At 46.8% G+C, this 72,089-nt stretch overlaps 1 pseudogene; it reads right to left on the bottom strand.

The window, feature by feature from the left end:
- Window positions 1-33,629: 33,629 nt before the first annotated feature.
- LOC148137387 (cyclic AMP-responsive element-binding protein 1 pseudogene) lies at window positions 33,630-56,533 on the bottom strand (annotated as a pseudogene).
- Window positions 56,534-72,089: the final 15,556 nt, after the last annotated feature.

Genomic DNA, 72,089 nt, shown 5'->3' with positions numbered 1-72,089 from the left:
GCATGGGAAATCATATCTCATGAATTTGACTCCGTTTTTTTGAAGAAGTAACAAAAAGGATTGCTGAGATCAGAGCATGGACATGATCTACATGGATTCAGTAACGTGTTTGACAAGGTTCCTCATGGGAGACTGGTCAGCAAGTTTAGATCGCATGGAGTACAGAACTGGCCCGAAAGTAAAAGGCAGAGGGTGCTTTTCAGGCTGAAGGCCTGTGACCAGTGGAGTGTCACAAGGATCGGAGCTGGATCCACTACTTTTCGCCATTTATATCCATGATTTGGATGTGAACATAAGAGGTATTGTTAGTAAGTTTGCAGATGACACCAAAATGGGAGGTGTAGCAGACAGTGAAAAAGATTACCTCAAAGTACAAGGGGATCTGGATCAGAAGGGTGAATGGGCTGAGGAATTCAGTTCAGAAAAAATGCAAGCTGCTGCATTTTGGAAAAGCAAACTTTAGCAGGACTTATACAGTTTATAGTAAGTTCCAGGGGATGCTGCTAAACAAAGAGTCCTTGGAGTGCAGGTTCATAGTTCCTTGACAGTAGAGTAGCAAGTAGATAGGATAGTGAAGGCAGCAGTTGGTCTGCTTGCCTTTATTGGTCAGAGCATTGAGTGTAGCGGTTGGGAGGTCATATTGTGGCTGTACAGGACATTGATTCGGCAACTTTTGTAATATTCCATGCAATTCTGGTCTCCTTCCTATCAGATGGATGTTCTCAAACTTGAAAGGGGTCAGAAAAGAATTACAAGGATGTTGCCAGGGTTGGATAGGCTGTTTTCACTGGAGCGTCAGAGGCTGAACGATGACCTGAAAGAGATTTTTAAAATCAGGCCGGGCATGGATAGAGTAAATAGACAAGATATTTTCCCTGCGGAGGGGGGAGTACAGAACTAGGGGGCTGAAAGGGGAGGGTAGGCAGAGAGAGGGGTGGATGGATCGAGAGGGTTGGGACAGAAATGGGTGGGGACAGAGAGGGGGGATAGAGAGGGGAGGCACAGAAATGGATGGGGACAGAAAGCGGGATTAGAGTGGAGGGGAACAGACAGGGGGATCAGAGGGGGCGACCGACCGACGGTGGGGGTGGGGGGTGCGACCGACAAAGAGGGGGAACAGACTGAGGGGGGGCAACCGATGGAGGGGGTAAAGAGACGGGTGTGCGACCGACCGGAGGGCGACTGACAGAGGGGGGACAGACCGAGGGGGCAAAAGATGGGGGGACAGACCGACAGATTGTGGGACAGACCAATGGGGGAGGGACGACCGGCGAGGTGGGGGAGCCGACAAAGGACTGACCGACAGGAGGGGTGGAACTAGACAGAGTGGGGGGAGATGGAGAGTTATTTTATAGATCTACAACTCAACCCTGTTCGTGTTTTCTCCTCCTCACCTTAATTTCCTCTGAAGGGCTCAGAACAACTGCATAGTTCCTGGAAAGTGGAGTTTCAGGGAGATCAGGTGCTGAATGTGGCATTTGGGACACTGACCTTTAATGGAATGTGCTGGTCAATAAATGGACTCTGGTTTGATTCCACTGTCTGTGTGGTATTTGCACATTCACCCCGTGTGTCTGTGTGGGCTTCCTCTGGGTGCTCTTAATTTTCTCCCACAATTCCAAAGACATGCAGTTTAGATGGATTAGCTTTAGGTAATGGTAGGTTACAGAGTTAGGGTGGAATACTGTTCCGATGGTTGGTATGGTCTCATGGGCCGAAAGGCCTGCTTCCACACTGTGGGGATTCTGTCACTGAGTATAGGGATTAGGAGATCATGTTGTGGCTGAGTAGGGCATTGGTGAGGCCAGGTTTAGAATACTGCATTCAATTGTGGTCTCCCTGATTTCAGAAAGATGTTATCAGAATATGATGCAACCTCTTAATGGCAAGTTCCTGGGAATTATTGACAAACAAACAGACCATGCAGTGTAGGTTGATTGTTCCTTGAAAGTGTGGTTGAAGGTAGACAGGTCAGTGAAGGTGGTGTGCTGTATGCTAGCTGTTATTGGGCAGTGCATTGAGGATAGGAATTGGGAGATCATGTTCCGGTTGTACAGTTTATTGGCTCGGCCACTTTTGGAATCCCCAGACTGCTTTCAATTCCAGTCTCCCTGTTACAGGAAAGATGTTGGGAAACTTGCAAGAGTTCAGAAAAGTTTTACCTTGTGGTGCCAGTATTGGAACATTTGAACCATAGGAAGAGGCTGAATAGGCTAAGGCTATTTCCCTGCAGCACTGGACATTTTAGGTGGCTTTATCGAACTTTATAAAATTATGAGGAGCAATGATAGGGTGACTAGTCATGGTTTCTTTTTTTTCCCAGGGTAGGGGAGACCAAACAAATGTGAATCTTTTTTCCAATGTGGAAATGACAAATTCTAGAGGAGAGATGGCAATTTTAAAGGATGTGAAAACCGAAACAACTGAAGATGCTGGACACCAGGAAGAGAAACAGAAGTTACTGGAAAAGCTTAGCAGGTCTAGCAGCATCTGTGAAAATAAATTAGAGTTAACGTATCTGAGGAAGGGTGACCAGACCAGAAACTTTAACTGATTTTCCTTCACAGATGCTGCATGACCTGCTGAGCATTTCCAACAACATCTGTGCAAGTTTAAAGGAAGTTGTTTGGAGTATATACCTGAGAGTAACTTTATAAAGTGCGAGTCAGACCACATCTGGAGTAATGACAGAAGTTTTGGTCCCTTTATTTAAGGAAATACGTCATTTCATCAGAGGCATTTCACAGAAAATTGACTGGGATGATCCCTGGTTTGCAGGGATTATTTTTTAAGAAAAGACTGAAGAAGGTGGGACTCTACTCATTGGATTTGGGAAGAATGAGGGGGGATCTCATTGTGACATGCAGGATAATTAAGGGGTTTGACAGGGTAAATACTGAGTGGATTAGATTAGATTACTTACAGTGTGGAAACAGGCCCTTCGGCCCAACAAGTCCACACTGCCCCGCCGAAGCGCAACCCACCCATACTCCTACATTTACCCCTTACCTAACACTACGGGCAATTTAGCATGGCCAATTCACCTGACCTGCACATCTTTGTGACTGTGGGAGGAAACCGGAGCACCCGGAGGAAACCCACGCAGACACGGGGAGAACGTGCCTGAGGCGGGAATTGAACCCGGGTCTCTGGCGCTGTAAGGCAGCAGTGCTAACCACTGTGCCACCGTGTGATGGTTCCCATCATGAGGGAGTCTGGAACCAGATTCTGAGTCAGTCACGGAATCATGGGTTCTGTTTTGGATTCGTAAAGTTTAAGGCAACACCGACACGAATCAGGGGTTTCATTAGCAGTGGAGCTGGAATGAGGTGGAGATCAGCAACATTTTAAGAGATTGGAATTCCTGGTGTTTGTAATTGTGTAGATGTCTGATCAGAAGGTCACCTTGGGGTTAGATATGACAGCAACATTGTGAAGAGTGCGGTTCTGCCTCAGACAGTTCCCAGGGAGAGGGAGGGGCTCAGCAGTAAGGGAAAGTAATTTGTAATAGCAACTGAAGGCAATGGGTTTAATCATTGCAACGGTCCGTTGTAGGAAATTGCAGCCAATCGCGTAGTGGGAGTGTGATGAGCAGTTTGATAACTGAGTAATGGAGAGGGATGATGGGGAGGGAGAGCTGGGCATTGTGAGTGTACATGTGAAACCTAACACGGTGCTTTTGGACGATGTCACCTCCTGGCAGTGTGTAGGTGAGAAACAGGACGGACTAAGGCGAGATCCTTGAGGGACACCAAATATAAGGAATTCAGAAAGGAAAGGGAGAGTCGGGATGGAGCAGGTTTTCCAACAACAGTGGGGTCAAATATTAGTTTGTAGCAGAATGGGAGAGAAGGACATAACCAGAAAAGACAGACAGGTACAACAAGGAACAATATGTGATTTGGTGAGGGGGAGTGATGAGGAGGAGGAGCAGCCCAACTCCAAAAGCACTATTCCTACATTAGTGACATCACCCAACCCCACCCTAGTCTCAGCTCATTGACCGAAATACTCGTCCAACCCTGTGTTATCTCCAGACTTCATTATCCAAACACTCCTGGCCAGCCTCCCATATTCAACTTACATGTAATCTCAAGAGTATCTAAAACCCTCCTGCCCAAGTGCTCACTTGTACCAAAACTTGTTGATCCATCAAAAGGCTCCTATTAACAAGCAACAATTTAAAATTCTCACCCTTGATGTAATTCCTGGCTGTGAACATCCCTGTCTCCCTGCACCACACAACCTGTGAGACCCCGACAACTCATTTTCTTTCAGACTCCCAACGATGAGTTTATTTATTGCTTCAATTGTCTGGCTGTTTCTACCGTTGCCAAGGCAACACGGTCTGGAATTCCCACCCTAACCCCCTCAGACCTGCTTTCCTCCTTTAAGGTATTCCTCAAAACCTGCTTATTTGGCAATCCTTTTGATCACCTGACCTAATATCCCCATCTGTGGCCTTACGTCAGAAGTTCTCAATAGTATTTCTGTGGATTTATAAACATGATAAAAAAACAAACTGTTGTTGATTTGCACATACATTGTCAACTCTTCAATGTTGCTGAGTGAATAATCTATAACAGCTCTTACCCAACCACATTGAGGGAGTACCTTCACCACACAAATTGCAGCTGTACAACGAAGTCAAACATCACCTTCTCCACAGGCAATGGGGCTTTGGCACTGATCAATGGTCTCTGTGGAGGGAGAAACACACAGTTGATATTTCAGGGAGTGCAAAATGCATTATAGGGAGGGAAAATGGTGCAGAATTTGGATTTTGAAATTTGTGTTTTACAATGTGCACTAAGTTCTATAAAACCTCTCATCCCATACCATGAAAATTTCCTCCTCTTCCTGGTCAATATGTCTTTCCTTTCCCCTGCCCTTCACCTTCACACATTTCCAATGCCTTGGTCACAACAACAGTGTGCTGTCAGTGAAGTTTATCATGTGGTTCAGTATTGTCCCGCCCCTCATTCACTCCGATTGGTTGAAGGACCAACTAGCACCTCTAGCCCCCGTTCCCCCACTCTTATTGGTCCTGCGCTGACATCAATAATCCGAGGCCCATTGTGTGCTGGAGCATGCTCATTACTTCCTGCTTTTGCTGCTGTTCATTAGGTATGAGAGAGAGAGGGCTCATCCCTGTTTCTCCTGATGTCAGACAATAACAACAACTACCTGCATTGTATGGAGCCTTTCACATTGACAAATCTCCTAAAATGCTTCATGAATGATGGAAACGTTGATTAAAGAGAACGATTTTTAGATACATCTTTAAGGTGGACAGACGGGGTTCGGGAGGATATTCCAAAGGTTTGTGTCCTCGGCAGCTCCAATCGTGGCGTGATATAGGTGGGCAACAGCTTACAATGGAAACGGTTAGTGGCTAACCATAGGTTAACAACCTCATGTCGTAGCCCCCTACCCCACACATCAGTTCTTGTTCTCACAGCCTGCCATTACACACTACCTATGGTTAGTCACTAACAGTCTCCATTAACAACTAGTCACCCTCCCCCAGCCAGATCGTTATTCTTTATCCGACTGTTCCTCTCACTCTATCCCCACCTATCCTCTACTCCTTTTATCCTTCCCCCACACTATCTTCTGCACATAAACTGACTTTTTTTTCTGAGTAACATCTGTTCTGTGGAAGGGACACCGGATCTTAAACTTTAACTCTGATTGCTCCTCACAGATACTGCCAGACCTGCTGAGCTTTTCCAGAACCTCCTGGTTGTTGTTTCTGATTTACAGCATCTGCAGTTCTTTTGGCTTTAATTTACCGGGAGTTTGTAATTCAAGTCCAACAGCCTCTGTCCCAGTCTCTGCTGTCTCTCCCAACCCCAAACAGTGACACTGCACCTGCACAGCTCATGTTGTCTTGCTGGCCACACACCTCATTCAATCCCATTGGCTGCAGGACCACACAGACTCTCCTCCCATCGATCTGGAGCTGCCGTCAATCAGCCGGGCCCCATTGTGATGAGAGTGGAGGGCTAATCCCTCTCTCTGCCCTAGGATGAGCTTCATCATTCACAGTGAATGGGGCAGTATCACAGAGCACAGGGGCTGGGGGCTATTCAGCCCATTGGGGCTGTACTCTCTCCCACTGGAGATGCTGCAAATATGTCCCAGGTCCCTCCCATGTGCCCACAGACCCCCAAATCTTTCCTTAAAAAGTAAAATTCCAAGTCTGTTTCAGAATACCTGCTGAATCTTTGTCGTTCAGACTGTTCCAGATGCTCAGAACTTTCTGAGTAAAATAGTGTACACATTTTCACCTTGTATTATTTGCCTATTACTTGAAAGTAGTTACTAAAGATTGTGAAAGTGTTAACAATTCCTCTCTCTCTCTCTCTGCAAATTCAAGACCTTGGAACCAAATCTGCACCAGATCGAAATCACTGCTTCACCTTCTCAGCTCCCAGGATAATTATCTGTGCTACAGCTAGCTCTCCACAAAAGAGAGGAATGCATCTTAATTTATTAAGATCAAAGAAACAGACCTTCGGTCCAATTCGTCCGTGCCAACGAGGAATCCTAAACTAATGGATTCCCATTTACCAGCTATTGGCCTGCATCCATCAAAACCCTTCCCTTTCATGTACCCAATTGGAAGCCTTTTAAATGTTGTGATTTTATCAGCCTCCACTACTTCATCTGGTAGCCCCTCCCATACACACACCACACTCAGCTTGAAAACGTTGCCATTTAGATCCCTTTTAAATATTTGCCCTCTCAACTTAAACCCGGGTGCTCTAGTTTTGGACCCACCTAACCTGAGGAAATAGGACTCCGGCTGCTCACCTTATTCACACCCCTTGGGATTTTATAAATCTCCATGAAGTCACCTCTCAGTCTTTGACTCAACAGAGAAAATAGCCCCAGCCTATTCAGCCTCTCCCTGTAGCCCAAATCCTCCAATCCTGGCAACGTTTTTGTAAATCTTGTCCAAATCTTTTCAAGTTTCACAACATTCTTCCCAGAACAGAGTAATTCAAACTGAAAACAGAATTCCAGAAGTGGCTTAATCAATGTCCTGTCCAGCCACAGTATGACGTCCCAGCTTCTGTAATCAATGCATTGACCAATAACGGAGAGCATTAATGGAGTCCCATTTGCCAGCGGTTCACCCTTATCCCTCTAAATCCTTCCACTTCATGTACCCAATCAGATGCCTTTTAAATGCTGCAATTGTACTAGCCTCCACCCCTTCCTCTGAGAGTACATTCAATACATGCAATGCCCTCAACATGAACAAGATGCCCCTTAGATCCCTTTTAAATCTTTTCCCTCTCACCTTAAGCCTGTACCCTTTAGTTCTGGACCCACCGAACTTGGGAAAAAGTCCCTGACTGCTCACCTTATCCATGCCCTTCATGATTTTATAAGATCACCGCTAAGCCTCCAACCCTCCAGGGAAAATACTCCCAGCCTATTCAGACTTTCCCAATAGCTCAAACCGTCCAATCCTGGCAAAGTCCTTGTAAATATTTTCTGAACCCTTTCAAGTTTCTCAACATTATTCCAAGAACAGGGAGATTGGAACTGAAAACAGAATTCCAGAAGAGCAGTAATCAGTGCCCTGTACATCCACAATATGACGTTACAACAGCTGCATTCAATGCATTGACCAATAACAGGGTGCGTACCAAATACTGCATTCACTACCCCTGCCTACCTGTGACTCTACTTTCAAGGAAATATGAACTTGCACTCCAAGGTGTCTTTGTTCAGCAACGTTCCCCAGGACTTTACCATTAAATGTATAAGTCCTGCCCTGATTTGCCTCTCCAAAATACAACAGCTCACATTTATCTAAATTGAACTCCATCTGCCATTCCTTGCTCTAATGGCCCCCTGCAAACTCATTTACAATACCAAATCATTAAAATGAATGACGAAACAAATCCAGAAATAAACATCCATTTCTCTGAGTTTCAATGTGCTCTGTGTAAATCTTTCCCAATGACTCTGTACAAGAGAAAGGCTGTACATGCGACTGGCTGCACCTAGCACCCTCCAAAGCTGGTGGCTCCACACGTGTCCAGTGAATTTTTGCCCCAAATAAAGATTTAGATTTAGATTAGATTTAGATTAGATTACAGTGTGGAAACAGGCCCTTCGGCCCAACAAGTCCACACCGACCCGCCGAAGCGAAACCACCCATACCCCTACATTTACCCCTTACCTAACACTACAGGCAATTTAGTATGGCCAATTCACCTGACCCTGCACATCTTTGGATAGTGGGAGGAAACCGGAGCACCCGGAGGAAACCCACGCAGACACGGGGAGAACGTGCAAACTCCACACAGTCAGTCGCCTGAGGCGGGAATTGAACCCGGGTCTCTGACGCTGTGAGGCAGCAGTGCTAACCACTGTGCCACCGTGCCGCTCACTAATGGCGGCGCGCACCCATGCCTGCAGCCACACTGAGGCAATTCCCCATTTACTGAAAACACGAGACTGGGACGTTCAAATTTGTCTTTTCCGATGTGCACATTTTGTTTGTAAAACCTCTACGCTCATACAGAATCTCTCTCACCTCCTGCGGTTCCACACAGACCTGGTGATTTTTGCGGGTACCTATTCTCTGCCTGGTTACTCGTTTGTCCTTAGTGTATTTGTACAATCACTTTTGATTCTCCTTAAACCTATTTCCTAAAGCTATCTCATGTCCCCTTTTTGCCCTCCTGGTTTACCTCGAGTGTACTCCTACTGCCCCTATATTCCTCTAGGGATTCACACTAAAACAGCTCTCTGTACGTGCCATATGCCTCCTTCATTTTCTTGACCAGGCCCTCAATTTCTTTCGATAGGCAGCATTCTATAGACCGAGCAGCCTTGGCCTTAATAGGAACATATTGTCTGTGTACTCTTGTTGTCGCAGGCCTATGGAAGCAATGGCAGATGAGGACAGAGAAGCAATCATTCTCAGTAAAGAGGTAATGTTGGGAAAGATAACAGCCGAAAGGTAGATGGGTCTCCTGGCTCTGATGGAATGCATCCCAGGGACTAAAGGAGATGGCGGGGGTGGTGGTTTGAGGGAGGGGTGTGGTGAATAACAAATAGACTCGTGATAATTCACTACAATTTGTTGGATTCTGGGATGGTTTTGACAAACTGCAAGCTGGAAATGCAGTGCCACTATTTTTCAAAAAGGACTCATTAGCTTAACTTCTGTAGTGGAGAAAATGCTTGAATCTCTCAAGGAAGTAGTGGTGAGATATCTGGGTAGAAAATGTCTCATTGAGCAAACACAGCATGGATTCATTAAAGGCAGTCAAGTTTAAGTATTTACTGGAATTATTTGAGGATACAACGAGTCCGTTGAACAAGGGGGACTCGGTGGATGTGGTGTATCTGGATTTCCAGAAGGTATTCGATAAGTTGCCACACAAAAGGCTGCTGTATAAGGTAAAGATGCACAGCATTATGGGTAATGTATTATCATTGATACAGGATCGGTTAACCAACAAAAAGTAAAGAATGGGGATAAACGGGTGTTTGGATTAGTGTTGGCACGACAACTGTTTGCAATTTACACAAATGTTTTGGTGTTGAGGACCAAGTGTACGGTGTCAGAGTTCACATTTGATACAAAGATGAGGTAGAGCAATGTGTGCAGAGGCCACTGTCAGTCTGCACAGGGATACAGATCAGTTATGTGGGTGGGTAAGGATCTGGCAGATGGAGTTCAATGTTGGGATATGTGAGGTCATCCATTTTGGTCGGACTAACAGCAAACTGGATGATGAAATGGTGAAAACATGCAGCAGGCTGCTGTACAGAGGGAGCTGGGTGTCCTTGTGCATGAATCTCAGGAAGTTGGTTTGCAGGTGCAGCAGGTAAATAAGGCAGTGAAGGGAATATTGTCCTTCATTGCTAGAGGGATGGTTATGCTGCAGCTGTACAGGGTGCTGGGAAGGCCACACCTGGAGTACTGTGTACAGGTTTGATCTCCTTACTTCAGCAAAGATGTACTGGCACTGGAGGGGGTGCAGAGGAGGGTCACTAGTTTGGGCCTGGAGTTGAGAGGGTTGGTGTATGTGAAGAGATTGAGAAAACTGGTTCTCTTGTCATTGTAATTTAGAAGAATGGGAGTTTGGATAGGAAACAATAAAATTATGAAGGGAGTAGATAAGATAGAAGTAGGGAGCCTATTTCCACTGGGGGCAGGTCAAACAACAGAGCATTACCTCAAAATAAGGGGGAGCAGATTTAGGACTGAGCTCAGGAGGAGCTTCTTCAGCTAAAGGTTTGTGAATCTGTGGAATTCCCTGCTGAGTGCAGCATTTGACGTTATCAACTTGCATGCCTTTAAGGCAAAATGTAGATTTGTGAACAGGAAAAGAATTAATGGTTATGGTGAGAGAGCAGGAATGTGGAGCTGAGGCCATGAGAAGATCAGCCCTGATCTTGTTGAATGGCAGAGTAGGCTTGAGGGGGCAGGTGAAAGTTCTTGCCTTGTGCCATCAAAATTGGCTTTTGTCCAATTCAGATCCTTAACGTTTAGATCTGATATATTATTTTCTGTAACTATTTTGAAAATAGTAGAATTATCAGGGAATCACAACAGTGTGGAAACAGGTCATTCAGCCTATCACATTGATACTGACCCTGAGAGCCACTTAACCTCCCGCTGTAACATTGCATTTCCCAGGGCTACCCAACGAACACATCCCTGAACACTGTGGGCAATTCAGCCAGGACAATCCACCCAACCTGCACATCTTTGGACTGTGGGAGGAAACCAGCGGAACCAGACGAAATCCATGCAGAAACCCCTAATAAGATGATCATCCCTTTCTTATTTCCGAGTTCCACCTAAATAACTTCACTGGCGTACTCCCAGGAAGATCTTCCCTAAGAAAAAGCATAATGCTATCTCGAATCAAAAATGCCACTCCGCCTCCGTCTTGTCCCCCTTTCCAGCCTTGCTACAGCATCTGTACCCTGGAACATTAAGCTGCCAGTCCTATATATCCCTGAGTGATGCCTCTGTGATTGCTATAACATCCCAGTGCCATGTTCAAAACCATACCCTGAGCTCATCTGCCTTCCCTGTCAGGTCTCTTGCATTGAAGTAAATGCAGTGCAACTGCTCAGTCCGACCTCATTCTGTGCCTTGCCCTTGCCTGCCTTGACTATTTGACTTCCGAACTGTACCAGCCTCAGACATATCTCTTTCCTCACTATCTTCTTGGGTTGACATCCACTCCCTCACTGGTTGAATGCCTCCCGAGTATCACCCGCAAGTCTCCCTGCCTAGATATTAGACACCTTCCAATTCAGGTACAATCCATCCTTCTTATGCAGGTCAACTCTACTCCAGAGGAGATCACAATGATCCAAAAAACGTGAATCCTTTTCCCCTGCACCAGCTCCTTAGCCACTCATCCAGCACTTCCTCCTCCTCTGTAATATGGACATTTTTAAAGATGTCACCATTTATTTCCCCACATTCTATATCTCCCATGTACTTCTTCACAGTAAACACTGATGCAAAATACTTGTTTCCGAACTCGCCCATCGCCTGCAGCTCCACACAATGGCTGCCTTGCTGATCTTTGAGGGTCTCTATTTTCTTCCGAGTTAGCCTTTTGTTCCTCATGAATTTACAAAAGCCCTTTGGATTATCCTTAACCCTATTCGCCAAAGCTATCTCACGTCCCTTTTTTGTCTCCTGATTTCCCTCTTAATTATACTCCTACTGCCTTTATACTCAAAATTTTTTTGGATTGGAATAAATACAAAATATAACATCCTGACAAAACAAACGAGGGTAGGACTTACACTCAATAAAAGTACGGCCTTGAGTAGTGACATGGGAACAAAGAGACCGAGCGGTTCACATCTTTGAAGTCTGTGTTACATGTAGACAGGGTGGTTAAGGTGCTTAGCACACTTACCTTCATTGTTCTGACCTTTGAGTACAGGAGTTGGGACGTTATGTTGAGGATGTACAGAACGTTGGGGAGGCCTCTTCTGGAATACTCTGTCCAGTTCTGGTTTCGCTGTTATCGGAAGGATATTACTAAATTGGAGCAGGTTCAGAAGAGATTTACCTGCATGTTGCCATGAATGGAGGGATTGTGTTCTAAGGAGAGGCTGGATAGTCTGGGAATGTTTTCACTGGCGCGCACGAGGTTGAGGGGTGACCTTATTAGAGGTTTATAAAATCAGAAAGAGTGTAGATAAGGTGAATAGCCGGGCGAGAGAGGGATTCAAATCTCTGGGTGCATTCATTTTGAGAGGAAATGAGAAAGGTTTGAGAAAAGACATTAGGATTTTAAAAAGAAAATTATACGTGTGAAATGAACTTCCAGAGGAAGTGGTAGCTGTGAATACAATTACAATATTTAAAAGATATTCAAATAAGTACATAAATAGGAAATATTTGGATGGATGTGGACTAAGCGGAAGCAGGTACAATTCGTTCAGTTTGGAATTATGGTTGGCATGGACGGGTTGGACCACAGGGCCTGTTTCCTTGCTGTATAACATTATGACTCTAATCCTCACTAACTCTAAATTCCTCCATTCTCAACTCTCCCGATCACTGTCACTTCATCCAGCCTCACAACTCTTCCTTATTTATATAATTCCTCACCAGCCACAGAACACTCCCTATCTCATGTCCTCCAGTTTCTCAAATCTTTGCGATATGTGCCTTTCTTTAGTTCCAGCCTTGAGGATGCCCTCATTCACTCATACTGGTTGGAGGACAAACTGGTACGGCCTGGTCCTCCAGTACTGCCCTCTGCCCCCTATTGGCCTGCACTGACATCAATCATTGGGCCCATTGTGAGGTGAGTGGTGGGATCCTCCCTCTCTCTGCTCTGGGATAAGCTTCAACATTCACACTCAATGCGGCAGTATCACGGAGCACAGGGGCTGGGGCTATTCAGCCCATTTGGGCTGAACCCTCTCCCTCTGGAGATGCTGCAAATCTGTCCCAATTCCCTTCCCATTTGCCAATGCCCCCCAAATCTTCCCTTAAAAAGTAAAATTCCAAATCTGTTTATGAATAACTGCTGAGTCTGTCCAGCTGCCATTCAGACGGTTCCAGATGCTTGGAACTTACCGAATAAAATAATGTTCACATATTCACATATTATTTGCCAATTACCTGAAAATAGTTACTAAAATTGTGACATTGTTAACGTTTCCACTCTCTCTGCAGATTAGATATCCTAGAAACAAATTTGCATCTGGTCAAAATCACTGCTTAACCTTCTTATCTCCAAGGACAATTATCTGTGCTTCTGCTCGCTCTCCACAAAAGAGGAACACATCTTATTTTCATTTATTAGTGTCATAGAGATGTACAGCACATAAACAGACCTTTGGTCTAATTTGTCCATGCCAACTAGGAATCCTCAACAAATGGAGCCCCATTTGCCAGCTATAGGTCCATACCATTCGAAACTCTTTCTATTCATGTACCCAATCGGATGCCTTTCAAATGTTGTAACTGTATCAGCCTCCACTACTTCATCTGGCAGCTCATTCCACACATACACCACATACATAGCTTGAAAACTTTGCCCCTTAGATCCGTTTTTAATCTTTGCCCTCTCAACTTAAGCCCATGTGATCTTATTTTGAACCCACCTACCTGGGGGGAAAAGACCCTGGCTGTTCACCTTATCCACGATTTTATAAATCTCCTTGAAGTCACCTCTCAGTCTTTGACTCTTCAGGGTATTTCACCCCAGCCTATTCAGCCTCTCCCTGTAGCCCAAATCCTCCAACTCTCGCAAAGTCTTTGTTAATCTTGTCTGAACTCTTTCAAGATTCACAACATCCTTTCCAGAACAGGGAATTTCGAACTTAAAACAGAATTCCTGAATGGCTTAATCAATGTCCTGTCCAACCACAATTTGACGTCCCAGCTTCTGTACTCGATGCACTGACCAATAAATATAAGCATACCAAACCCCACCTTCACTAGTCTGCCTACCTGCGACTCTACTTTCAAGGAACAATAAACCTGCACTCCATGGTGTCTCTGTTCAGCAACATTCCCATGGTGTCTCTGTTCAGCAACATTTCCCATTACGTGTGCAAGTCCTGCTCTGAGATGCCTTTCCAAAATCCAACAGCTTACATTTGTCTAAATTGAACCCAGTCTGCCATTCCTCGCCCCAATGGCCCATCTGGTCAAGATACTGTTGCATTCTGAACTAATCTTCTTCATTGTCCACTACACCTCCAATTTTGGTGTCTTCTGTAAACCTTCTGACCATACCTCATAGATTCACATCCAAGTCATTTACTTAAGGACCCAATATCCATTCCTGCAGGATAATGCTGCTCACAGGCCTCCAGTCCGCAAAGCAACCCTCCATTACCACCCTCTGCCTCCTACCTTCAAGCCAGTTTTGTATCCAAATGGCGAGTTCTCCCAAAATTTCATGTTATCTAACCTTACTAACCAGTCTGCTTTGTGGAAAATCGTTCAGTGTCCATATAGACAACGTCCATAGTCTGCCTTCATCAATCAGCTTTGTCACATCTTCAAAAAACTCAATCAAGTTAGAGAGAGAGAATTTCCCACACATAAAGCCATGTTAGCTATCCCTAATCAATCCTCGTCTTTCCAAATACATGTAAATCCTATCCCTCAGAATCCCTTCCAACAACTTACCTACCACTGACGTTAGGTTGACTGTTCTCTTGTTCCCTGGCCTTTTCTTACCACCTTTTTTAAATAATGGCACCCATCTTCCAGCATCTTACCTGTCACAAACAATGATATAAATACCTCAGGGAGGGGCACTGCCATCATCTTCCTAGCTTTCCACAAATTTCTGGGATACACCTGATCAGGTCCCAGGGATTTATCCACCTTGCTACTGTTTAAGACATCCAGTACTTCCTCCTCTGTAATGTAGACACTTTTCAAGTTATCACTATTCATTTCTCCAAACTCTCTAGAATAGAATAGCATAGTATTTCTCCCACCTCCTGTTGTTCCATAGATGGATTTGTTGATCTTTAAGGGATCCTATTCTCTGTCCGGTTATTATTTTATCCTTAATGTATTTGTAGAATCTCTTTGGATTCTCCTTTCACTACTTCCTATAGATATTTCAAGTCCCCTTTTTGCTCTCCTGATTACCCTCGAGTCTACTCCTGTAAAAACGTGATTCTGTACTCCCAATTTCTCCGACTCTGCCATATCTGCTCCCAGGAGAAGCAATTCCACTTCAGGACATCCCAGAAAGGTTTCCACGTTCAAGGACTGCATTTCCCTCCCACTTGATCAACAATGCAGTCCAACACATATCCTCCACTTCCTGTACCTCCGCCTTCCGCCCACCCCTCCAACCACAATAAGAATATAATCTCCCGGTTCTCATTGCCACCCACTAATCGCCGTTAACCTCTGCTATGTCCGCTACCTACAGTCAGACCCCACCACCAGGGATATATCTCTCTCCCCAGCCCTTTCTATCTTCCGCAGAGACCATGGGATCTTTGTGCTGATGTGCTGCCCCAAAAATACCTCAGTCACTCACCCTGCCAAATGGCCTAGTGAGATTATCACTAGATGGATAATCCAGACACCCAGAAAACGTTCTGGGGCCCAGGGTTTGGATCCCGTCACGGCAGAGAGTGGAATGTGAATTCAATAAAAATTTTGAATTAAGAATCTATTAAAGACCATGAATCCATTGTTGATTCCTGCGAAAAAAAAAACCCATCAGATTAGCTAATATCCTTCAGGGAAGGAATCTGCCATCCTTACCTGGTTTGGCCTACATATGACTCCAGACCCACAGCAATGTGACCCTTTACTGCCCTTTGGGCCCAGCCAGTGACACCCTCATCCTGTGAATGAATAACAAAGAAGGTCAAGTCTTGTACACAACCATACTATTCTTACAGAGAAGTGATCTCTTAGTAAATTTGCTTCTCAACTCCCTGCTGACTATTGGGGAAGGGGGGGGGGGGGATGGGGGGGGTGAATAGTACCATCCCAATAAGGAGATCATTCCTTATTTCTCATTACCACCTGTATAATCTGCCTGGATGTACTCACAGGAATACCCTCTTGAAGCCCAGCTGTAATGTTATCCCTAATCAAAATTACCTCTCCCCCTGCTCTGTTACCCCCTTTCTATCTTTGTTATAGCATCTATACACTGGAACATTAAGCTGCTGGTCCTATCCATCATTAAGTCATGCCTCTGTAATTGCTATAATATCCCAGTGCGATATTCAAAACCATACCCTGAGCTCCTCTACCCGACCTATCGGGCCTCCTGCATTGAAATAAATGCAGTGTAACTGCTCATTCTGTGCCTTGCCCTTGTCTGCCTTGACTGTTTGACATCTGAACTGTACCAGCGTCAGACTTAGCTCTTCCCTCACTCTCTCTCTCTGGGTTTACCCACATTCCTTCACTGGTTTAATGCGTCCTGAATAGCACTAGCAACTCTTCCTTTCCAGTGCAGGTACAATCCATCCTTCTGTTGGAGGTCAATTCTACCCCACAAGAGATTCCAATGATCCAACAATATGAACTCTTCTCTTCCGATATCATTAATACCAATAAACAACAGCCTCCCCTCAAAATGGTTATTCTCCCCTTTAAGAATATTCTGCTCCCTCTCTGAGACATCCTTATACAAAAATTACACATTCGAATAATAAACCTTACACTCATCAGGTCATCATAAAAGGATTACATTTCACATTGAAGGTTTGGGGAGACCTTTTGCGAGAATGTGATGATTCAAAGGAGAATTTTTAAGCAGCAAATGGGACTGATCTGGAACACAACGCTCACTCACACGCAATGCGAATATCCAGGTCCTGATATATACTGAGTAATTCAATCAGAGTTTAGCAGAACATTTACTGAGATTACCATCTGAATGTCCACCTGTAATATCCTGTAATACAAGTTTATAAAATCTGTCACTATCAGTTCAAGTTAGAAACTCACACCATCCCCTCCTCGTGGCCCAGGATTACTGTACATATTACCCTTGAGGGCAACAGCAGTCAACTCAGGGGGAAATCTGTGGGTTTCTGGGAGATTCCAACTTGAGATCTCATGTGACTGAACACAGCAGTTCTTTGACACATTGGAGAAAATGATCCAAGCGTCAGTGAGATATGGGGAACAAGAATTACTTTCTTTTCTTTCATTCCGTGCTGCCGCTCTGCCTCATCAATAAGACTTGGGTGTGAAAGGCTAATGCCTAACGATGGGCAAGTTGTCTCCATCCTGACCAATGTGTAGGAAGATCCTCCCAATCACTCCAAAGCGTATCCCAAAAAAGATAGCAACTCTGTCTGCTTCCCATTGCCCAGGGCTCACAGTAAATGTTTGGAAGAATGGGAAGAGGGGATATCTCCTAGAAAAGGCATAACTGTAAAGGTCTAAGAGGATTATGAAGACAGAGAGATGTACAGGAGAAGGGGGCAACAAGTTGCCAGATGGTGTGTAACTTGGGAAAATGGGAAGTTGCTCATTTTGGAGGAGATAATAAAAGAACAAAGTACTATTTAAATGGTGGAAACCATAGAAAGCTGCACCACAAAGGGACCGGGGTAATTGTTCAGAAAACACAGAAAGCTACCACACAGTTACAACAGGGAACCAGGAAGGGGAATGGAATATTTTGTTTCAAAGGTGTTCAGTTTTAGAGCTTAGAGTATATACCTGAGAGTAACGTGTGGAAGTGCTGGTGAGACGCCCATATCTGCAGTAATGAGAGCAGTTTTGGTCCCTTTAGATCAGGAAATGTGTCACTTTTTTTGGAGGCATTTCAGGGAAGATTCAATGAGATGATCCCTGGTTTGGAGGGATAATCATTTAAATAAAGGCTGAAAAGGTTGGGACTCTACTCACTGGATTGTGGAGAGAGAGTTGATCTCATTGAAACAGATGGAATTCTTAAGGGGTTTGACAGGATAAATACTGAGAGGATGTGCCTGAGGGTAAATATTGAGAGGGGAGTCTGAAACCAGATTCTGAGTCACGGAATCAAGGGTTCTGTTTTGGATTCATCAAGATATTGCGACACCGACATGGGTAAGGGGTTTCAGTAACAATGGAGCTGGGGTGAGGTGGAGAAAAGCAAGTTTTAAGAGATTGGGATTGTGTGGATGTCTGATCAGAAGGTCACCTTGGGGTCAGATGTAACAGCAATATTGTGAAGAGGGTCATTCTGCCTCAGAGAGTTCCCAGTGGGAGGGAGGGGCTCAGTAGAAAGGTAAAGGTAAGGCAATGGGTTTAACCGTGACAATGTTTCATTGGAGGAAATTGCAGCTAATCGAGTAGTGGGCATGTGATAAACAGTTTGGTAACTGAGTAACAGTGGAGTAATGGAGAGGGATGATGGGGAGGGAGAGCTGGGCATCGTCAGTGTACATGTGAAACCTAACAGTGTTTTTGGATGATATCACCTCCTGGCACTATGTACGTGAGATAGAGGAGAGACCAAGGATAGATCGTTGAGGGACACCAAATGCAAGTAATACAGAAAGGAAAGGGAGAGGGGAGATGGAACAGGATTTTCCAACAACGGTGAAGTCAAATATTAGTTTTTCACAGAATGGGAGAGAAGGACATAACCAAAAAAAGACCAACAGACAGAACAAGGAACAATATCTATGAATTGGCGAAGGGGAGTAATGAGGCGGCAGTGGAGGAAAGAGAGTTGGAAAGTGAGTTTAGCGAGGTTTGGGTAAAGGGTCAAGGTGAGCTCTGATAAGGGTTGACAAGAGACTGGAGAAAGATGTCGGTTTAGGACAAAAACCAGGAACACCACGTGAGGCAGTTTGGCTCAGTGGGCTTGCGGGAGGGAGAGAAGCAGCAGATCGGATTATCTCAGCCTTAGTGTCAGAGAAATTCCATGTGCTCCTCACTCGGTGTTGGAGGGGAGGATGGAGGAGACAGGATGATGAACAGTGTTTTACAAAGTAACAAAACCAGGGTTAGTGATATTCAAAACGAGTGAACAAACCTGATGTATTTAGCTTTCATCCAGAATATTAAAACAAACTACTGAAGTCCTGGTTCGAATCCCGTCTTGGCAGATGGTGGAAACTGAATTCAAGAAAACAAAAGCTGGATGGACCAGTTGGCAACTAACAAGGCACCAGAAATTACAACCACAGAATCAGCCCTCTCGATGGTGCAACGTCCTCCTCACTAACATATGGTTTTTGGTGCCAAAATGTGGAGAGCTGTCTCACAGACTAGTCAAGGAACAGCCTGACATACTCATACTCATGGAATCATCCCTTACAAACAATGACCAGACACCACCATCACCATCCCTAGATATCGAGAGTGTGGTGCTGGAAAAGCACAACAGGTCAGGCAGCATCCGAGGAGAAGGATAATTGACGTTTCGAGACTCAGCCCTTCATAACCCTGACCTGCTGGGCTTTTCCAGCACCAGACTCTTGACTCTGATCTCCAGCACCTGCAGTCTTCACTTCCTCCTGAAATCTCTGAATATGTCCTGCCCCACCGGCAGGACAGACCAGGCAGAGGTGGTGGCACAGTGGTGTACAGGAAGGGAGGATTTGCCCTAGGAGTACTCAGCATTGGCTCCGGAGACCAGGAAGTCTCATGGCTCCTGCTGATTACCACATCCCGTCCTCCCTTGGCTGATGGATCAGTTCTCCTTCATGTTGAACATTTGGAGGAAGCACTGAGGAAGTAAAATGGTGTCAAACGTACTCCGTGTACAGGATTTCAATGTCCACAATCGAGACTAGCTCTGCAACAGAATTACTGACTGAGCTGGTCAGGTCCTAAAGGATATAGCTGCTCAACTGAGTTTGCAGCGGGTGGTGAGGGAACCAACAAGAGTGTAAAACATACTTGATCTCATTGATATGAATTGACCAGCTGCAGTTACATCTGGCCATGACAGTATCAGGAAGAGCGACCATCACACATTCCTTTTGGAGACAAAGTCTTGCCTTAAAGTTGAGAAAAACCTCCATTGTGTTGAGTGGCACTATCACCGTTCTAATTGGGACAGACTTTGAAGAGATGTAGGATCTCAAACTGGGTATCTCTGAGGCACTGTGGGACATCAACAGCAGCAGAACTGTACTCCAGCACAATCTGAAATCTCATGGGTTTGTAAATCCCGCTCTCACCCATCACAATGGACAGTAAAGGAGGGCATGCCATGAACAGCACCAGGCAGATCTAAAAATGAAGTGCCAACCTGGTGAAGGTATCAAACAGAACTACTTGCATATCAAACAGCATCAGCAGCAAGCAACAGAGCTAAGTGATCCAACATCCAATGGAACAGATCGGAGCTCTGCAGTTCTGCCACGTCCAGTTGTGAACGGTGATGGACAATTAAACAACTCACTGGAGGAAGCATCACAGAAATCCCCACCCTTACTGATGGAGAGGCCTCACACATCCATGCACCAGACAAGATGACAGCATTTGCAGCAATCTGCAGCCAGAAGTGTAAAGTGGGATGATCCATCTTAGCCTTCTCCAGTGGTTTCTAACATCACAGATGGGTTTTAAGCCAGTTCGATTAAGTTTGAATAACATCAAGAAATTGTTAAGTAGTGCAAAGTCTACGGGCCCTGCCAATATTCTGGCAATAAAACTGATGGCTTGTGCTCCAGAACTTGCCACCCACCAAGCCAAGTACCGCTCCAGCACTGGCATCTACCGACAATGTGGAACATTGCCCAGGGATGTTCAACACAAAAGCACAGGGCAATCCAACCCAGGAAATTTCCCTCCATCAGTCCACACTCGATCAGCAGTAAAGTGATGGAAGATGTCATTAACAGGGCGACCAAGCAGCAACTGCTCAGCAACAGCCAGCTGAGCGACACTTATTTCAGGTTCCACCAGGGCCACTCAGCTCCCGATTGTGTTATGGCCCTGATTCACAACCTGACAACCAGCTGAATCCCAGAGGTGAGGTGAGTGTGATAACTCAGTCCCACTCCAACACCACTATTTCTAGCTGATTCCACCCTTGCCTCAGCTCATATACTTTCATCAACCTGGTGTTATCTCCAGACTTCATTTTCCAAACACACTCAGGGCCAGCTTCCCACATTCAACCTCCCTGTAATCTCAAGAAAGTCTAAATCTCTGCTTGTTGATTCATCAAAAGGCTCCTAATTATAATCAACAGCATATAGCCATAGGGATGTACAGCAAGGAAACAGGGCCTTCGGTCCAACCCGTCCATATTGACCAGATACCCCAACACAATCTAGTCTCCTGCCAGCACCTAGCCAATATCCCTCAATTTAAAATTCTCACACTCGATTTAATTCCTGGCTGTGATAATCCCTAGCTCCCTGCACCACACACACTTTGAGACCTCGACAACCCATTTTCTTCGAGACTCCCAAATAATTGTGAATTCATTACTTCACCTGTGTGGCTGTTTCTACAGTTGCTGAAGCAGCATGGTCTGAAATTCGCATCCAAAACCTCACAGGTCTGCTTTCCAACTTTAAGACATCCCTAAAAACCTGCTTTTGGCAATTTGGTCATCTGACCTAATATCTCCATTTCTGGCCTTATGTCTAAAGTTCTCAATAGTATTTTTGTGAAATTATAAGCATGATAATAAAAATACAAACTATTGTTGATTTGGACATTATTTTCAAACCATCACTGTGGCTGAATGAATAATCTCAATGCCACTTACCCAACCACATTGTCGGAGCACCTTCACCACTCAAACTGCAGCTGTACAAGAAAGTCAAATATCATCCTCTCCACAAGCAACAGGGCTTTGGCATTAATCACTGGTATCTGTGGAAGGAGAAACACAGTTGATGTTTCAGGGAGTGCAAAATGGATTACAGGGAATGAAAATAGTGCAGCATTTGATAGTCAGAAATGGAAGGAAAATACACTTGCTTGTTGGAAAAAAAGAATTCTTGACTGTCAAAAATATTCAAGAAAAAAGTAATCTGAAAATAGAGCAGCACATGGTCAGGGGCTGGGCCACAGTGAAAAACTAATTTACAAAGGGTCTATAAACGGAATAATACAGGACTAAACAGACCAAAAATACACCCATGGTTCGAGACTGAGAAAGCTCGATATTGACAAAGTGTTTATGAGGGAGCCCAGAGGTGAATCAGAGCAGTATTAGCTGCTATGATCCCAATGACTCTTGACTGGAAAAAGACTGCACATGCGCCTGGCTGCACCTTGCCCCCTACAAAGATGGCGGCCGCGCACGTGTCCCGAATAAAGATGGCGGCGCTCACTCAGGCCTGCAGCCGCGCTGAGGCAATTCCCCGTTTACTGCAAACACGGGACTGCGACGTTCAAATTTGTGTTTTCCGACGGGCACAATTTGTTTGTAAAACCTCTCCGCTCATAGTAACAAAGTTTTCTCCCGTTTCCCTGTTTATTTCTTACCGTATCCTTTCTCTCCATAACTTGCCGAACATTCATGACAGCTGCTCTGCACCGTGCGCGAGTGATCACATGGTTTGGTTTAGCTCCGCCTTTCATTCACTTTGATTGGTTGGAGGACCAACCCCCCGCTAGGTCATCCAGCTCCGCCCACCGTCCTTTCATTGGTCCGGTGCTGACATCAATCACCCGGAGTCCCTTTGGTGGCTCGAGCATGCGCAGTGTGTCATCCTTCAGCTGATATGTTGGGTAATGTGATGGGAAAGTTTACTGAGGTTAAGAATTTCCTTTGTGTGAGCTCTGCAGTAGATTTCCTTTATTCATGGAGGGAATTGCCTTCCTATTCATGACTGTATAGCTGTGATTGATGAATCAATGCCACCTGAATCAGTACATAACCACCCCATTTTCATTCCTTTTCACAACATCTGAGATCTTTAGCACATTGTATCACGCTCTTCTTTGGAAACAAAAAAAAACAGGAATCGGAGCAGGAGTAGGGCATTCATTCCCTTCAGCTTGTTCCCCCATTCTATCAGATCATGGCTGGGCCAACCCTCTTTTATGCTTGATCCGCATTGCCATCAACTGCTCAATATTTCAAAAATCTATCTGTCCTCTTTTAAAATAATTTGAGATAGAATCATAGATTCCCTACTGTGTAGAAACAGACCCTTCAGCCCAACAAGCCAGAACAACCTCCGAAGAGTAACCCAACCATTCCCCTCCCACACAAATTTCACAATTGTTTGGGTGCGGAAAGTCTAGCCATTCACTCAGAGAAAAAGTTCTTTACTTTTTCTAAAATGAATGTTCCCTTATGTAATGTCCCCTGTTTGAGACTTCACTCGTGCTAGAAGATCTAGTCAACATCTACTCTGTCCAGCTCCTCAGAATCTTGTTTCCATAAGATCACCCCTGCTTATCTATTCTTGATAGGTCAACACTTTCGTCCTCGAAGCACCTAATTGAATCTTTTTTGAATGGTCTCCAATGTTGGTTTATCCTTTATTAAATATGGGAGCTAACATTGTATACAGCACTGCAAGTGAGCACTCAGCAACAGCCAGTGTGGTAAACCAATCCTCAATCCATGCTAATACGCCGATACCAGGAGTTCCGAAATTGAGCAAATATCGTTTATGTAGCACCTTATCATTTGCATTTTGAAAATCCAAATACAGAACATCATTGGATTGCCCTTTATCAGACCTGCTTGTTTTCTCCTCAATGAACTGTTGTAAATTTGTCAAATATAGTTTCTCTTTCACAAAACCCAGTCTACCATGTTTAATGATAAGCTTTTCTAAATGTCCTGCAATTTCTTACTTTAATATTTGACTCTGTAGATTCTTTCAGTAGATTTGCTAAGTATGATTCCCCTCCCTTAAATCCATGCGGACTCTGTCCAATCCTGTCACTGCTCAGGAAGAAACTTGACTGTATTCCAATGTAGTTAGTAAATGTATCTATATTTATTTTTAAAAATCGATTACTTATCAATGCTGGACCCATGCAATATCAATAAATTAGTGACTCTGAATTTGGGTTATAATATTTTTTCTGTTAATTCCTTTATGTACTGTGTTATGCAGACAGCGCCAAGCGATCACTCTCAATTGTGAGTAACTTTGAAAATAATATATTTTAAAAATGACATCCCAAAATACTGCCTCTTTATTGTGCAAGGAGGATTTTGCATTCAATAGTTTGCAGATAAAATTGAACAGCTTTTTGCTGCAATTTAGCCAGACTGCAGGTTACTCCAAAGTGGTAACTCTGCTCTCAAATTCTTACTTGACACTGCCCATGGCGATACTGATGGGACTTCACTTTGCCATTCTTGTTCACCAGCTAAATTTCCAGGTTTAATTCTATAATCATTCTAGAGCTTGTAATTTTAGACAACTTATCTTTTAGGTACATATGTAAATGTCATACTGAAATGTTGCACTGAATGGTACCAAATCTGAAATTAGTCTCTAATCTGATAGTAACGTGCTTCGACCCTTCTCCGTATGTGTTGGCATAAGTCTATGCCAGTTATTTTTCTGAAACCTGCGATTGCTGATGAAAGGCTTATGTCCGAACCATCAACTCTCCTGCTTCTCGGATGCTGCCTGACTTGTTGTGCTTTTCCAGCATGGCACTTTTCGACTCTGATGTCCAGCTTCTTTGGTCGTCACTTTCTCCTTTGAGTAGATTAAACCAAGAATAATTTTTGTTGATCAAAGTGCAATAGGAACCAATTCATGAAATTCAGATATCTAACATTTACCTTAACTATGTGAAGGCTAAGACATTACTAAATGATTGTCAGTAATTGAAACCATGCTGACAAACTTGTGCAGTATCAGTGCCTCACCTTTAGAGAATGTTCCCAGATATCGCACCGCTGCAGTATTTTGTTTTGCACTCAGCTATATGTTGTTCTCAATTGTTTCTTTGTGAAAGATTACAAAATTAACTTAGATGAATGAACTTTTGATTTCTTTAACCAATGTTAGGGAAAACAATGTCAGTATTTCAAGTGCTGATAAAGTAAAATAAACTGATAATCAGCAGAAAGGGTTTAAGATGGATATGGAACAAATGTTGGGATTAGATATTTTTGGACATCTGGTCAGCATGGGCAAGTTGGACTGAAGGGTCTGATTGTGTGTTGTACAACTGTGACTTCATTCTCTCAGTTATTCAAGAAGTTGAATACTTCGAGGAGGAAAAGAATAATTTATGCAGAAAATGCACTTACAATGATGATTGAGGTATATCAAACTCACATTATTTCATGACCTTTTCCTCTGGGTTCATCAATGAACAAACTTGTTTTGTTCTCTGAATAACTATGTATCATGTGATTTGTTTTGCACAAAATATTTCGTTAGGATCTCGTGAACTATTAAGAAGTGTTCATTTTTAAAATTTAGGCAGCGTGATTATTAAGCAAGAAAATGTTAGCGTTTTAATCCCACTGAATCATTGCTCTATAAAAGGTGACAACCTTTTTATCTTTTCTGGGCACTGAATATATGGAAATCAATTCTTAAGGAAAAAAATCCTCGTCGGTAATGCTCCCACATATGTGGAGTAATTGCTTCTGGTCACTCTTCAGGTTATAGAGGCTAGGAAAGAAATTAGTTGGCTAAAGTTAGTCCATCCAAATGATGTTGCCAAGCTCATTGGTAAACTTGCAAGATCTATTGAAGAAACACGTGTTTCAGAGTGTATGCAATAAACCTGAACATTGTTATTTTTTCACAGAGCTTGGGACCCGACTGGAGCAGCAATGAAGCTCGTATTGTTTTTTTTTAAATTTCCGAGCTTGCCAAATTATTGTTGGTAAATGCAGGTGACTTTATCAAAGCACATTTCACACGCCCCAGCCAGGAATTTGGTCCCAATTCTGTCAGTCCATCCATTCATATGGATAACAGGCATTTGAAATGTGAGCACTCCATGTAACTATTTGAATTGAATACTTCAGTGGTTAAGTCCTCCTGCATTCTTAATTTCAAATTAATCAATGTGATTTTTTTGTCCCCCCTGAATTTGCCAAGCACTGGGCAGTTCTGGAATATTCCAAATATTTACAATAGATGCATTCACACTATTGAAGGCAACTTGGCAGATTTGAATACCATTCAGGTAGTCAACAACAATACATAAGTAACTTTATGAATTGCTTACTGTACACCAACAACACAAGCCAAGTATTAGTGAAACCACGGATTGTTTCCCATGGATTCCCAAATCTAAACAGTGCATTCTAGATATGCTCACTATCACCATCTGGGAGCTGTCTCCCAAAGTACTCCCAGAATTTAGAAAGCCCTCCAAAACTGCACTCCAAAGCTAAATCTGCTGTCACAGGCTTCACTCTTATTGCATACAATAACATTTATTGTCCAGTTCTTTAATGTGACAAATGATTTTACAAACAATTTTTAAAATACTTGAAATCAAGAAGAAATGTGGTGTCAGCACTTTGTAGAAGTGAATGGAAAATGTGATGTTTGCTTGGCCTTTGGCTCTATGTATCAGACTGAACTGAACCTTTAGCAAGATGTGGGATGTTTCCCACAAACGTTGTTTTAAAAAGCAAAAGATTATGCTCTGAGATTTAAGTGTTCAATCAGGTTTAATAAAAATCTTACCAAAAATTGAGAGTTTGACTTCAGCTCCTTTAAAGAGACATGCTCTTGGCCTTCAATTTTGTGACATGTGATCATTCTTTGGTAAAGGTGGCTGTGTGCAACACTGCAGGATGTTGTGCTGAAGTGCCTAATTAGGTGGTGAGCTTTATTACTGGTGTAACTTGGCTAATTTTGAGATGGAATATTACTTTGAGTTCAATCTTGTTTTTACACTGAGGCGTGCTTGTGTAACTCAAGTGTGGAAACTATGCTCATGTTTGCAATGAACCTTTCACTTTTGGAGATTAGTATTTTTCCGATCTGTTTTGTAAATAAAGTTGAATATCGAAAGCACAGTGATGGAGAACTGCAGGCCCAGCAGCATCTCTGAGGGGAATTAAACATTGTAAGTTCCAAGTCCAATGACCTTTTGTCCATACAGACAAAAACTTGAAATGTAACAATTTTTTTCTCTTCAGCAATGCCCTCAGAACTGCTGAGTTTCTCCAGCACTTTGTTTCTGGGTTGAGATCTCCAGCACCTGCAGTTTATTGTTTAGATCCTATGATTTGACTTGGGGAGTGAGAGGCAGCAACTGTGATCAACGAGGATAAAACTCCCAACCACGGAAAACAAACTGGTTCTTTATACTTTTCAAAACACTACTGTAAATAAGAAATGCAATTAAGCTGAATGCAAGATGGTATACCAGCGGGCTTGTCTCAAACTTGCTACTCATCTTTGAGAACTAATCTGTCAGAATTGTGTTTGCTCACTTCCTTTGAGATCACAGTCGACAAATGTCCCAGTTCCAATTCCTGGGCCGGGCCCGGTTACCACATTGCTGTGGGGTGAGGAGCTTTGTGTCAGCCTGAAGTTTTTGTTAATAACAACATTGCAGGTTGAAGTTGACGGTTTTGACGAATATTGCGTCGTTAAACTTGGAGGAAATCCTTCCGAATGTATTGACTAACTGGACTGAGCCTGTTTACATGCAGCCCTGTTAATAGTGCTGTAATATTCTAAGTTAAGAATCACACAACACCAGGTTATTGTTCATCAGGTTTATTTGGAAGCACACTAGCTTTCGGAGCACCGCTCCTTCATCAGGTGATCGTGGAGGGCACAATTCTAAGGCACAGAATTTATAGCAAAAATTTATAGTGTGACGTAACTGAAATTGTCCATTGAAAAATACCTTGATTGTCTGTTGAGTCTTTCATCTGTTCGAATACCATGATAGTTTCACTTCTTTCATATGTAAATCACAAAACCTTTTTTCAAAAATTACATTCCTGACAGTGGCCCATCAAATCACTCATTGTATTAGTCACTGCACAGTCTCAACAAAGGAATGAAACTGGATGGACCACATTACATCTACCAATGCACTGGAAAATACAACAACACAATCAGCCCTCTTGACCCTACAACCTCTGTCTCACTGTGGGCCAACAGAAGCAGCAGAACTGTACCCCAGCCCAATTTTGAAATCTCATGGCCTGGTATATCCCCCACTCAACCATGAACATCAAGCCAGGGGAATCAACACTACTTCAATGGAGAGTTCCGCAGGGCATGCCAGGAGCAATACCAGACATACCTGAAAATGTGGCGCCAACCTGGTGAAGGTACAGTGCAAGCAACACCAAATAGAACTATGTGATCCAACAACCAGTGGATCAGATCTGAGCTCTGCAGTTTTGTCACACGTAGTCAGGAATGGTGATGGGCAATTAAACAACTCACTGCAGGAAGCATCACAGATATCCCCACCCTTAATGATGGAGGGGCCTCACACATTCATGCAACAGATAAGACGAAATCATTTTCAGCAATTTTCAGCCAGCAGTGCCAAGTGGATGAGGCTTCTCCATTTGTCCATGACATCACAGATGTGAATCGAATTGGTTGAATACCCATTTCAAATCAGATCAAGAAATGGACAAGTAGTGTAAAGGCTGTCGGCCCTGCTAGCATTGTGGCAATAATACTGATAGCTGTGCTCCAGAACTTGCTGAAAATGTGTTGCTGGAAAAGCGCAGGCAGGTCAGGCAGCATCCAAGGGGCAGAAGAATCGACGTTTCGGGCATGAGCCTTTCTTCAGGAATGAGTTTCTGAATGCTGCCTGACCTGCTGCGCTTTTCCAGCAAAACATTTTCAGTTCTGATCTCCAGCATCTGCAGTCCTCACTTTCTCCTCCAGAACTTGCTCCCCACCAAGACAAATAGTGCTCCAGCACTGGCATCTACCGATATTGGGAAATGTTTCAACACAAAACCGCAGGACACATCCAACCCAGCCAATTTCCCTCCATCAGTCCACACTCGCTCAGCAGTGAAGTGATAGACGTTGTCATCGACAGTGCTGTCAAGCACATGCTCACAATAACCTGCTCAGTGACGCCCAATTTGGGTTCTTCCAGGGCGAATCAGCTTCTGAGCTTGTTACAGACTTGATTCACAAACTGACAAACAGCTGAATCCCACAGCTGAAGGTAACAGCCCAGTCCCACTCCAAGACCACTATTTCGACTTCAGTGATATCATCTGACCTCACCACAGTCTCAGCTCATTTACTGAAACTCTCATTCATTCATTTCATTAACTCTAGATTTCATTATCTAAACCAACTCCTGGCCAACATCCCACAATCACCCTCCCTATAATCTCCAGAATATTGAAAACTCTACTGCCCAAGTGTTCACTTGTACCAGAACTTGCGGATCCATCAAAAGGCTCCCATTTATAAGCAACAATAATTTACTTTCACATCCTTGACTTAATTCCTGGCTGTAATCATTCCTATCTCCATGCACCAGACACACTTTCACATCTCAATAACTCATTTCAGTTTAGACTCCCAATGATGTGTTTATTTTTGAGTTCAGCTGTGTGACTGTTTCTAAAGATTCCAAGGCAACACGATCTGGAATTCCCACCCTCTAAGATCTGCTTTCTTCCTTTAAGTCATTCCTGAAAAATTGCTTATTTCGCAAAGGTTTGGTCACCGGACATAATATTCTCCATCTGTAGACTTATGTCAAAAGTTATCAATATGTTTGTGAAATTAAAAATGTGTTGATTTATACAAATATCTTCTACTCTTCACTATCGCTGAGTGAATAATCTGTAATGTCTCCTACCCAACCACGTTGTGGGAGCACCTTCACCATACCAACTGCAGCAGTACAAAGAAGTCAAACATTACCTTATCAACAGGCAACAGAGCTTTGGCCTTGATCACTGGCATCTGTGGAAGGAGAAATACACATCATGTTTCAGGGAGTGCAATATGATTTATGGGGGAATGAAAATGGTGCAGAATTTGACTGTCAGAAATGGAAGGAAAATCCACTCACTTATTGGAAAAAAGAACTCTTGACTGTCAAAGATATTGTGGAAAAAATAACCTGATAATAGAGCATATTGTCAGGAGCCAGGCAGCAATGGACAATTCATTTACAAAGAGGACTGTGAACGTAATAGTAAAATACTACACAGAGCAAAAATACACACGAGAGACTGAGAAAGCTAGATAACAAACAAGTGGACATCAAGGAGCCCAGAGATAAATCAGAGCAATGTTCACTTTTATGATCCCACAGTCAGATGTCTAGCACAGAAACAGACTTTTCGGTCCAACCCATCTTTGCCAACCAGATATTCTAACCTAATATATTCCCATTTGCCAGCACTTGACCGACATCCCTCTGAACCCTTCCTATTCAAATGCGTTTGAAATGTTACAATTTCAGTTGCCCTTTAGGCTCCTTTTGAATTCTTCTCCCCGCCCCCCCCCCCCCCCCCCGCCCCACCTTAAACCTATATCCTCCATTTCTGGGCTCCACCAACCCTTGTCTACTTACGCTATCAATGTCCCTCACGATTTTTATAAGCCTCTATAACATCACACCTCAGCTGATGACACTGCAGGGAAAATGGCCCAAGACAATTATGCCTCTCCCCGCAACTCAAATCCTCCAACATTGCCAACATCCTTGAAAATCAATTCTCAAACCTTTCAAGTTTCAGTGCCTCCTTCTGTTAGGAGAGTGACCAGAACTGCACACAATATTCCAACTATGACCTAACCAATGTCCTGTCCAGCTTATTTACTCAATGCTCTGAACAATAAAGGGAAGCATACGAAATGCCTTTTTCACTGTCCTATCGACCTGTGACTCTACTTTCAAGGAACTATGAACCTGCATTCCAAGGTCTCTTTGTTCAGCAAGACTCTCCAAGACCTTACAATTCAAAGTGAGTCCTGCTCTGATTTGCTTTTCTAAAATGCAGCACCTCACATTTATCTAAATTAAACCCTATCTGCCACTCCCCAGCCCATTGTTCCATCCGATCAATATCCCATTGTACTCTGAGATACCCTTTATCACTATCCACAATACCTCCAATTTTGGTGTCACCTGCAAACTTACTAACTGTACCGCCTCTATTCACATCTAAATCATTTAAATGAATGACGAAACACATCCAGAAAAAACATCCATTTCTCTGGGTGTGAATGTGCTCTGTGTAAATCCTGCCCTATGACTCTCTACCAGAGAGGGCTGCACATGCATTCCGCTGAACCTTGCCCCCTACAAAGCTGGCGGCTGCACGTGTCCAGTGAATCATTGCCCCGAATAAAAATGGTGGTGCTTACTCGAGTCAATCACTGGATGAGGCATTTTCCCGTTTACTGCAAAAACGGGACTAAGTTTCAAATTTGTATTTTCCGATGTGCACCAAATGTCTATAAACCCTCTCAAACCATACCAACACCATTTCCCTCCCGCTTGCTGCTGTTTATTTCTATCTTTGCCAACAGCTCTCCGTCCACACATCCCGAACAGACCGCGAGGAGGATCACGTGGTATAGTCTAGTCCCGCCCCTCATTCACTCTGATTGGTCGGAGGACCAACTGCCCCGCCAGGTCCTCCAGCTCTGTAGCTGCCTTTCCATTTGTCCGCCGCTGACATCAATCACCCGGAGCCCATTGTTGGCTGGAGCATGCGGATTGCTTCGTGGCTTTTGTCGCTGTTCATGAGTTAAAAGAGTTAAAAATGACAACAACATCTCAAAACCACCTGATGAAGAAGCAGCAAAACTAGTGGTTCCAAATAATCCTGTTGACCAATAGCCTGGTGTTCTGTGAATTTTACTTTTGTCCTTCCCAATCCAACACCAACACCTCCAAGTCACGAATGAGGGAGGGATGTATAACATAAGAACTAGGAACGGGAGAAGGTCATCCTGCCCTTCGAGCCTGCTCTGCCATTCAATAAGATCATGGCTGATCATTTCGTGGACACAACCATTTACCCACGTTCTCACCATGTCCATAAATTAATTACTTTAAAAAAATTCTAACCTAGCTTTAAAAACGTTTTCTGAACTAGCATCAACTACTTCCCTGAGCAATGAATTCTATAGAGGTCAAGAAGTTCCTTCTCAATTCAGTCTTAAATTTGCTGACTCTAGTCATGTGGTGATGCCCTCTTGTCCTGGCTTCACCTGCCAATGGAAACATCTCTCTATTTCTATTTTATCCATTCCATTAATTATTTTATATGTTTCCATTCTTCTGAATCCCAATGAATATAATCCCAATCTACTCAGTCTCTGTTAAGCCAACCCCCTCAACTCCGGAATCAACCTAGTTAAACTCCTCTGCACCACCTCTCGTGCCAGTACATCCTTTCTCAACTAAGGAGATAAAAACTACATGTAGTACTCCAGGTGTGACCTCACCAGCACCAAATGCAGCTGGAACATTACCTCTCCTTTTAAACCCAATCCCTTCAGCAATGAAGTACAAAATTCCATTTGCTTTCTGAACTGATTGTTGTACCTGGTGACCAACCTTCATGCAGAAGGGTTCTCAGGTCCCTCTGCAGAGCAAATGATGCAACGTTTTAACATTCAACTATTTATTTTTAAATATTAGTACAACCAATGAGTATAAACTTGATATTTGCAAACATTCTATTTGATTTGACAGACCATTACCCACTCACTCAATGTATCTATATTCCTCTGCAAAGTTTCACAGTCCTCCACTCACTTTGTTCCGCTAATCATCTTAGTATCACATGCAGATTTTGACACCCGACATTTGGTTCCAACTCCAAATCACCTGCATCAATTGTAAATAATTGCAGTCCCAAAACCTATCCCTGAGGCACACTACTTATCAATGATTGCCAGCCAGATTAATACTTATTTATCCCCACACTTTGCTTCCTATTATTAAACCAATCTTCTACCCCTTACACCATGCACCCTTATATTATGCAACAGCCTCTTGCACAGTATCTTGTTGATGGTCTTTTGGAAATCCAGCTGTACCACATCCACTGGGTCCCCATTGTCCACCTTGCTTGAAATGTCTTCCAAGAATTCCAAAAGATTGGTCAAGCATGACCTGCCCTTCATGAACCCTGTGTCTGTACAATGGAACAATTTCTATTGAGATTCCCTGCTATTTCTTCCTTGATAATAGACCCAAGCATCTTTTCCACTACAGAGAATAAACTAACTGGTTTATAATTCCCCACATTTTGTCCACATCCTTTTTAAAACAGTGGCATCACTTTTGCTGTTTTCCAACCTGCTGGGACTGCCACAGAGTCCAGTGAATTTTGAAAAATTACTGCCAATGCATTTGCTATTTTTCCTGGCATCTCTTTTAGGACCCTGGGATGCATTCCATCAAGGTCAGGAGACTTTTCTATCGTTAGCTCAATTACCTCCAAACAGTCTAAAACTAGCTGTTACGTAATAATGATAGTTTCCAAATCCTCACCTACCTTAGTATCCTCCACTGTGATATCCCATAACTAAATGCTTCTTCTTATTTTCCAAAGGACCAACATTTACTTTAGCCATTCTTTTCTCATTATATATATTTATATAAACTTTTGCTCTCTGTCTTTATAGTCGGTGCTAGTTTATTTTTCTCATGTTCTATATTACTTTTCTTTATACCTCTTTTGTGGCTTTCTGTTGACCTTTAATATTTTCCCAGCTCTAGTTTCTGCTGTTTTTGGCCAATTTGTACGCCTTCTCTTTCAATTTGATTTTCCAGAATAGCAACCCAATTCTCCAACCATTTCACATACTCTTTCTTCTTGCGAAGGCACTCTCGAGCTGCTTCCCTGTTTTTCATGAGGCAGATCTCACGTTTACGAGTGGTTTCTTCAGCATTTTGTGTCTGGTCTTGCAGGACTGGTGAAGATGCCATAACCATTCCCTGGTCTGCAGTGGAGGTAGGAGTTGTACGGATCTGATAGGTTTGGACATCTCTAGCAGCACCTTGTACAAGCACTTGGCTGCCAGGCACAAAGATTTGCGGTCCATCAGGGCGCTGTGCATACTGTAAAATGGCTGCTCCAACCTTGGCTGTAGCTGCGTTGGTCAGTGTTAGTGTCTGGAGTCCTTGCACTTCATCTGTACCATTGTTGGCCAGCTGAATTGCTCCCCCCTGTGTGATGGCAATGTGTTGTCTGCTGCTAGTCTGATAGATGGGTGTCTGCATCGTCATTGTAGTAATGGTTGAGACAGTCTCTTCTTCTGATTTCTCATCGATTTCTTGGCACACTAGGGGGATTAGAAGAAAGTTCATTCAAGATTTTCCTATATGAAGGCCGTCTCAATAGAATTTCTCTATGTTTCTGAGAGTCAGTCATGCTATCCACAGATTCCTGGGAGTCCTCATTTTCAAGTATTGTAGAATTCTGAACAGTCTGAACTTGAGGGGACTGCGTGACTGAGGACTGAGTTGCTTGGATAACTCCTTGAACTTGAACAGTCTGCCCATTCGTTGCACTAAAGTTACTGCTGGACCTGTTGTTAATTGGATCCCAGGCATGGTTACCTGCATGGTCACATTATATATTAATGGTCTGGATGAATGGACTGGGGGCATTCCAACGAAGTTTGCTGATGATACGAAGTTAGGTGGACAGGCAAGTAGTACTGAGGAAGTGGGGAGGCTGCAGAAGGATCTAGACAGTTTGGGACAGTGGTCCAGGAAATGGATGATGAAATTCAATGTGAGCAAACGCGAGGTCTTGCACTTTGGAAAAATGAATACACGCACGGACTACTTTCTAAACGGTGAGAAAATTCATAAAGCCAAAGTACAAAGGGATCTGGGAGTGCTAGTCGAGGATTCTCGAAAGGTAAACATGCAGGTTGAATCCGTCATTAAGAAAGCGAATGCGATGTTGTCATTTATCTCAAGAGGGTTGGAATATAAAAGGAGCGATGTGCTACTGAGCCTTTATAAAGCTCTGGTTAGTCCCCATTTGGAGTACTGTGTCCAGTTTTGATCCCCACACTCAGGAAGGGCATACTGGCACTGGAGCGTGTCCAGCGGAGATTCACACGGATGATCCCTAGAATGGTAGGTCTAACATACGAGGAATGGCTGAGGATCCTTGGATTGTAGTCATTGGAGTTTAGAAGGTTAAGGGAGATCTAATAGAAACTTACAAGATAATACATGGCTTGGAAAGGATGGACTCTAGGAAATTGTTTAGATTAGGTGAGGAGACTAGGACCGGTGTGCACAGCCTTACAATTAGAGGGGATCAATTCAGAACAGAAATGTGAAACATTTCTTCAGCCAGAGAGTGGGGCCTGTGGAATTCATTGCCACGGAGTGCAGTGGAGGCTGGGACGCAAAATGTCTTCAAGGCAGAGATTGATAAATTCTTGATGTGACAAGGAATTAAGGGCTACGGGGAGAATGCGGGTAAGTGAAGTTGAAATGCCCATCAGCCATGATTAAATGTCGGAGTGGACTCGATGGGCCGATTGGCCTTACTTCCACTTCTATGTATTATGGTCTTATGGTCTAATTTGATCACTTTCCTCAGACACCCACTGCCAAGAATGCCTTTTCATACAGTCCTTCCTTTTCACTGGAATACACCTTTGTAAAATGTCTTTGAAAATCCTCCACTGCTCATCAACTTCCTACCATAAAATTTTTGTTTCCAGTCTACTTTGTCCAGATTCTCTCTCATTCTATTGTAGTTCCCAGTGTTCAAGCACAGGACCCAGTTATTAGATTTTATCTTCACACTCTCCATATGTATTCTAATTCAACCATACGGTAATCGCTTCTTCCCAGGGGATCCCTAACTCTGAAGTCATTAACTATTCCTGGCTCATTGCACAGGGCCAGATCTTGGATAGCTTGCTCCCTTGTCAGTTCCATTTCATACTGTTCAAGAAAACTATCATGGATACATTTAATGAACACCTCAATGCTACCTTGACTGAGCTGGAGGATAAAGTGAGGTCTGCAGATGCTGGAGATCAGAGATGGAAATGTGTTGCTGGAAAAGCGCAGCAGGTCAGGCAGCATCTAGGGAACAGGAGAATCGACGTTTCGGGCATTAGCCCTTCTTCCTGAAGAAGGGCTAATGCGCGAAACGTCGATTCTCCTGTTCCCTTGACTGAGCTGGTTCGACCAATCTACATGTAAATTAAAATCACCCAGATAATAGCTGTACCATTTTTACAGGCATTAGTTATTTATTTGTTTATTGGCCATGCCATTGTGATGTAATTATTTGGTGGCCTATACACCCCGCCTATCAGTGACTTTCTTGTTACAATTTTGACTGCATCATTCCTGTTTCTCCTAATGTATGGCAATTACAACAACAACTACTTGCATTGTATGGAATCTTTCACAATGGCAAATCTCCTAAGGTGCTTCATGGATGATCAAAACGTTGATTAAAGAGAATGATTTTAAAATACATCTTTAAAGGAGGATACAGAAGGTTAGGGAGGCTATTCCACAGACGTCTGCCCTTGACAGCTCCAACTGTGGAGGGATGCAGGTGGGGAGGCTTGGAAAGGGAACGTGCAAAGGGGAAATGGAAGAGTGCAAGCAGTGCATAAAGTCTTAAGGACAGAGGAGGTTCTAAACTCAGCCTGTCTATCATAGAGAGTATAGCTGCCTCATGGAGTTTGAGGCACTGCAACAGGTCCATGCGTGTTATGACTATAGTGCTAAAAGAGATTTCTGTTGTCTTAAACAGAGTGACGGATCTTGTATTGTGGGCTTACGAAATGACAGTGATCTCTACCAAACATGTACGAGGTAGAGTCAGGGCAATAATGAGATGCTGCAAAAGGAGGGGAACAGGTAACTCCATACAAAACCCTACTCTTTCTCGCCCATTTTCAACTCCAAAACCGGATGAGTTCTAGAAAAGCTCCTTTATATCCCACCACAACAGTTTACCCCACAAACGTGGTATATGGCACAAGGAGGAGTGGAACAGACTGTATTGGGGCCCTGAAACAGTTGGAAAAGACGAAAATTATCTGAGTATTGCGAGCCCCACCACATTGTATGCATTTTCTATCGTTTTTATTCGGTTCCTGACTCCCCTTGTTTTCCCTCATGAACCTGTTCAAAGTTGTTTTTACACACACCTGCACCATCTGTGAATTGAACCAAGGCCTCTCGGTCCAAGATTCGGGATATTTTCACCGCATCACAAGGCATCGACTCCAACTTCCCTTGTCCCTGAATGTTTCTGTTGCTTCGCTGCTGAGTCACAATTGGGAAGAAGGGGCGGAACTGGAGGACAGATCAGCGTCCGGTCCTCCAACCAGAGTGAGTGAGGAGGGGGACCAATGCATTCTCGGGAGTGAACGCTTCAGGATTGGTCAGAAAGTAAACTGTTTTGCAGGATTGATCATTCTCACAACATAGTGGAGCATTAAACTCCTCTCATTAAACAATGTGAGGTTTTAAAGAAATAGTTAAGATATAAATCTGACAATGTACATATTTCCAATCGATTTACACAACTCGAGTAACAAACTTATTTTCAAACTCCCAGAACGATTGGTAATTTACATATGTGGCCGGTATGATTAAATTGGACCGAACAATCTATTTACATATCTGAATGACTGTAACCCGACAGAGCAATTGTTAATGTCTAATATTTCTCCCGTAATTCTGTGCGGTTATAAATATTCTATATAAACTCACTGATAACCTCCGACGCACGCGCAGTTTGTTTTCTATGAAGGGCATGCGCAGTGTCATATTAACCAGGACACGGCGAGATATGGAGCAGCTTTCTCCGGGTGCGGCTACGATCGGCTTCAGAGGGCGGCGTGTGGGAGACTCACTGGGACAAAGGAGCGTAAAGAATTTACAAGACGCGGATAAACGTGAAAAAACCCGAAAAAAGACCCTCCAGACCCGGATAAGGAGATGGTGGTCTCTGTCGGAAAAGCGGCCCAGCGTCACGGCCGCCATTTGTTTGAGGGAAGAGGGAGCGCGGGCCTCAGAGCCGCCATCTTGAGAAGGAGGGCGGGGCTATCGGGGTTTAGGACAATCTGAGGAAAGACCCACCTTAGATTGCTTCACTAAAGACATGAATGCACTCGGTGGATTTTTCTTAACATCAGCAATGATTTAATACTCACTTACAGGTTTTTAATTACATATCTTTTGAAGCATTTAATTCACATTCAATGATTTGCAATCGTGGGATTTGAACCTGTGTCCAGAGCACATTTGCTGAGTTTCTGGATAAATTGTCTCACAATAATGCCACTCGGCTATCACTTCGCCTGCTCACAGGTTGCGCATCCCAGTGCAACATGAATCAAAACCCTTTCTTCCTGCACAGTTGTTTGATCTTGCACTCTGGTGATATCACTCAGTATCTCTTCATGTGGTATCCCTCACTGTTTGGGTGTAATTGTTGCCTCTGTCAGTGTCCCTCGCTCTTGCAGCTACTCCAGATCTTGAGCAAACAGAATTCTCCACCCCAGAGAGTCGATGGAGACTGGGATGTTCCAGATTTCTGTGGGACTCAGTGCCAAAAAGTGAGATAACAGAGTTTTACATAAATTATATAAATTCTGTTATCTCACTTTTTAGATTAGAATCAATCTAAACGTCAGGTCATAGATAGAGAACACAAGGGGTGAACACCTTCAACATATTGTCTAGCTATCACCATTGTTAACAGCTAACCCAAGAATGCAACCTTAAAAGAAAGGGTTTTGTGATTTACACATGAAAGGAGTGAAACTATCACTGTATTCTAACAGATGAAAGGCTTAACAGACAATCAATTCTACCATGTATAATTTCAGTTACATCACACTGCAAATGTTTGCTATAAATTCTGTGTTACGATCGAGCCCTCCACAATCACCTAATGAAGGAGCGTCGCTCCGAAAGCTAGCGTGCTTCCAATTAAACATGTTGGTCTATAACCTGGTGTTGTGTGATTTTTAACTTTATCATTGAAGAGGGTTTGTCAGCCAGAGAGACACAGGGCAGGGAGATCTGGAGCCTTCAATACGTCCTGTAGTGAAGTAAGATCACTCTCAGTGCACAGAGCAGAGAGCAATGAGAGGGCTCCAAAGATCAGCTAACAGGACATGACATAGCTATACTGCTGGAGGGGGAGCACAGTACAGACACACCCCAGGTTCAGTCACCGCCTTTACTGCAAGTTTTGCTGTACTAAGACAATATCGGGAGTGTCACAGTTATCAATCGAAGCCTGTGCTGTCTTAGTTAGCATCAGTACAAAAGAGGGGAAAGCAGGCCTTCCACGAGAGGGTGGGAATGCTGTCTGGGAATGTTCCATTCTGTGTTCCCTCTCCCACTCTGTATTTATGGCTTGTCTTATGGATCAGTGTCATCAATCATTCTAATGCCAAAAACAGTTCCTATCTCTATACTTTCCTCCCCTCTCACCAATCACTTCACACATTTGAAACCTGCTCCAGTCCAGACGACCATCCATATCTCTCTAACTGACTTCAGTCTCAACCGACCAGGAATAAGCCAATTCTGGATTTGGTATTGTGTAACGAACCATAATTGGTCAGAGACCTCGAAGTGGAGGAGCCATTGGGAAGTAGTGACCATAATACATTAAGCTTCAATCTGCAATTTGAGAGGGAGAGGGTACAGTCGGAAGTGACTACTACTGTTGAATAAAGGGAACTATGGAGCTATGAGGGAGGAGCTGGCCAAAGTTCAATGGTGCAATACATTAGCAGGGATGTCCGTGGAGGAACAATGGCGGATATTTCTGTGTATGATGCCGAAGTTGCAGGATCAGTTCATTCCTAAAAGGAAGAAAGATCCCAGGAGGAGGCATGGACGGCCGTGGCTGACGACGGAAGTTAAGAAGCATATAAAGTTAAAAGAGAAAAAGTATAATATAGCAAAGATATGTGGGAAAACTGAGGACTGGGAAGCTTGGAAAGAGCAACAGAGGATTACTAAGAAGGAAATACGCAGAGGAAAAATGAGCTACGAAGGTAAACTGGCCAATAATATAAAGGAGGATAGTAAAAGCATTTTTAAGTATGAGCAAGGCAATAAAATGGTTAGGACAAAAATTGGGCCCTTGAAGACAGAAACAGGTGAATATATTACGGGGAACAAAGAAATGGTAGAAGAATTAAATGGGTACTTCAGATCTGTGTTCACTGGGGAAGACACAAGTAATCTCCCTGAGGTAACAGTGGCTGAAGGACCTGAACGTAATGGAATTTATATTTGCCAGGATTTGGTGTTGGAGAGACTGTTAGGTCTGAAGGTTGATAAGTCTCCGGGGCCTGATGGTCTACATCCCAAGGTACTGAAGGAGGTGGCTCGGGAAATCATGGATGCGTTGGTGATTATTTTCCAGAGTTCGGTAGATTCGGGGTAGGTTCCTGAGGATTGGAGGGTGGCTAATGTTATACCAATTTTTAAGAAAGGTGGGAGAGAGTAAGCAGGAAATTATACACCAGTTAGTCTGACCTCAGTGGTGGGAAAGATGCTGGAGTCTGTTATAAAGGATGAAATTACGGCGCATCTGGATAGTCGTAACAGGATAGGACAGAGACAGCATGGATTTATGAAGGGGAAATCATGCTTGACTAATCTTCTTGAATTTTTTGAGGATGTAATTCTAAAGATGGACGAGGGAGATCCAGTAGATGTAGTGTACCTGGACTTTCAGAAAGCTTTTGATAAAGTCCCACACAGGAGGTTCGTGAGTGAAATTAGGGCGCATGGTATTGGAGGCAAAGTACTAGATTGGATTGAAAATTGGTTGGCTAATAGGAAACAAAGGGTAGTGATAAACGGCTCCATTTCGGAATGGCAGGCAGTGACCAGTGGGGTACCGCAGGGATCCGTGCTGGGATCGCAGCTTTTTTACAATATATGTTAATGATATAGAAGATGATATCAGCAATAACATTAGCAAATTTGCTGATGATACAAAGCTGGGTGGCAGGTGAAATGTGATGAGGATGTGAGGAGATTAAAGGGTGACCTGGACAAGTTAGGTGAGTGGGCAGATGCATGGCAGATGCAGTCTAATATGGATAAATGTATCGTTATCCACTTTGGTGGCAAGAACAGGAAGGCAGATTGCTACCTCAATGGAATCAATTTAGGTAAAGGGGCAGTATAGAGAGATCTGGGTGTTCTTGTACACCAGTCAATGAAGGCAAGCATGCAGGTACAGCAGGTAGTGAAGAAGGCTAATACCATGCTGGCCTTCACAACAAGAGGAATTGAGTATAGAAGCAAAGAAGTGCTTCTGCAGCTGTACAGGGTCCTGGTGAGGCCACACCTGGAATACTGTGTGCAGTTCTGGTCTCCAAATTTGAGGAAAGACATTCTGGCTATTGAGAGAGTGCAGCGTAGGTTCACGAGGTCAATTCCTGGAATGGCGGGATTACCTTACACTGAAAGACTGAAGCGACTGGGCTTGTATACCCTTGAGTTTAGAAGACTGAGAGGGGATCTGATTAAGACATATAAGATTATGAAAGGATTGGACACTCTGGAGGCAGGACACATGTTTCAGCTGATGGGCGAGTGCCGAACCAGAGGATACAGCTTAAAAATACGGGGTAGACCATTTAGGACAGAGATGAGGAGAAACGTCTTCACCCAGAGAGTGGTGGCTGTGTGGAATGCTCTGCCCCAGAGGGCAGGGGAGGCCAAGTCTCTGGATTCATTTAAGAAACAGTTGGATAGAGCTCTCAAGGATTGTGGAATCAAGGGTTATGGAGATAAGGCAGGAAGAGGAAACTGATTTGGAATGATCAGCCATGATCATATTGAATAGCGGTGCAGGCTCGAAGGGCTGAATGGCCTACTCCTGCACCTATTGTCTACTGTCTATTGTCAACAACATGCCTTGTCACGATAGTCCACTTTCCTGAAGAAGGGCTTATGCCCAAAACGTCGATCCTCCTGTTCCCTAGATGCTGCCTGACCTGCTGCGCTGTTCCAGCAGCACATTTTCAGCTCTGATCTCCAGCATCTGCAGACCTCACTTTCTCCACGATAGTCCACTCCCCCAATAACCCAAAACTTAGGGTCTGTTTCTGTGCTGCATGACTCTCTGGCCAAAGTCATCAGTGCTGACTAGGTTTCCTGAACTGAATGAGTTGCATTTCCCTGCGTTTGGCCCATGGCCCTTCAAACCTTCTTCCCTCCATGTTCTTGCCCAAATGTCTTTTCCATGTTGTAATTGTTCTTGTTTCACCCATGTGCCACTGGCAGTCCATTCGGTATATGAACCGTCCTCTGTGGAAAATGTTGCCCCTCAGCTCCTGAAGTAAATCTTTGCTCTCGTCACTCCTCAGACCTTAGCCATTCTGTTGTGGGACACAACCCCTCCCCAACATGGACTCCCCTCGGACATTACCCATCCTGCTTGGGACAAGACCACTCCAAGGTACAACTGACTTCAAGCCTTACCAATCCTGCTGTGGGACACAGACCCTCCCCGGTACAGAAGACCTTCGGGACTTACCCATCCTGCTGAGAGACACAACCACATGGGTACAGAGTCCCCTCGGCTCTTACTCATCCTTCTGTGGGACACAACCCCTCCCCGGTACAGACTCCCCTTGGGTCTTGCCCATCCTCCTGAGGGACACAACCCCTCCCTGGTACAGACTCCCCTTGGGTATTACTCATCCTTCTGTGGGACACAATCCCTCCCCAGTACAGACTCTCCTCGGCCTTACCCATCCTGCTGAGGGAATCAACCCCTCCCCGGTACAGAAGACCTTTGGGCCTTACCCACCCTGCCGTGGGACACAACCCCTCCCCGGTAAAGACTCCCCTTGGGTCTTACCCATCCTGCTGTTGGACACAGCCACTCCCCGGTGCAGACTCCCCTCGAGCCTTACCCATCCTGCTGTGGGACACAACCCCTCTACGGGTTGGATTCCCCTCAGATCTTACCCATCCTGCTGTGAGACACAACCCGTCCCCAGTACAGACTCCCCTCCGGCCTTACCCATCCTGCTGTGGGACACAATCTCCCCTGTACAGATTTCCCTCGGACATTACCCATACTTGTCCAAGGTCTTGCCCATCCTGCTGTAGGACACGGCCATTTCCTGGTACAGACTCCCCTCGGGCCTTCCCAATCCTGCTGTAGGACGCAGCAACTCCCTGGTACAGAGTCCCCTATGGCCTTATTCATCCTGCTGTGGGAGACAACCCCTGCCCGGTACAGAGTCCCCTCGGGCCTTACTCATCCTGCTGTGGGAAGCAGCCACTCCCCAGTACAGAGTCCCCTCGGGCCTTACCCATTTTGCAGTGGGACACAACCCCTGCCGGGTACAGACTCCCCTCGGGCCTTACCCAGCCTGCTGTGGGACAGGTTGACAATCTTTTGGATAGAATCCCTCCAGTGTGGAAACAGTCCTTTGGTCCAGCAAGTCCACACCGACACGCGAGACATACCCCGCTCAAAATAGCTTTAAAATACATAGAAAGAGTGATCACTGAATCGGTTAAAAACTCCGCAGTTACATTGGGCAGTTTAAAAGTCTCGCTGTATTGGTGATATGTTCCTTTTCTCAAACAGGTAACATTTTTATTAAAGCAGCAGATGTTCATTGTGAGAGTGTGTCTGTTAAACTAGAATCTGTTCTGTTCTCTGTGTAACAGGCTGTTGTTGTGTGCGATGGACTGTCACTAACAGTGTAATTGACCTGTGAGTCCTTGATCAGGTTTCCTTTGTTTCAAAATCTAGTGATCAGTGAACTACACATCCGCTCTTCTTAGCGAAAACAAAGAATCATTTCTCAACGAAAAAAACGGCACATCACAAAGCTATTTCATCGACTTCTGGCACACACCACCGACCAGTGCATCTGGTAAGTCTGTTTCCTGGATAATTCTGAACTCGATCTGTAACTCTAAAAGTATCTGTATTGCTTGCCAGTTTGTTTAGAATTCAGCCTCTTTGTTTTGAGCTGTTGTGATGCAGGCGGTGGCTTCATTCTGTCTCTGCCAAGCTTGTTTTCTCCTTCTGCTGTTAATCTGGGAGATTCCTTTCTGCAGGTTAGAATATTCAGTGACTGAACTTTGAATGATTTTGACTCTAACAGAGCAGTGGCCTTGTTTTCAGCTCATTATTCACTTTCCATTTCCTGGTTGTGCTGAATGTTACAGAAACAGGCTCTGAGCAATGTTTCCATTCACTTGTATTGGATTCATTAAGAATCACGTGGTCATTCAGTTTCAGGCTGATGGATCAGTTTCTCTGTCCTATTAGATGATGCCACTTGTTCAGTTTCCGATGACTCACCTCAGTGTCAGTCCATCAGCTGCTGAAACCCTCCATCCAGCATTTGTTCCCTCTCACCATGACTACTGCAACACAGTCCCAGCTTGTCTCCAACATTCTACCTCTATATACTCATGATCACCTCGGATTCTACTGTCAGTATCCGTACAGCAAGTCACGTAAGTCATCCACCTCCATTTCACGCTGCTCTACATTACATTCAGTCCAAATGTAATTTCAGAATTCCATTCATTGCGTTTAAAAACACCCATTATCTTGTCCTGTCCAAGCATCCAGGTTCCATCAGGTAGGTGGGTGTCCGCGTGGTTGGGTTGGAGCAACAGCAAGACACAGAGGATCATACAGGGGACAAATATGGTGTTGGATGCGGGATGTTTAAGGAGAGAGAGCTGGTGTATTGTTGGGGATAGCTTCTAAGGGGAGTGGCACAGCGGTTGCCAGGTTTATAGCACCACAACTCAATGGCTTGAGTTATTGGGAGAGGTTGGACAAGCTGGGACATTTTTCTTCAGAGCAGAGTAGACATAAGTGAGATCTTATAGAAATTATATGATCATGGATAGGGTGAATGCATTCACACTTTTTCCCAGGGTAGAAGAATTGAGGACTAGAGGGCATCAGTTTAAGGTTAGAGGGGAAAGAATAAAAGGGAACGTTAGCAGCAACTTTTACTGTGGCTGCGTCCAAGACTCCAGGATGGGGTGTTGTATCCCTGGTGCCTGGGCCAAGGACATCTCTGAGCATTTGCTTGAAATTCTGAATTGGGAGAATGGGAGGCCAGAAGTCATGGTGCACATTGCTACCAACGACACGGGTAGACAAAGGGATGAGATCCTGAGGAGTAAGCACAGGAAGTAGGGAACGACTGAAGAGCAGGACCTTGAAATAGTAATATAAAGGAGGGGAGGGACCATAGTGGACCTTATATTGCTGAATGAGCCTGGCCAGGTGACTGACTTTTCAGTGGGAGACCATTTTGGAAACCGTGATCACAACTTAAGTTTTTTTTTTAAGGCAGCTCCGAATAAATGGGATGTTTCTTAATTGTGGGATTGCAAATGATGTCAGTATTAGGCAGGAGCTAGGGAGTATTAATTGGGAGCATCTGTCATTAGACAATGCCACATTGGGCACGTGGGAGTTAGTTAAAGGATGGCTGATCGGAGTTCACGACAAGTATGTTCCAGTAAGAAGGAGGGATAAGGTTGGTAATGGAAGGGCACCTTGGATAACAAGGGAGGCTGGGAATTTAGTCAAAAGGTGAAAAAAAATCCCATGCAAGGTTGGGAAGCAAGAATTGGACATGGCATGTGAGGAATGTTAAAAAACAAAAGCTGGAAGGAACCTGAACAGGGAACGAGCAGATCAAGGAGGGACCATGCCCTTCGCAAGGAGGGTTAAAGTGAATCCCAAATCGTTCTGGAGATAATTACCCACAAGAGGATATGAACATGGATCGTTACAGCATAGTTCAGGTCTTTTGGCCCTCAATGTTGCACTGACCTGTGAAAAAAATCTGATGCCTATCTAACCTACACCCTTCCAATATTACCCATATGTATGTCCAATGCCCATTTAAATGCCCTTTGCATCAGCGATTCTACTACTGTTGCAGGCAATTAAGTCACCTCTCTACTTTCTTCTCTCCAATAAAACAGCTTCCATTCCCTCAGCCTTTCCTTGTAAGACCTTCCTTTCATACCAGGCCATATCCCAGGAATTGTCCTCTGAACCCTTTCCAAAGTTTACACATAACTAGGAAGAAGGTCTGGCCAGATAAGACTGAAGGAAGGAACTTGTACTTGAAGACAGCGGAAGTGGACGAGATCCTAAATAATTACTTTGCATCGGCATTCACCCAGGAAAATGATATAGGGGATAATGAGATTTCTGTGGAGCATGCTAATGTGCTCGGCCATTTTTGAGGTCGAGAAAGGAGCGTTAGATTTCTTGAAGATCATTAAAATGGATTAATCCTGAGGGCCCGATGCTAACTACCCCAGGTTATTTGAGAAAGGCAAGACAGGTGATTTTTGGGGTCTTGGCCATGATTTTTGAATCCTCGCTAGCCACTGGAAAGATCGCAGAGGACTGGTGAGTAGCTTATGGTGTTCCTCTCTTCAAGAAGGGAAAAAGGGACAGTCCAGGAAATTATAGCCTCGAGAGTCTCACCTCAGTGGTTGGGAAGCTTTGGACAGAATTCTTACGGATAGGATTTATGCGCATTTGGTAAAGAATGACCTAATTAGGGACAGTCGGCGCAGCGTCATGAGATGCACAGGGTTGACGCTTCAAATGTTTTACCCAGAGTTGAAATATCTTTACTAGAGAATGTGCATTTAAGGTGAGAGGGGGAGAGCTCAAAGGAGATGTGAGGGTTAATATGTTTTCTACAGAGTTGTCGGAATCTGGAACATATTGCCAGGGATAGTGGAGGAGGCAGAAATGAGAGGGGTGTTTAAAGGTTTTTTGGGTAAGCACGTGAATATGCAACGACATGGAACAAAGATAGGCAGAAAGGATGAGTTTAATTTGGTGTCACATTCAGCACAACATTCTGGGCTGAAGGGCCCGTTTCTGTGCTGTGCTGTTCTTTGTTGTGTTTCTTTTGTGACAACATGACGGTGAACCCCTCTGTTAATTAAACCAAACACCCAGAAACGTTCACCTCCCCACATAATCTGTTAAAGTCTGAGTGACAGGAAATTCACAAATTCCACTATTTAATGTAAATAGCATCAATTTATTTTTAATTCGAAAAGTGAATATTAAACAACTATTCATAAGTCTAAGCTCTCCCTTTCTCTTCACTGCTTATTATCTGCCTCCAGCTCTATAACTATATGTTATTTCAGTCAGACACTTATTAAAATTACATCAATTTAATTTCAAACCGATACAGTGACTCGTGTCTTTCTGCTTCCTGGGTCGTCGTAGTCTTCTTTTACTCTGAGTATGTTTCATATGAAAAGGCACCCTTTGGTTGAGAGACTTTCCTAATTTCTTGGCGAGAAAGATGTTAACTCTCCCAGACAGCAGTTACTCTCTGATCAGTTTTTAAAATGTCTGCATTTTAATTGCCGCCATTAGACCATCTCATTGGCTTGATGCTGGCAAAACAATAAATTCAAATTCGATTGGGTTTTGGAATCTTGAGGTATAATTTAAACGGATAGGTTAAATTTGAATTATTGTCAAAACATCAACCAGCTCAGGTCTATATTTCACAGCCAAATGTTACATTTGTTTGCTTTCCCAGTACTCTGGGATTGCTGGCCAGTCATATACGGTACACAGGTTAGTGGTAAGCTCTCAGTTCAGAAGAGCGTTTTCTCTCTCTCTCACCTTCAACTTTATAACACTTTGAGCATTATCTTATCAGGAAGTTCATTTATTAAAGTGACAAGCAGCAGATTGTTTGCATGACATTTTTAGCTTAATATTTCAATTTCAACATAAAACAATGGCTTGTGTTTGTGAGAGGATCTTGTTGCTGTGTGCAACAGACTGTCATTAATAAGATTATGCTCCCGATAATGCAGATTTCCTTTGTCTGTAAATTCTGCACGAAGTGATGTAAACACCTGGAAAGGGGTTTGGTTTTCCAATGTTATTTCCATTAATGTACTTAGTGGAACCTGAGGCAGACAGATGGACACAGATGGGTGCAAATTTGTTTTCTTCCCTGAAGGAAGCACACGCTGCCATCAGAGTATTTGTAAAAGAAGGGCACTGACTCATTCCTGGGACTGGAGGTTGTTTACAAAGTGGGACTAAGTGGGTGAGTACTGCATGTGAATAAGAAGTGTTTTCATGGAATTGGATATTTTTACCAAAGAGATTGGCATGGTTAATGTTGGCAGCTGTCTCTGCTGCTAGGAATCTACAATGGGTCACAGTCTCAGGACTGGAGAGCAGCCTGAGTGACCGAGATAAGGAGAAATGACTTCACTCAAACACCTGGGAATCTGTGATCATTTCCACCTCAAGAACGGAATCACTGACTACATTCCAGAGAATAATTTGCAATGTTTGCGATACTAAGTGAATCAAAAGATGTTGCAGAAACTGGGTGAGTTCTGAAAAGTTAACGATGATGTTACTAAAATGAACACAAATACTGTGGCTGCTGGAAATTTGAAACAGACCGGCCGCAACTGTGGAGAGAGAGAAGCAGAGTTAATGTATTGCATTTGATGTAACTTTTAAGCAGAACAAAGAATGTTATTAGCTGTGGTCAGACTCCTGGGTCTAAATGGTATCGTTCTGTCCGTGTGGTTGAAGTTTTTTTTTGGAGAAACAATCCCCTCATTTGCTTGACTGTGGCACTATGATTGCGATATTGAAACAGCAAGGACTCTTTCTGGGTCTCATTGATGTCTGGGTGTAAATTAGAGTCCATTGCTCATCGCTGACTCTGTAGGCAGTTCTGATACATGGAAATATTCAATTTAAAATGTTGATCTTGCAAAACAGGAATATTTTCTCCCAGACAGGGAATCAGGCGTCCATTACTGATCCTCACTGACCATGACAGGACTCAAACCGAGAGATTTATTTTTGTGACTGACACAGTCAGATGTGGTGTACATAGCTCGCACAGTCCTGTCCGTCCACACATCCCGGCTTCCGGACTCTGAATCAGAGGATCTCGATGGAGAAACCCTTCCAAAAGCTGGGACAATCCAAGACATACCCAATATCCACATTTTCCCTCATGGGGAGTACCTGAAAGGTTGTCTGTCAGGATCACAACGGATATTTCTATAATATTTACTCAGTTAATTGTTAGGACAGAGAGATTCACTGGATGCCCAGATTGTCAGCTTGAAGAGTAGTCACTGCTTTGGTGTAGGAAATGGAAGGGTATCATTTGGATTGTTCATATACCCATTTGTAGAGGGGGCTATAGCTTTCATTGTGAGTGGGAGATTGAGAGAAGCTCATTTAGCGTGGTGGTGGGGATGTTTATACAAATTTTCAGGAACGGATCAATACATCAGAGGAATGTGTCAGTATTTAGAGGGGGCTCCGAGAGGGGTGGGGGGGGGGGGAATGTGTCAGTGTTTACAGGGGGCTCCGAGAGGGGTAGGGGGGGTAATGTGTCAGTGTTTACAGGGGGCTCCGAGAGGGGTGGGCAGGGGAATGTGTCAGTATTTTGACGGGGCTCCGAGGGGGGTGGGACGGAATGTGTCAGTGTTTACAGGGGGCTCCGAGGGGGGTGGGGGGAAATGTGTCACCGCCCAAAACGGCTCCCATCAAACCCGTCCGAATCTGTCCCCCCCACCCCGACCGACACCGTTCCCCTCCCAACCCTGTGCAACGCCGTTCCCCCAACCACGTCCAACCCCTTTGCCCCCAAGCCCGTTGCCACCAATCCCAGAGTGCCTAAGGGAATCCTCAGAGTATGTGAGGGAGTACCCAGAGTGTGACAGGGAGGGTCCCAGGGAGTCCCAGATTGTGTGAGAGAGTGCCATGGTGTGTAAGGGAATCCCCAAGTGTAAGAGAGAATCACAGAATGTCCCAGAGTGTGTGTGCGCGAGAGAACGTCCCGAGGTTGTGGGGGGGGGGGGGGGTGTGGGGGAGAGGATCCCTTGTGGTGGGGGGCGCGGTTTTACACGTCAGAGTGTCTCGGGGTGGGGAGACGCACGCGTCCCAGGGGTGTGCGCTCACGTGAGAGAGCGTCCCTGGGTGTTCCAGAGTGTGTGAGGGAATCTGGATCAATGGTGCTGGAAGAGCACAGCAGTTCAGGCAGCATCCGAGGAGCTTCAGCAAAATCGACGTTTCGGGCAAAAGCCCTTCATCAGGAATAAAGGCAGAGAGCCTGAGTGGAGAGATAAGCTAGAGGAGGGTGGGGGTGGGGAGAGAGTACCATAGAGTACAATAGGTGAGTGGGGGAGGAGATGAAGGTGATACGTCAGGGAGGAGAGGGTGGAGTGGATAGGTGGAAAAGGAGCTGGGCAGGTCGGACAAGTCAAGGGGACAGTATTGAGCTGAAGGTTTGAAACTAGGCTGAGGTGGGGGAAGGGGAAATGAAGAAGCTGTTGAAGTCCACATTGATGCCCTGGGGTTGAAGTGTTCTGAGGCGAAAGATGAGGCGTTCTTCCTCCATGCGTCTGGTGGTGAGGGAGCGGCGGTGAAGGAGGCCCAGCACCTCCATATCCTCGGCAGAGTGGGGGGGGGGGGGGAGTTGAAATGTTGGGCCACGGGGCGGTTTGGTTGATTGGTGCGGGTGTCTCGGAGATGTTCCCTAAAGCGCTCTGCTAGGAGGCGCCCAGTCTCCCCGATGTAGAGGAGTCCGCAACGGGAGCAACGGATATAATAAATGATATTAGTGGATGTGCAGGTAAAATTTGATTGATATGGCAGGCTCCTTTAGGGCCTTGGATAGAGCCGAGGGAGGAAGTGTGGGCACAGGTTATACAGTTCCTGCGGTGGCAGGGGAAAGTGCCAGGATGAGAGGGTGGGTCGTAGGGGGCGTGGACCTGACCAGGTAGTCACCTTGTGTGAGGGAATCTCAGAGTGTGTACCCAGAGTGTGTGGGAGAGGGTCCCAGTGTCCCAGAGTATGTAAGGGAATCCCGGAGTGCGTGTGAGTGTCCCAGAGTGTGTTTGCGAGTCCCAGAGTGTGTAAGGGAATCAGAGTGTCCAAGAGTGTGTGGGAGAGGGTCCCAGAGAGTGTAAGGGAATCCCAGAGTGTGTGGGAGAGGGTCCCAGTGTCCCAGAGTGTGTGTGGGAGAGTGTGAGTCCCAGAGTCCCAGATTGCGTAAGGGAATCCCAGAGTGTGTGGGCGAGGGTCCCAGTGTCCCAGATTAGGTAAGGTATTCCCAGAGTGTTAGGGATTCCTCGAGTGTGTGAAAGAATTCCAGTGTGTCCCAGAGTATGTGAAGGAATCCCAGAGTGTGTACTCAGAGTGTGTGGGAGAGGGTCCCAGTGTCCCAGAGTGTGTGGGAGAGAGTGTGAGTCCCAGATTGCGTAAGGGAATCCCAGAGTGTGTGGGCGAGGGTCCCAGTGTGCCAGATTGCGTAAGGGAATCCCACAGTGTCCCAGAGTGTGTTAGGGATTCCTAGAATGTGTGAGAGAATCCCAGAGAGTCCCAGAGTGTGAAAGGGAATCCCAAAGTGTGAAATGGAATCTCACAGTGAGTGAGAGAGAGTCCCAGAGTGAGTGACAGAGTCCCAGAGTCCCACGGTGTGTAAGGGAATCCCTGAGTGTAAGAGAGAATCCCCGAGTGTCCCAGTGTTTGTAACGGAATCCCAGAGTGAGTGAGAGAGTCCCAGGGGTGAGTGAGAGAGTCCCAGGGGTATGTGAGAAAGTCCCAGAGTCCCATGGTGTGTAAGGGAATCCTCGAGTGTATGAGAGAATCTCCGAGTGTCCTATTGTTTGTAACGGAATCCCAGAGTGAGTGAGAGAGTCCCAGGGGTGAGTGAGAGAGTCCCAGGGGTATGTGAGAGAGTCCCAGAGTCCCATGGTGTGTAAGGGAATCCTTGAGTGTATGAGAGAATCCCCGAATGTAAGAGAGAATCACAGAATTTTCCCAGAGTGTGCCAGAGTGTGTAAGGGAATCCCAGAGTGTCCGAGAGGACACGCCGTACTGGTCTCTTACCCTCCCTCGATCTCTTCATAGCTAACTGCCCCCCCCCCCCCACCCCGCCGCTAGTTGAATTTGTCCGAGAGTGTTTAACAGAATCCCAGGGTGTGTGTGAGAGATTCCCAGGTTGTGTGTGAGAGAGTCCCAGGGTGTACCAGAGTGTGAGAGATTCCCAGGATGTGCCAGAGGGAATCCCAGAGTGTATGAGAGGGAATCCTAGAGTGTGTAAGAGAATCCCAGAATGTGTCAGAGTGCGTGAGAGAATCCCAGAGTGTCCCAGAGTGTGTGATAGAAACCCAGAGTGCCCCAGGGTGTGTGTGAGAGAATCCCAGGATGTGTGTGAGAGAATCCCAGAGTGTCCAAGCGTGTGTAAGGGTATCCCAGAGCGTGTGGGCGAGGGTCCCAGTGTCCCAGGGTGTGTAAGGGAGTCCTAGGGTGTGTGAGAGAGTCCCAGTGTCCCAGATCGCGTAAGGGAATCCCAGTGTGTGTTAGGGATTCCTAGAGTGTATGAGAGAATCCCAGAGTGACCCAGAGTGTGTGAGAGAATCTCATAGTGCCCCCGAGTGTGTAAGGGAATCCCAGAGTGTGTAACGGAATCCCACAGTGAGTGAGAGAGAGTCCCAGAGTCCATGGTGTGTAAGGGAATCCCCGAATGTTAGAGCGATTCCCCGAGTGTGCCAGAGCGTGCGAGAGACCCCCAGTGATTGTAAGAGAATCACAGTGTCCCGGAGTGAGTGGGAAAGGTTCCCAGTATCCCAGAGTAAGTGGGAGAGGGTCCCAGTGTCCCGGAGTGTGTGAGGAAGTCCCAGGTTGTGTGAGACAGTCCCAGGTTGTGTGAGAGAGTCCCAGAATGTGTGAGAGAATCCCATAGTGTCCCAGAGTGTGTGAGAGAGGGTCCCCGTGTCCCAGATTGCGTAAGGGAATCCCAGAGTGTGTGAGAGGGAATTCCAGAGTGGGCGAGAGAATCCCAGAGTGTCCCAGGGTGTGTGCGAGAGTCCCAGTGTCTCAGATTGCATAAGGAAATCCCAGATTGTGTTAGAGATTCCTAGAGTGTGTGAGAGAATCCCAGAGTGTGCAACAGAATCCCACAGCGAGAGAGAGAGAGTTCCAGAGTGAGTGAGAGAGTCCCAGAAACCCATGGTGTGTAAGGGAATCCCCGAATTTTAGAGAGATTCCCTGAGTATGCCAGAGTTTGCGAGAGAACCCCAGTGAGTGTAAGAGAATCACAGTGTCCCAGAGTGTGTGTGTGTGAGGGAGTCCCAGAGTGTGTGTGAGAGAATCCCAGAGTGTGTGGGCGAGGATCCTCGCGTCCCAGATTGCCTAAGGGAATCCTAGAGTGTCCCAAAGTGTGCAAATGATTCCTAGAGTGTGTGAGAGAATCCCAGAGTGTGTGTGAGGGAGTCCCAGAATGTGTGAGACAATCACAGAGTGTGTGAGAGATTCCCCGAGTGTGCGAGATAATCCCAGTTTGCGTAAGAGAATAACAGTGTCCCAGAGTGTGTGGGTGTGGGTCCCACAGTGCGTGGGAGAAGGTCTCAGTGTCCCAAGTTGTCTGGGAGAGTCCCAGAGTGTGTCAGAGAATACCATAGTGTCCCGGAGTGTGTAACGGAATCCCAGAATGTGAGAGAGAATCACAGTGTCCCAGAGTGTGTGAGAGTGTCCAGAGTGTGTGAGAGAGAATCCCAGAGTCCTATGGTGTGTAAGGGAATCCTCGAGTGTAAGATAAAATCACAGAATGTCCCAGAGTGTTTAAGGGAAACCCAAAGTGTGTGTGTGAGTGAGTGAGTCCCAGGCTGTGTGTGTGTGAGTCAGTCCCATGCTGTGTGTGTGTGAGTCAGTCCCAGGCTATGTGTGTGTGAGTCAGTCCCAGGTTGTGTGTGACCGAGTGAGTCCCAGGCTGTGTGTGTGTGTGTGCGCGAGTGAGTCCCAGGCTGTGTGTGTGTGTGTGCGTGTGTGAGTGAGTGAGTCAGTCCCAGGCTGTGTGTGTGTGAGTCAGTACCAGGCTGTGTGTGTGTGTGAGTCAGTACCAGGCTGTGTGAGTGAGTGAATGAGTCAATCCCAGGCTGTGTGTGTGTGTGTGTGTGTGAGTGAGTGAGTCCCAGGCTGTGTCCCACACTCACACCATCACACGAACATTGACCGCCTCACACTCACTCACTCCATCGCCATCACCCCGACACCCTCACACTAACTCCATCAGCGTCGCCCTGACCCCCTCATACTCATTCCATCACTCTTACCCTGACGCCTCAAACTGACTTCCACACTGTCAATCTGAACCCCTCACACTCACTCCATCACACTCACCCTGTCCCTCTCACACTCGCTCCATCACTGTCACACTGACCCCCTCACACTCACTCCATCACCGTCACCGTGACCCCCTCACACTCACTCCATCACCGTCTTCCTGACCACCTCACACTCACGTGATAACAGTCACACTGAACCCCACACACTCACTCGGTCACCGTCACCGTGAACCCCTCACACTCACTCCATCAAGTCTGCCAGACCCCCTCAAACTCACTCCATCACAGTCCTCCTGACCACCTCACACTTACGCGATTACAATCACCTTGACCCCCTCACACTCACACCATCACCGTCACCCTGAACCCCACAAACTCACTCCAACACCATCATACTGATCCCCTCACACTCATCTCCTCACAATCACTCCATCACTGTCACACAGTCCGCCTCACACTCACAACATCACCGTCACCCTGACACCCTCACACTCACTCTTTTACCGTCCCCCTGTCCCCCTCACACTCTCACCATCAACGTCACCATAACCCCCTCACACTCACTCCATCACCGTCACACTGACTCCCTCACACTCACTCCATCATCCTCACCCTGACCCACTCACAATCACTCCATCACCGTCACACTGACCCCCTCATACTCACTCCATTACCATCACCCTGACTCCCTCACATTAACTCCATCAGTGTCACCCTGACCTCCTCACACTTACTCCATCACCGTCACCCTGACCTCCTCACACTCACTCCATCAGTGTCACCCTGACACCCTCAGAAAAATTCATTCACCATCACCCTGACCACCTCACACCCACTCCATCACGGTCACCCTGACCCCCTCACATTCGCTCCATCACTGTCACCCTGACCCCTTCACACTCACTGCGTCACCGTCACCCTGACCACCACACACATTCACTCCAACACCATCACACTGCTCCCCTCACCCACACTCCATCAACATCACACCCATCCCTTTACACTCACTCCATCACTGTCACACTGACCCCCTCACACTCACTCCATCATCCTCACCCTGACCCTCTTACACTCATTCCATTACCGTCACCCAGACCGTCTCACACTCAGTCCATCATTCTCAGTTTGTTTAGAATTCAGCCTCTTTGTTCTCAGCTGTTGTGATGCAGGGGGTGGCTTCATTCTGTCTCTGCCAAGCTTGTTTTCTCCTTCTGCTGTGATTCTGGGAGATTCCTTTCTGCAGGTTAGAATATTCAGTGACTGAACTTTGAATGATTTTGACTCTAACAGAGCAGTGGCCTTGTTTTCAGCTCATTATTCACTTTCCATTTCCTGGTTGTGTTGAATGTTACAGAAACAGGCTGTGAGCAATGTTTCCATTCACTTGTATTGGATTCATTGAGAACCACGTGGTCGGTCAGTTTCAGGCTGATGGATCAGTTTCTCTGTCCTATTAGATGATGCCACTTGCTCAGTTTCCGATGGCTCACCTCAGTGTCAGTCCATCAGCTGCTGAAACCCTCCATCCAGCATTTGTTCCCTCTCACATGACTACTGCAACACAGTCCCAGCTTGCCTCCAACATTCTACCTCTATATACTCACGATCACCTCGGATTCTACTGTCAGTATCCGTACAGCAAGTCACGTAAGTCATCCACCTCCATTTCACGCTGCTCTACATTACATTCAGTCCAAATGTAATTTCAGAATTCCATTCATTGCGTTTAAGAAACACCCATGATCTTGTCCTGTCCATGCATCCAGGTTCCATCAGGTAGGTGGGTGTCCGCGTGGTTGGATTGGAGCAACAGCAAGACACAGAGGACCATACATGGGACAAATATGGTGTTGGATGCGGGATGTTTAAGGAGTGAGAGCTGGTGTATTGTTGGGGATTGCATCTCAGGAGAGTGGCACAGCGGTTGCCAGGTTTATAGCACCACAACTCAATGGCTTGAGTTATTGGGAGAAGTTGGACAAGCTGGGATATTTTTCTTCAGAGCAGAGTAGACATAAGGGAGATCTTATAGAAATGTATATGATCATGGATAGGGTGAATGCATTCACACTTTTTCCCAGGGTAGAAGAATTGAGGACGAGAGGGCATCAGTTTAAGGTTAGAGGGGAAAGAATAAAAGGGAACATTACCAGCAACTTTTACTGTGGCTGCGTCCAAGACTCCAGGATGGGGTGTTGTATCCCTGGTGCCTGGGTCAAAGACATCTCTGAGCATTTGCTTGAAATTCCGAATTGGGAAAATGGGAGGCCAGAGGTCATGGTGCACATTGCTACCAACAACACGGGTCGACAAAGGGATGAGGTCCTGAGGAGTAAGCACAGGAAGTAGGGAACGACTGAAGAGCAGGACCTTGAGGGTAGTAATCACTGCGTTACCACCAGTCCCATGTGCTTGTGAGACAAGAAATTGAAAGATAGCAGAGATGAATGCATAGCTGAAGAGCTGGTACAGGGGGAGAGTTTCAGGATCTTGAATCATTGGGACCTCTTCTGGAGCAGGGGTGACCTGAACTAGAGGGGAACTGATATCCTCACAGGGGGGCTTGCTCCTGCTACAGGGGAAGGGTTTAACCTCGAATGGCAAGGTCCTGGGAATCACAGCAGCAGGGCAGCACGTGGGGCGTAAGGAAGGTCGGAAGATGTATACGAGTCAATCAGAAAGGAAATACAGAGAAATGAACACCATAGTACGAATGGGCTGATTGTGTTAATTTCAACACAGGGCGCAACATACCTAAGGTAGTTAAGCTTAGATCCGATATTGTGGCCATTCCAGAGATTAGGTTCGGAAATGGACAGCACTGGCTGCGCAATATTCCAGGGTTTCATTGTTTCAGATAAAATGGAAAGGAGGGGAAAAGAGGTGGAGGAGTTGCATTACCAATTGGGTGAATGTTCCGTCTGCATTCAGGACATACTGGAGGGGCTCACCCATTGAGGCAACGTGGATAAGAAGGATGCAGTTGATGGGATTATACTGTAGGACCCTCAATCTGCCAATGATACCTCGAGGTACAAATATCTCGGCATTTATGAAACGAGGCAATAACAACAGAGTTCTCAAAGTGACTTTAACTTCCCCACCATTTGCTGGCACTACTTTAGAGCAAGAGGCTGAGATGGTGCAGAGTTAATTAAGTGTATCCAAGAGGGTTTCTTGAAATAGTAATGTAAAGGAGGGGGGGGCAATAGTGGACCTATATTGCTGAAGGAGCCTGGCCAGGTGACTGACCTTTCAGTGGGAGACCAGTTTGGAAACAGTGATCACAACTTAAGGTTTTTTTAAGGCAGCTACGAATAAATGGGATGTTTCTAAATTGTGGGATTGCAAATGATGTCAGTATTAGGCAGGAGCTGGGGAGTATTAATTGGGAGGATCTGTCATTAGACAATGCCACATTGGGCACGTGGGAGTTCGTTAAAGGATTGCTGATCGGAGTTCACGACTAGCATGTTCCAGTAAGGTGGAGGGATAAGGCTGGTAATGTAAGGGCCCCTTGGATAATAAGGGAGGCTGGGAATTTAGTCAAAAGGAGAAAGAAAACAAGCCCATGCAAGGTTTGGGAAGCAAGAATTGGACGTGGCATGTGAGGAATGTTAAAAAACAAAAGCTGGAAGGAACCTGAACAGGGAAGGAGCAGAGCAAGGAGGGGCCATGCCCTTCGCAAGGAGGGTTAAAGTGAATCCCAAATCGTTCTGGAGATAATTACCCACAAGAGGATACGAACATGGATCGTTACAGCACAGTACAAGCCTTTTGGCCCTCAATGTTGCACCGACCTGTGAAAACAATCTGATGCCTATCTAGCCTCCACCCTTCCAATATTACATATGTATGTCCAATGCCCATTTAAATGCCCTTTGCATCGGCGATTCTACTACTGTTGCAGGCAATTAAGTCACCTCTCTACCTTTTTTTCTCCAACTAAAACAGCTTCCCTTCCCTCAGCCTTTCCTTGTAAGACCTTCCTTTCATACCAGGCCATATCCCAGTAATTGTCCTCTGAACCCTTTCCAAAGCTTCCACATAACTCGGAAGAAGGTCGGGCCAGTCAAGACTAAAGGAAGGAAGTTGTACTTGAAGTCAGTAGAAGTGGACGAGATCCTAAATAATTACTTTGCATCGGCATTCACCCAGGAACAGGATATAGGGGATAATGAGATTTGTGTGGAGCATGCTAATGTGCTCGGGCATTTTTGAGGTCGAGAAAGGAGCGTTAGATTTCTTGAAGATCATTAAAATGGATTAATCCTGAGGGCCCGATGGGAGCTACCCCAGGTTATTTGAGAAAGGCAAGACAGGAGATTGTTGGGGTCTTGGCCATGATTTTTGAATCCTCGCTAGCCACTGGAAAGGTTGCAGAGGACTGGTGAGTAGCTTATGGCGTTCCTCTCTTCAAGAAGGGAAAAAGGGACAATCCAGGAAATTATAGCCTCGTGAGTCTCACCTCAGTGGTTGGGAAGCTTTGGACAGAATTCTTACGGATAGGATTTATGCGCATTTGGTAAAGAATGTCCTAATTAGGGACAGTCAGCGCAGCGTCATAAGATGCACAGGGTTGACTGTCAAAATGTTTTACCCAGAGTTGAACTATCTTTACTAGAGAATGTGCATTTAAGGTGAGAGGGGGAGAGCTCAAAGGAGATGTGAGGGGTAATATGTTTTCCACAAAGAGTGGTCGGAATCTGGAACATGTTGCCAGGGATAGTGGAGGAGGCAGAAATGAGAGGGGTGTTTAAAGGTTTTTTGGGTAAGCACGTGAATATGCAAGGACATGGAACAAAGATAGGCAGAAAGGATGAGTTTAATTTGGTGTCACATTGGCTGAAGGGCCCGTTCCTGTGCTGTGCTGTGAATTAAAATCAATTTAATTTTAAACCGATACAGTGACTCGTTTCTTTCTGCTTCTGGCCAGTCATATACGGTACACAGGTAGTGGTAAGCTCTCAGTTCAGAAGAGCGTTTTCTCTCTCTCTCACCTTCAACTTTATAACACTTTGAGCATTATCTTATCAGGAAGTTCATTTATTAAAGTGACAAGCAGCAGATTGTTTACATGACCTTTTTGGCTTAATATTTCAATTTCAACATAAAACAATGGCTTGTGTTTATGAGAGGATCTTGTTGCTGTGTGCAACAGATTGTCACTAATAAGATTATGCTCCCGATAATGCAGATTTCCTTTGTCTGTAAATTCTGCACGAAGTGATGTAAACACCTGGACAGAGGTTTGGTTTTCCAATGTGATTTCCCTTAATGTACTTAGTGGAACCTCAGGCAGTCAGATGGACACAGATGGGTGCAAATTTGTTTTCTTCCCTGAAGGAAGCACACGCTGCCATCAGAGTGTTTGTAACAGAAGGGCACTGACTCATTCCTGGGACTGGAGGTTGTTTACAAAGTGGGACTAAGTGGGTGAGTACTGCATGTGAATAAGAAGTGTTTTCATGGAACTGGATATTATTTCCAAAGAGATTGGCATGGTTGATGTTGGCAGCTGTCTCTGCTGATAGGAATCTACAATGGGTCACAGTCTCAGGACTGGAGAGCAGCCTGAGTGACTGAGATAAGGAGAAATGACTTCACTCAAACACCTGGGAATCTGTGATCATTTCCACCTGAAGAACGGAATCACTGACTACATTCCAGAGAATAATTTGCAATGTTTGCGATACTAAGTGGATCAAAGATGTTGCAGAAACTGGGTGAGTTCTGAAAAGTTAACGATGATGTTCCTAAAATGAACACAAATACTGTGGCTGCTGGAAATTTGAAACAGACCGGCCGCAACTGTGGAGAGAGAGAAGCAGAGTTAATGTATTGCATTTGATGTAACTTTGATGTAAATTTGGTGCAACGTCACCCTGACACCCTCACACTCGCTCCATCACGCTCACCCTGGCCACCTCACACTCACTCCATCACCGTCACACTGACCATCTCACACTAACTCCATTAACGTTGCCCTGACCCCCTTACACTCACTCCATACCTGTCACCCTGACCCTCTCACACTCACTCCATCACACTCACCCTGACTCTCACACTTACTCCATCACTGTCACCCTGACCCCCTCCCACTGACACAATCACCGTCACCCTGACCCCCTCACACTTGCTCCATCACCGTCACATTGACCCTCTCACACTCACTCCATCACCGTCACCCTAACTTCCTCATACTCTCTCCATCACCATCACCCTGGCACCCTCACTCTCACTCCATCACCCTCACCCTGGCCACCTCACACTCACTGCATCACCGTCACACTGACCCACTCGCACCAACTCCATCACCGTCACCTTGATCACCTCACCGTCCCTCCATCAACGTCACCCTGATTCCCCCACACTCACTCCATCACGGTCACCCTGACCCCCTCACACTCACTACATCACCGTCACCCTGACCCGCTCACACTCATTCCATCACCGTCACCCTGACCCGCTCACACTCATTTCATCACCGTCATCCTGATCCCCTCACACTCACTCCATCTCTGTCACACTGACGCGCTCACGCTCACTCCATCATCGTCACCCTGACCCCCTCACACTCACTCCATCACTCTCTCCCTGATTCCCTCATACTCCCTCCATCACCGTCACCATGACCCCCTCACACTCAAATCATCACCGCTACCGTGACCCCCTCACACTCACTCCATTACCGTCTTCCTGATCACCTCACACTCACGCGATTACAGTCACACTGAACCCCGCACACTCACTCGGTCAACATCACCGTGATCCCCTCACACTCACTCCATCACCGTCTCCCAGACCTCCTCACACTCACTCCATCATAGTCCTCCTGACCACCTCACACTCACGCGATTACAGTCACCTTGACCCCCTCACACTCACTCCATCACCGTCACCCTGAACCCCACACACTCACTCCAACACCACCATACTGATCCCCTCACCCTCATGCCATCAACATCACACTCATCTCCTCACACTCACTCCATCACTGTCACCCAGTCCGCCTCACACTCACACCATCAACGTCACCCGGAGCCTCTCACACTCACTCCTTCAACGTCACCCTTTTCCCCTCACACTCACACCATTACCGTCACCCGGAGCCTTCAACACTCACTCCTTCACCGTCACACTTTCCCCCTCACACTCTCACCATCAACGTCACCATGACCCCTTCACACTCACACCATCACCGTCAACATGACCCAGACACACTCACTCCATCACGATCACCCTGAACCCCTACACTCACTGCTTCACCGTCATCCTGACACCCTCACACTCGCTCCATCACCATCCTCATGACCCCCTCACACTCACTCCATCAACATCTCCCTGAATCCCTCACATTCACTCCATCAGTGTCACCCTGACCCCCTCACACTCACTCCATCACCGTCACCCGACCCCTCACAATCACTCCGTCACCGTCACCCGGATCCAAACACACACTCACTTCAATACCATCACACTGATCCACTCACCCTCACTCCATCAATGTCACACTCATCCACTCACATTCACTCCATTACCGTCAACTTGACCCGCTCACACTCACTCCATTACCGTCAGCCTGACCCCCTCACACTCACTCCATCACCGTCACCCTGACCCCCTCACAATCACTCCATCACCGTCACCCTGATCCAAACACACACTCACTTCAATACCATCACACTGATCCACTCACCCTCACTCCATCAACGTCACACTCATCCACTCACATTCACTCCATTACCGTCAACGTGACCCGCTCACACTCACTCCATTACCGTCAGCCTGACCCCCTCACACTCATTCCATCATCCTCACCCTGACCCCCACACAGTCACTGCATCACCAACACCCTGACCCCCTCACGCTCACTCCGTCACCGTCATCCTGACCCTCTCACACTCGCTCCATCACCATCCTCATGACCCCCTCACACTCACTCCATCACCATCACCCTGAATCCTTCACATTCATTCCATAAGTGTCACCCTGACCCCCTCACACTCTGTCCATCATCCTCACCCTGACCCCCTCACACTCACTCCATCACCGTCACACTGAAAATCTCACACTCGCTCCATTATCATCACACTGATCCCGTCACATCCACTCCATCAGTGTCACCCTGACCCCCCCATATACTCACTCCAACACCATCACACTGGTCCCCTCACCCTCTCTCCATCAACGTCACCCTGATCCCCTCACACTCACTCCATCACCGTCACCCTACCCGCTCACACTCATTCCATCACCGTCACCATGACCCGCTCACACTCATTCCATCACCATCACCCTGATCCCCTCACACACACTCCATCTCTGTCACACTGACCCCCTCACATCGCTCCATCACCGTCACCATGACCCCCTCACTCTCTCTCCATCACCGTCACTGTGACCCCCTCACACTCAAACCATCACCGTCACCGTGACCCCCTCACACACACTCCATTACCGTCTTCCTGATCACCTCACACTCACGCGATTACAGTCACACTAAACCCCGCACACTCACTCGGTCACCATCACCGTGATCCCCTCACACTCACTCCATCACCGTCACCGTGACCCCCTCACACACACTCCATTACCGTCTTCCTGATCACCTCACACTCACGCGATTACAGTCACACTAAACCCCGCACACTCACTCGGTCACCATCACCGTGATCCCCTCACACTCACTCCATCACCGTCACCCTGACCCGCTCACACTCATTCCATCACCGTCACTATGACCCGCTTACACTCATTCCATCACCGTTACCCTGATCCCCTCACACTCACTCCATCTCTGTCACACTGACCCCCTCACATCGCTCCATCACCGTCACCATGAACCCCTCACTCTCACACCATCACCATCACTGTGACCCCCTTATACTCAAACCATCACCGTCACCGTGACTCCCTCACACACACTCCATTACCGTCTTCCTGATCACCTCACACTCACGCGATTACAGTCACACTGAACCCCGCACACTCACTGGGTCACCGTCACCGTGATCCCCTCACACTCACTCCATCACCGTCTCCCAGACCTCCTCACACTCACTCCATCACAGTCCTCCTGACCACCTCACACTCACGCGATTACAGTCACCTTGACCCCCTCACACTCACTCCATCATCGTCACCCTGATCCACACACATTCACTCCAACACCATCATATTGATCCCCTCACCCTCACGCCATCAACATCACACTCATCTCCTCACACTCAGTCCATCACTGTCACCCAGTCCGCCTCACACTCACGTGATTACAGTCACCTTGACCCCCTCACACTCACTCCATCACCGTCACCCTGATCCCCACACACTCACTCCAACACCATCATACCGATCCCCTCACCCTCACGCCATCATCTCCTCACATTCACTCCATCACTGTCACCCAGTCCGCCTCACACTCACACCATCACCGTCACCCTGAGCCTCTCACACTCACTCCTTCACCGTCACCCTTTCCCCCTCAATCTCTCACCATCAACGTCACCATGACCCCTTCACACTCACGCCATCACCGTCAACATGACCCAGTCACACTCACTCCATCACGATCACCCTGAGCCCCTCACACTCACTCCATCACGCTCACCCTGACCCCTTCACACTCGCTCTATCACCGACAACAGAACCACCTCAGACACACTGCATCACCATCACCCTGACTCCCTCACATTCACTCCATCAGTGTCAGCCTGACCCCCTCACAAACACACCTTCACCAGCACCCTGACCCCCACACAAACACTCCTTCACCATCACCCTGGCCCCCTCACACTCACTCCTTCACCGTCACTATGACCCTCTCACACTCACTCCATTACCGTCACCCTTACCCCCACACACATTCACTCCAACACCATCACACTGAACCGCTCACCCTCACTCCATCAACGTTTCACTACCCCCTCACTCTCACTCCATCACTGTCACCCAGACTGCCTCATACACACCGTCAGCCTACGCCCTCACATTCATTCCAATATCCTCACCCTGACCCCCTCGCACTCTCTCCATCATCCTCACCCTGAACCCCTCACACACACTCCATCACCGTCTCCCAGACCCCCACACGCTCACTCCATCACAGTCCTCCTGACCACCTCACACTCACGCGATTACAGTCACCTTGACCCCCTCACACTCACTCCATCACCGTCTCCCTGAACCCCACACACTCACTCCACCATCATCATACTGACCCCCTCACCCTCACGCCATCAACATCACACTCATCTCCTCACACTCACTCCATCACTGTCACCCAGTCCGCCGCACACTCACACCATCACCGTCACCCTGAGCCCCTCACACTCACTCCTTCTGTCACCCTGTCCCCTTCACACTCACTCCATCATCACACTCTGACCCCCTCACACTCACGCCATCACCGTCACACAGACCCCCCCTCACACTCACACCATCACCGTCACTCTACGCCCTCACATTCACTCCAATATCCTCATCCTGACCCCTCACACTCACTCCTTCACAGTCAACTTGTCCCCCTCGCACTTGCACCATCAACATCACCATGACCCTCTCACACTCACTCCATCATCATCACGCTGACCCCCTCACATTAACTCCATCACGGTCACCCTGACCCCCCTCACACTCACTCCATCACCGTCATCCTGACCCCCACACACATTCACTCCAACATCATCACACTGATCCCCTCACCCAGACTCCAGCAACGTCACACTCATCCACTCACACTCACTCCATCATTGTCATACTGACACCCTCAAATTTATTCCATCATCCTCACCCTGACCCTCTCACACTCACTCTATTACCTCACCCTGACCCCCTCACCGTCACTCTATCATCCTCACCCTGACTCCCTCACACTCACTCCATCATCCTCACCCTGAACCCCTCACATACACTCCATCATCCTCACGCTGACCCCCTCACACTCACTCCATCATCCTCACCAAGACATTCTCACACTCACTCCATCATCCTCACCCATTCCCCCTCACACTCACTCCATCACCGTCACACTGACCCCCACACACTCACTCCATCACAGTCACCCTGATCCACTCACACTTTCTCCATCACCATCACACTCGTCCCCTCACACTCAATCCGTCACCGGCACCCTGACCTACTCACCCTCACTCCATCACCGTCACACTCATCCCCTCACAGTCACTGCATCACCGTGACCCTGACCTCCTCACCCTCACTCCATCACCGTCACAGTCATCTCCCCACACTCACTCCATCACCACTGCCCTGACCCCCGCACATTCATTCCATCACAGTCAACCTGAACCACTCACACTCACTCCATCTCTATCACCATGACCCCCTCACACTCACTCCATCACCGTCACCATGACCCCCTCACACTCACTCCATCACCGTCTCCCTGACCCCTCGCAGTCATTCCTTCACTGTCACCCTGACCCCCTCACACTCGGTCCATCATCATCACCATGACACCCTCACACATACTCCATCACCATCACGCTGATTCCCTCACATTAACTCCATCAGTGTCACACTGACCCCCTCAGAAAAACACCTTCACCATCACGCTGACCCCCTTACACTCGCTCCAGCACTGTCACCCTGACCCCCTCACACTCACTCCGTCACCGTCAACCTGACCCCCTCACACTCACTCTGTCACCGTCCCATGACCCCCTCACACTCACTCCATCATCCTCACCCTGGCCCCCTCACACTCACTCCATCATCCTCATTCTGTTCCCCTCACACTCACTACATCACCATCACACTGAATTCCTCACACTCACTCCGTCACAGTCACCCTGATCCACTCACACTCACTCCATCACTGTCACACACATCCCCTCACACTCACTCCATCACAGTCACCCTGACGCCCTCACACTCACTCCATCATCCTCACCCTGACTCCCTCGCACTCACTCCATCATCCGCACCCTGAACCCACCACATACACTCCATCATCCTCATGCTGACCCCTCACACTCACTCCATCGTCCTCACCAAGACATTCTCACACTCACTCCATCATCCTCACCCTTTCCCCCTCATACTCACTCCATCACAGTCACCCTGATCCCCTCACACTCAATCCGTCACCGTCACCCTGACCTCCTCACCCTCACTCCATCACCGTCACACTCATCCCCTCACAGTCACTGCATCACCGTCACCCTGAACTCCTCACCCTCACTCCATCACCGTCACACTCATCTCCTCACACTCACTCCATCACCACCGCCCTGAACCCCTCACACTCACTCCATCTCTGTCACACTGACCCCCTCACATTCACTCCATCACCATCACCATGACCCTCTCACACTCACTGCATCACCGTCCCACTGGCCCCTCACACTCGCTCCATCACCGTCCCATGACCCCCTCACACTCACTCCATCATCCTCACCCTGACCTCCTCACACTCACTCCATCACTGTCACCCGGACTCCCACACATTCACTCCATCACCGTCACACTGACCACCTCACACTCACTCCATCACAGTCACCCTGACCCCCACACTCTCACTCCATCACAGTCACACACATCCCCTCACACTCACTCCATCACAGTCACCCTGACGCCCTCACACTCACTCCATCATCCTCACCCTGACTCCCTCGCACTCACTCCATCATCCGCACCCTGAACCCACCACATACACTCCATCATCCTCATGCTGACCCCTCACACTCACTCCATCGTCCTCACCAAGACATTCTCACACTCACTCCATCATCCTCACCCTTCCCCCTCATACTCACTCCATCACAGTCACCCTGATCCCCTCACACTCAATCCGTCACCGTCACCCTGACCTCCTCACCCTCACTCCATCACCGTCACACTCATCCCCTCACAGTCACTGCATCACCGTCACCCTGAACTCCTCACCCTCACTCCATCACCGTCACACTCATCTCCTCACACTCACTCCATCACCACCGCCCTGAACCCCTCACACTCACTCCATCTCTGTCACACTGACCCCCTCACATTCACTCCATCACCATCACCATGACCCTCTCACACTCACTGCATCACCGTCCCACTAGCCCCTCACACTCGCTCCATCACCGTCAACCTGACCCCCTCACACTCACTCTGTCACCGTCCCATGACCCCCTCACACTCACTCCATCATCCTCACCCTGGCCCCCTCACACTCACTCCATCATCCTCATTCTGTTCCCCTCACACTCACTACATCACCATCACACTGAATTCCTCACACTCACTCCGTCACAGTCACCCTGATCCACTCACACTCACTCCATCACTGTCACACACATCCCCTCACACTCACTCCATCACAGTCACCCTGACGCCCTCACACTCACTCCATCATCCTCACCCTGACTCCCTCGCACTCACTCCATCATCCGCACCCTGAACCCACCACATACACTCCATCATCCTCATGCTGACCCCTCACACTCACTCCATCGTCCTCACCAAGACATTCTCACACTCACTCCATCATCCTCACCCTTTCCCCCTCATACTCACTCCATCACAGTCACCCTGATCCCCTCACACTCAATCCGTCACCGTCACCCTGACCTCCTCACCCTCACTCCATCACCGTCACACTCATCCCCTCACAGTCACTGCATCACCGTCACCCTGAACTCCTCACCCTCACTCCATCACCGTCACACTCATCTCCTCACACTCACTCCATCACCACCGCCCTGAACCCCTCACACTCACTCCATCTCTGTCACACTGACCCCCTCACATTCACTCCATCACCATCACCATGACCCTCTCACACTCACTGCATCACCGTCCCACTGGCCCCTCACACTCGCTCCATCACCGTCCCATGACCCCCTCACACTCACTCCATCATCCTCACCCTGACCTCCTCACACTCACTCCATCACTGTCACCCGGACTCCCACACATTCACTCCATCACCGTCACACTGACCACCTCACACTCACTCCATCACAGTCACCCTGACCCCCACACTCTCACTCCATCACAGTCACACACATCCCCTCACACTCACTCCATCACAGTCACCCTGACGCCCTCACACTCACTCCATCATAGTCCTCCTGACCACCTCACACTCACGCGATTACAGTCACCTTGACCCCCTCACACTCACTCCATCACCGTCACCCTGAACCCCACACACTCACTCCAACACCACCATACTGATCCCCTCACCCTCATGCCATCAACATCACACTCATCTCCTCACACTCACTCCATCACTGTCACCCAGTCCGCCTCACACTCACACCATCAACGTCACCCGGAGCCTCTCACACTCACTCCTTCAACGTCACCCTTTTCCCCTCACACTCACACCATTACCGTCACCCGGAGCCTTCAACACTCACTCCTTCACCGTCACACTTTCCCCCTCACACTCTCACCATCAACGTCACCATGACCCCTTCACACTCACACCATCACCGTCAACATGACCCAGACACACTCACTCCATCACGATCACCCTGAACCCCTACACTCACTGCTTCACCGTCATCCTGACACCCTCACACTCGCTCCATCACCATCCTCATGACCCCCTCACACTCACTCCATCAACATCTCCCTGAATCCCTCACATTCACTCCATCAGTGTCACCCTGACCCCCTCACACTCACTCCATCACCGTCACCCGACCCCTCACAATCACTCCGTCACCGTCACCCGGATCCAAACACACACTCACTTCAATACCATCACACTGATCCACTCACCCTCACTTCATCAATGTCACACTCATCCACTCACATTCACTCCATTACCGTCAACTTGAGCCGCTCACACTCACTCCATTACCGTCAGCCTGACCCCCTCACACTCACTCCATCACCGTCACCCTGACCCCCTCACAATCACTCCATCACCGTCACCCTGATCCAAACACACACTCACTTCAATACCATCACACTGATCCACTCACCCTCACTCCATCAACGTCACACTCATCCACTCACATTCACTCCATTACCGTCAACGTGACCCGCTCACACTCACTCCATTACCGTCAGCCTGACCCCCTCACACTCATTCCATCATCCTCACCCTGACCCCCACACAGTCACTGCATCACCAACACCCTGACCCCCTCACGCTCACTCCGTCACCGTCATCCTGACCCTCTCACACTCGCTCCATCACCATCCTCATGACCCCCTCACACTCACTCCATCACCATCACCCTGAATCCTTCACATTCATTCCATAAGTGTCACCCTGACCCCCTCACACTCTGTCCATCATCCTCACCCTGACCCCCTCACACTCACTCCATCACCGTCACACTGAAAATCTCACACTCGCTCCATTATCATCACACTGATCCCGTCACATCCACTCCATCAGTGTCACCCTGACCCCCCCATATACTCACTCCAACACCATCACACTGGTCCCCTCACCCTCTCTCCATCAACGTCACCGTGATCCCCTCACACTCACTCCATCACCGTCACCCTACCCGCTCACACTCATTCCATCACCGTCACCATGACCCGCTCACACTCATTCCATCACCATCACCCTGATCCCCTCACACACACTCCATCTCTGTCACACTGACCCCCTCACATCGCTCCATCACCGTCACCATGACCCCCTCACTCTCTCTCCATCACCGTCACTGTGACCCCCTCACACTCAAACCATCACCGTCACCGTGACCCCCTCACACACACTCCATTACCGTCTTCCTGATCACCTCACACTCACGCGATTACAGTCACACTAAACCCCGCACACTCACTCGGTCACCATCACCGTGATCCCCTCACACTCACTCCATCACCGTCACCGTGACCCCCTCACACACACTCCATTACCGTCTTCCTGATCACCTCACACTCACGCGATTACAGTCACACTAAACCCCGCACACTCACTCGGTCACCATCACCGTGATCCCCTCACACTCACTCCATCACCGTCACCCTGACCCGCTCACACTCATTCCATCACCGTCACTATGACCCGCTTACACTCATTCCATCACCGTTACCCTGATCCCCTCACACTCACTCCATCTCTGTCACACTGACCCCCTCACATCGCTCCATCACCGTCACCATGAACCCCTCACTCTCACACCATCACCATCACTGTGACCCCCTTATACTCAAACCATCACCGTCACCGTGACTCCCTCACACACACTCCATTACCGTCTTCCTGATCACCTCACACTCACGCGATTACAGTCACACTGAACCCCGCACACTCACTGGGTCACCGTCACCGTGATCCCCTCACACTCACTCCATCACCGTCTCCCAGACCTCCTCACACTCACTCCATCACAGTCCTCCTGACCACCTCACACTCACGCGATTACAGTCACCTTGACCCCCTCACACTCACTCCATCATCGTCACCCTGATCCACACACATTCACTCCAACACCATCATATTGATCCCCTCACCCTCACGCCATCAACATCACACTCATCTCCTCACACTCAGTCCATCACTGTCACCCAGTCCGCCTCACACTCACGTGATTACAGTCACCTTGACCCCCTCACACTCACTCCATCACCGTCACCCTGATCCCCACACACTCACTCCAACACCATCATACCGATCCCCTCACCCTCACGCCATCATCTCCTCACATTCACTCCATCACTGTCACCCAGTCCGCCTCACACTCACACCATCACCGTCACCCTGAGCCTCTCACACTCACTCCTTCACCGTCACCCTTTCCCCCTCAATCTCTCACCATCAACGTCACCATGACCCCTTCACACTCACGCCATCACCGTCAACATGACCCAGTCACACTCACTCCATCACGATCACCCTGAGCCCCTCACACTCACTCCATCACGCTCACCCTGACCCCTTCACACTCGCTCTATCACCGACAACAGAACCACCTCAGACACACTGCATCACCATCACCCTGACTCCCTCACATTCACTCCATCAGTGTCAGCCTGACCCCCTCACAAACACACCTTCACCAGCACCCTGACCCCCACACAAACACTCCTTCACCATCACCCTGGCCCCCTCACACTCACTCCTTCACCGTCACTATGACCCTCTCACACTCACTCCATTACCGTCACCCTTACCCCCACACACATTCACTCCAACACCATCACACTGAACCGCTCACCCTCACTCCATCAACGTTTCACTACCCCCTCACTCTCACTCCATCACTGTCACCCAGACTGCCTCATACACACCGTCAGCCTACGCCCTCACATTCATTCCAATATCCTCACCCTGACCCCCTCGCACTCTCTCCATCATCCTCACCCTGAACCCCTCACACACACTCCATCACCGTCTCCCAGACCCCCACACGCTCACTCCATCACAGTCCTCCTGACCACCTCACACTCACGCGATTACAGTCACCTTGACCCCCTCACACTCACTCCATCACCGTCTCCCTGAACCCCACACACTCACTCCACCATCATCATACTGACCCCCTCACCCTCACGCCATCAACATCACACTCATCTCCTCACACTCACTCCATCACTGTCACCCAGTCCGCCGCACACTCACACCATCACCGTCACCCTGAGCCCCTCACACTCACTCCTTCTGTCACCCTGTCCCCTTCACACTCACTCCATCATCACACTCTGACCCCCTCACACTCACGCCATCACCGTCACACAGACCCCCCTCACACTCACACCATCACCGTCACTCTACGCCCTCACATTCACTCCAATATCCTCATCCTGACCCCTCACACTCACTCCTTCACAGTCAACTTGTCCCCCTCACACTTGCACCATCAACATCACCATGACCCTCTCACACTCACTCCATCATCATCACGCTGACCCCCTCACATTAACTCCATCACGGTCACCCTGACCCCCCTCACACTCACTCCATCACCGTCATCCTGACCCCCACACACATTCACTCCAACATCATCACACTGATCCCCTCACCCAGACTCCAGCAACGTCACACTCATCCACTCACACTCACTCCATCATTGTCATACTGACACCCTCAAATTTATTCCATCATCCTCACCCTGACCCTCTCACACTCACT

This window comes from Chiloscyllium plagiosum, unplaced genomic scaffold, assembly GCF_037043375.1.
Source record: "Chiloscyllium plagiosum isolate Xiang-an unplaced genomic scaffold, Cpla_swu_hap1 HiC_scaffold_44, whole genome shotgun sequence".
In the NCBI taxonomy this organism is placed as follows: domain Eukaryota; kingdom Metazoa; phylum Chordata; class Chondrichthyes; order Orectolobiformes; family Hemiscylliidae; genus Chiloscyllium; species Chiloscyllium plagiosum.
Note: the sequence above shows the minus strand (reverse complement) of the source record. Positions and strands in the feature narration are given on the sequence as shown.